The following is a 72,089-nucleotide window of genomic DNA, read 5'->3' on the forward strand; positions in this document are numbered from 1 at the left end:
AAAGAAGCACATTTTATTTATTTCTTCAAAAAATATTACTGAATATATGTTTCAGACATTTTTTACACACTGAGAATGCAATGATGTATGTAGGATGAAACTTAATTTTTATTTAGAAATGGTGAGCCTTATATGATGACTTCTCCACCATATTAAAAAATGTACAGTCTGGTTGGAATCAATCTTGAGAATAAAGACAAAACAAACAAACAAACAGTAAAAGTAAGCACAGACTATATATCTGAAAATTTTATCCATACAAAGCTATGTTCTAAATGGAATTTAATGGTATGTAAATTATTGGGTATTGAAGGGGAATATCTAGGGGTAGGTTAGGCCACACATTTGTTTGTTTAAAAAAAATTGTTGTTACATCAATTATTTTATTAATTTATTTTTAAGTCAGTTTTATTGAGGTATTAATTTACATACATAACTATATTGAGGTATAATTTGCATACAGTAAAATGTATATTCTGGTGATTTTTGGCAAATGTATAAAAACTGCCTTCACATCAAGATATAAACCATTTGAGAAGTGATGTTAGCAAGAATAGCAGAATAGAAAACTCCAGAGTCTCCTTCCCCCCATAGAGACACTGACTCAATAACAATACATGAACCAATTCTGTTTTTGAAAATCTAGAAACCAGTGAAGAGATTCCCGCATCCCAGGTAAGTGCGAAACTAGCTTCATCAAAGACAGTAGCAAAATTTGTGGCACTCACTCACTATAGTGCCTCCTCCTGTCTCAGCACAGTGGATAGGGAGAAAACTCCCAGATCCCTGCTTCTCCCTAAAGAGAAAAAGAGAAAACTAGACTCTACATCCAATGTTCAGACTTTTTAGGGAGATGCCCAAGGTTTCTGTCTTACCTGAATTTAAATGCTAACAGGAAAGAGCATCAGGTTGGGGGCCACTGAGAGCAAAGGCAATGGTTTGAAGCACTCACTTGCCTAACTCCCTCCCTCTATCTCAATGCAGAATGAGTGAGAGAAAAGCTCTAACTCCTGGCTTTTCCCTGGGGAGAGAAAATGTTGGAGCATATTCCCAGTCTTCCAGCTTTTCAGGGGACCACCTGAGGGACTGGTTTCTGTCTCATCTGTCTCAGGGCACTGATAGGACCCAGTAATGTAGATGCACGGGGGCCTCTGAAAACAAAAAAGATCTTGGCAGCATGCTGCTACCCCAGAAGACCTATGGTACAGCAAAGAGATGTTGATACAGTTTGACAGCCTCTGCCTTTGTTGGGGATAGAGAAAAGTGGAGCATAAGTTTAACATTTCAACTTTTTGTGGGACTAATTTATGTCTTGTCCAATTCAGTGCTTATGGGACTTGGCATACTTTAGAAGCCTGGGGACCACTGAAAACAAAAGAGAGCGAGGTGGCTTGAGGTAGCTCTAGAGAACCTGTATTACTGCAGACAGAAACCCGAGGAAGGAAGAGATTATAAGCTCCTGGGGAAAAAAGCCAGCAAATCCATCTAATCTAGAATTTACATGCACAAGCCCAGAGAAGACACATCCACAGAAAACATATGAAAGGCCACGAGTATCTCTAGCTGGGCTGATTGGTGAAAGTTTTTCCCTGTACAAATCCAGTCCATAAATACTGGGAGAGGTAGCTATTTTTTGAAATGTGTGGATCCCAACACAAAGTTACAAGGCACATGAAGAAACAACAAAATGTGGCTCAATCAAAGGAACAAAATAAATCTCCAGAAACTGACCCTAAAGAAACAGAGGTATGTGAATTACCTGACAAAGAAATCAAAATAACTGTTGTAAAGATACTCAATGAGCTCAAGAAAACAATTTATGAACAAAATGAGAATATCAACAAAGAGACAGAAAATACAAAAAAGAATCAAACAGAAATTTTGGAGTTGAAGAATACAATAACTGAATTGAAAAATACACTAGAGGTGTTCAACATCAGACTTGATCAAGCAGAAAAAGAATCATTGAACTTGAAGACAGGTCATTTGAAGTTATCCAGTCAGAGAAACAATAAGAAAATAAATGAAAAAACATGAAGAATTTCTAAGGGACTTATGGGACATCATCATGAAGATCATTGCACACATTATGGGAATTCCAGAAGGAGATGAGCGAGAAAGGGGCAGAAATCTTATTTGAAGGGAAAGAATAGCTGAAAACTTCATAAATCTGGGGAAGGAAATGGACATCCAGATTCAGGAAGCCTACATATTCCAACTAAGATGAACCAAAAGAATTCCATACCAAGACATGTTATAATCAAATTGTCAAAAGTCAAAGATAAAGAGAGAATTTTGAAAGCAGCTAGAGAAAAGTACCTCATCACATACAAGGGAAACTCCATAAGACAAATGGTGGATTTCTCAGCAGAAACATTGCAGACTTGAAGGGAATGGGATAATATAGTCAAAGTGCTGAAAGAAAAAAACTGCCAACCAAAAATACTATATCTCGCAAAACTAAATTTCAAAACTGGAAAAATAAAGACTTCCCTAGATAAATAAAAGCTGATGGAGTTCACCATCACTAGACCAGCCTTACAAGAAATGCTAAAGAGAATTCTTCAAGATGAAATGAAACAAAGCTAGACAGCAACACCAACGCAAGTGAAAATATAAAGCTCACTGTTAAAGGCAAATATGTAGAAAAATACAGAATACTGTAATATTGTTAGAGTGGTGTGTAAATCACTTTTTAATTCTGGTACAAAAGTTAAAAACAAAAGTATAAAAATAACTATAAGTGTAAAGATATATTAATGGATACACAAAATAGAAAGACATAATTTGTGACATCAATAACATAAAGTGGAGAGGAATGTAAAAATGTAGTTTTTGTATGTAATTGAAGTTAAGTTGTTATCAGCTTAAAATAGGTTGTTATAACTATAAGATGTTTTATGTAAGCCCCCTGGTAAACACAAGGAAAGAACCTATGGAAGATACACAAAAGAAAAGGATAATAGGGGGCCAGCCCTGTGGTGTAGTTGTTAAGTGCGTGCACTCTGCTGCTGGTGGCCCGGGTTTTGATCCCGGACATGCACAGATGCACTGCTTGTCAGGCCATGCTGTAGCGGCGTCCCATATAAAGTAGAGGAAGATGGGCACAGATATTAGCCCAGGGCCAGTCTTCCTCAGCAAAAAGAGGAGGATTGGCACGGATGTTAGCTCAAGGCTGATCTTCCTCAAAAAAAAAAAAAAAAGAAAAGGATAATAGAATCAAAACATGTCACTAAAAAATCAATGAAACTCAAAGAAAGACAGCAAGAGAGGAAAAAATGGACAAAAGAGCTACAAGACAATAGAAAACAATTAATAAAATGGCAATGGTAAGTCCTTCTCTATCAATAATTACTTTTAACACAAATAGATTAAACTCCCTAATAAAAAGACATAGAGTGACTGAAAGGGTAGAAAAACAAGATCTAATTACATTCTGTCTACAAGAGACTCACTTTAGATTTAAGGACACACATAGGCTGAAAGTGAAAGGAAGAAAAAAGATATTCCATGTAAATGATAACCAAAAGAGAGCTGAGGTGGCCATACTTATATCAGGAAAAAAACAGACTTTAAGTAAAAAGGTGACACCAAAGACAAACAAGGGCATTATATAATGATAAAAGAGTCAATTCACCACGAAGATAAAATAATTATAAATATATATGGGCCCAACGTCAGAGCACCTAAATATATGAAGCAAATATTGACAGAAATGAAGGGAGAAATAAACAGTAACACAACAATCATAGGAGATTTCAATACCCCACTTTCAATAATGTGAAAACTGGATTTCCATATGCAAAAGAATGAAATTGGACCCTTGTCTTACACTATACACAAAAATCTCAAAGTGGATTAGACTTAAAATTAATACTTGAAACTATAAAATACCTAGAAGAAAACATAGGAGTAAAGCTTCATAACATTGGTCTTGGCAATGATTTATTGCATATGAAACCAAAAGCATAGGCAACAAAAGCAAAAAGTAGACAGGAGGGATTATATCACATTAAAATGCTTCTGCATAGCAAAGGACACAATCAACAGAATGAAAGGCAACTTACACGATAGAAGAAAATGTTTGTAAACCATATATCTGATACGTGGTTGATATTTAAAGTGTATATATATATGTGGAACATATATATGTGTGTGTGTGTGTGTGTGTGTGTGTATATATGTGGAATTCTAACAACTCAGTATAAAAAAACTAATAACACAATAAAAAAATGGGCAAAGGACTTGAATAGACATTTCTTCAAAGAAGATGTTCAAATGGCCAACAGATATATGAAAAAATGCTCACAACTCATCAATGAGTAATCAACATCACCAATCACCAGTGAAATGCAAATCAAAACTACAACGAGACATCACAGCACACCTGTTAGGATGACCATTATAAAAAAACAAAACAAAACAGGACATAAGTGTTGGTGAGGATGTGGAGAAATTAGAAGACTTGTACAGTGTTGGTGGGAATATAAAATGATGCATCTGCTATGGAAAACAGTATGAAGGTTCCTCAAAAAATTAAAAATAGAACTACCATGTGATCCAGCAATACCAATTCTGGATATTTATACAAAAGAATTGAAAACAGGATCTTGAAGAGATATTTTCTCTCCCATATTAATTGCAGCATTATTCACAATAGTCAATGGGTGGAAACATCTTAAATGTCCATCAAAGAACAAATGAATAAAGAAAATGGGTATATACATACAATGGAGTATCATTTAGCCTTAAAAAGAAGAAAATCCTATCATACGCTACAACATAAATGAACCTGGAGGACGTTATGCTGTGTGAAATAAACCAGTCACAGAAGGACAAATACTGCGTGAGGTATTCCACTTACATGAGATATCTAAAATAATCAAACTCATAGAAGCAGAAAGTACGATGGTGGTTTCCAGGGGCCTGTGGGGAGGAAGAAATGAGGAGTAGCTGTTTAATGGGTGTAGAGTTTCAGTCATGCAAGATGAAAAAGTTCTAGAGATCTGCTGCACAGCAATGTGGTTATAGTTAACAATACTGTACTATACACTTAAAATTTTGTTAAAGGATAGATTGCACGTTGTATGTTTTTTACTACAATAAAAAATGGGAAAAAATAGAACTTCCTTCCTTACTACGGGACATTTTTGTCTTTAGAAATATTAATTGCCACAACAATATTTTTTGTCTTTCCCTATGGGACAGAATCTATCCATTCTATCCAGAGTATTTCAATCTCTTACTCCTGCTATGAAATACAATCCAGATCCCAGTGTTGAAACTTTATGTGATAACCAAGCATTGCTTCATAATTGTGGGCCTTATTGTCCTCTAATAAATGTAATGTACTAGAAAAAGAAAGACAAACCATTTCCATTACCTCAAAAAATTCCCTTTCTCTTTTGTACCAGTCACCTTCTCCCACTCTCAGTCCCTGGCAAACATTGATCTATTTTCTGTTTCTGTACTTTTGTCTTTTCTAGAATGTTATAGAAAGGAATCATGCAGTATGTATAATGTTTTATGTCTGCCTTCTTTCACTTAGTGTATTTTTAGGATTCATCCATTTTGTCACATATATCAGTGGTTTGAGTTTTTTTATTATTATTACTGAGTAGTTTTCCAATTTGTCTTGGCTTTTTAAAGAATTTGGTTGCAAACCCACTTGTGCTAGTGTACCAAAGAGACCTGATACTGATGCTTCCCAAGAGCAAACTCAACACCTGGGTAACAGAAGTTGTATTGAATCACAAGGTTTGGAGGAAAGTAAATATCCAAAGTCAGGCGGACCTCTTTGCTGGATGATTCTGCACGCTCCTCTTTTAAAGCCTGCGGTGGATTAAGAAGGTTACTCTTGGAATCCAACTTTTCTCCTCCCAAAGCAGGAGGAGAATAAACAGAGTTGAGAATCGCACGTCTGAAACTCTCCTTGATTCTGAGAACTTGAATTCTCTACTGTGGACGAGGCTTAAGCTTCACCTTTTGTCTATTTCCTCCTCTTTTCCCAAGAAGAGACAAAGACAAATCATTTGGGAAGAAGCTTGTGACATCCACATTCACATTTTGTAGGACTGGTTGCAGGAAGCCAGGAACTGCAACTCTAAAGGGCAAGAATCCCTTATTCCCTAGATGTGGCCCTCACAGATTGGAGGCCAAAGAAGCTTCCCCCTACTCTCTCCCACCTCCACACCCTCCCATCCCAGCAGCCTGTAAGCCTGAATGGTAGTATGGGTCTACTGAAGCAGAGTGGAAGCTGGATTCTGGCCTGCTGCATCCAACGAGAAGGAAGGCCAGTAGGGAGCCAATGTCAGGCATGAAGAAAGACAGAGGCTAACTTATGGGTTTACTTTTAGGCATAGCACAACACTCAAGTGGTAGAAACCACATAACAATAGGAGAAATGATTAGGTCTATGTGACTAAACTGCTGGACTGAAGTGTTTAGTGTTTGGGCCAGCTCAATGAATGGATTATAAAAGCTCTATAACTAACCTTCTATATAAATTATACAAAAATAGTCACTAAAATTGCCCCCAGACTATTGTATAAAGAAAAGGAATTGACTTGTCCACATATAGACATAGCTTTTTTCCTTCCATTGTCTTAATTTTATGGTTACTATTACTGACCACTGTAGAGGAAATGAAACCATTCCCAGACACATGAGGCATTGCTGAAACCACAGTAAATTTACAGTGAAATAGCTGACCACATCTTCTTAATTATTTGAAAAGCTCTAAATCATGCACTGAAGTTTGGAAATTTCTTATTTTATCTTCCTCTTTTGCAGAAGAGTCAGAATGATTTAACTTAGACTCTCCCAAGTTTTCTCTTTTTTTTAATTTTATTTATTTATTTTTTCCCCCAAAGCCCCAGTAGATAGTCGTATGTCATAGATGCACATTCTTCTAGTTGCTGTACGTGGGACACGGCCTCAGCATGGCCGGAGAAGTGGTGCGTCGGTGCGCGCCTGGGATCCGAACCCGGGCCGCCAGCAGCAGAGCGCGCACACTCAACTGCTAAAACAGGCCGGCCCTCTCCCACGTTTTCTTAACTGGCGTGGTTTAGGTAGGAATGAGAGTAATTGCATAAATTACTTTAAAAAAAATTAATACAAAAGTGGCATTCAACAACCAGGGTAGCTGTATGAGATATAGGAAAGAGCATGTACTGGGCATGGAACTTTAAGTGCCTGCACTGTTCACAGCCTCTTCCAAGCCAATGCCCAGAGTGGTTTCCTCAGTCAAAAGTCACCATGCTTCTGTGGACAATGTGACCTGCCGTTGTGGCCACATATGATGGACTCAAAAAGGGATGCCTCACCCAATGCGCTCATGGGTTGGCAGGTGGTCTCTGCGACATGGGCATAAAAGGTCTGCCCAATAGAGGGGCTCCACAGAGCAGTGGCTGGCCAACCAATTGGACCCTCTCTCAGAGGGAGTTTGAATGTGAACAGGTCCACTAGTCAGTAGAGGCGGAAGTAGAATCAATATGAACACACATTAAAAGTTGAGTCACTCCTTGAATAGAAAGTTAAAGCAGGAAGTAATGATGCCCACTTCCAAAGAGTCATTAGCACAAGAGCCTTTGACTATGAAGCAAGACTGTGTGCAGGGTTATCCCAAGCATTGGTAGGGTAGAAAAGGATTCAAGTGGAAACCCACTTAGGATATGTCTAAATATTTAGAAGTTATAAATCAAACCATGCCCATGGCTCAGCTCTTATTCCTACCCAACAACATGCAGTTTATTCCTCAGATGCAGCCCTCACAGACTGGAGGCCAAAGAAGCTGCCTCCTACCCTCTCCCACCTCCACTCTCTCCCATCCGCCAGGAGCCTGTAAGCCTGAATGGTAGTGTGGGTCTGCTGAGGCAGTGTGAAAGCTGGACTCTGGCCAGGACTCCTTGGCATGACTGGTCCTGTCCAAACCTAGGATGGGGACTCATCAGGTCAAGTGTCCTATACTACATAGGTACTCTCCCCAATGCCTCACTTCTCTGACTCAAGATTCGCAGGTAGTTCTAAGCACCTCTCCAAACTACATGACATCAACAAAGAGGAGCAAAGGAGAAAAGATATCCGGGGAGCTTCATCTGCAAAGACACCCACATCATGTGATTTGGGGGAGACACTCTTCTCATCCAACCCCCATCATTCACGTATATACACTGCCACACCCTCAGCCTTGCCTGTATTGACTTAGTACAGTACCAATTCAACTTGTGCATTCTTCTGCCATAATGCCCTTCACTCAACGGGGTAGCAAAATTTCAAAAAACCTTCTTAGGATATCAAATAGAAAATAAAAAGGCTTTATATTTCAGCATTTTTGATATGCAAGGCATTCTAAAGTATGGGATCCAGTTTGGGGACCCTTCTTGCCCTGCTCAAAGAGTCACACCGGTTGTGTGTCTGCAGAACCTCTGCCTAACTTCCTCATGTCTACAGGCATCCTCACCATGAACTCCCATTATTGGATGACCCAGGGTTTTCCTGTGCCTGGTACTCGAAAGAACATAATTACAGGGCACGAGATCATGAGAAGTGATCAAATCACTTTACCTCTTTCCTGCTCAATTTGTCTATGTAGAAGATATACATGTGTGTGTATAGATAAGCTCATATATGTGTATATACACAAGCAAGATTTTCATTTCCCTGCCATACACTGAGCTTACAGTGTTAGTAGAGAATACAGAAAAGAAAATAGACAATTATAATGCAAAAAAGAGGGTCATGCTCCTAACCCAGGCTTGGGGTCAGGGAAGGCTTCCAAATGAAGTGACATTTAAAATGAGATCTGAAGGTTGCAGAGGAAGTTAGCCCAGATGGGAAGAATGGTATATACTAAGGCCAGAAAGAGGAAAGAGCAGGGCATCTTCAAGGAAGTGGAAGAAGGATAATTGAAGCATAGAATACAACGGAAGAGGGGAGGCAGTGTGTGGGAATGATGGACCACAGAGTGAGAGACTAGGCTAGAGTGGCAGGTGGGGGCATAGGGCCAGACCAGGTGATGTTTGTAATCCGCATTGAGGAGTTTGGAACCATTGACGGGTTTTAAGCAAGGAAATGACACATTGTCAAATAAGGAGGAAGTGACTGGACCCTTCTCTTTCTTCCCTAAAGAAATGCCTACGCCTACTAGATGACTTTGGCCTCTGGCGTATGTTTTCACTCTTGACTAAGTTGGAACTAATTTGGAATTTTGCTTTTCTGGGAATATTAATAAAAGTAAGCAGTGGGTATGTCTTAAGTAGAGAGCGCAAGGAAGCAATATTTCGCCTTCTTTAGATCATGTTCTAAGTAAAATTAACTGATTAAAAATATCTCCAAGAAAACAAAAAGATTGTAAAATTCCATATTCTGATTTTTTTTCCTGTGTGTTTTGAGTCATCTATATAAATTTGTACTGGAAAACCTTATATATTTCTTTCTGATTGGTTCTTCAACCTAGAAGCTAAGTCTTTTCCATTCAAAGCTAGCCCTGGCTTTCACACGCTGGATGGGCATGGAGAAATAGTTTCTGTTAACTTTTGGTCAATCAGCAACTCCTATGTATACTGTAAACATGTGAGGTATACCTTCAGGGGTATTGGAGAAAGAAAAGATGCATCTCCTGATCTCAAAGATTATGATCTAATCAGGGGGAAGACCAGAAAAAGGAGAGAGAAGTCCAAGTCATGAAAGCATCATTCGAGCAGGTATGAAATAACATTTCAAACAAGCTGAGAATTGGAATTAGTGTGTCTCATTGTGTGGTCTGCTGACATCTACTGAGTCAGAATCTCCAGAGATGTGACCTAAAATCTGCATTTTTAATAAGACACATTTAAGACATGCTAAAGTGTAAAAGCTACTAATAACTGTTGAAAGAATGAAAAGAAAGGAATACAGATTTCATTTTCCTTTCGTTCAGAGAAAAGCCTGGAGACAGCATAGAAATTTAGTCAAGGCATGAGTTGGATTGAGTCACAATGTGGAGGAAACCACCGACTTCCATGGAACCAACTCCCTTCTCTTGGATTGTCATCTTTTCGAGATTTGGGGAGCCCTGCCACAGGGGATGCTCTCAGCTCAGGTTCTTTTGATGAGACACAAAAATGGGGTAAGAGCATGACTCTTTGTTGTGAAAGCCGGTACACAGGACCTGGCCACCTGGATTCCTTAAAGTATTTGGATCCATTCATTTCAGATCAGTTTTGCCCATGATGTCTTCCTGCCCCTCCCCTAAAATGCCCTCCATTTTAGCAATACAAGTGACTCATTTGAGATCTCCTTGAAGCAAACTTGTCCCTTCAGTGGACATGTCCAGCAGCAGCTTGAAAAGCCTGGTAGTTTCATTCTCTGGGGGGAGTCACATTCTAAAAATATGAAGATTGTCCAAATGAGGCAAGTTCACATTCCCTCCAGCCCAACCGGCAGAGTCAAGGATAGTGGTGGAGAGCTCCACCAACTTCAACTTGCAAGATTAGGGGCAACCACAGAGTGCCTTAGCCTTTGTGTGAACTATGAATTTATTTACAACTTGTTGGTTTTACTTACATTTCAATCTGTTCTGTGTGTTAGAGTTAAAATAACCATGTATTCTCTTTACACAGAACCTTTCAGTCTACAAAAAGTCTTCATAGAAAGTCTCATTTATTTTTCATAACCTGGGATGTCCCTTAGTCCATGGACACTGAAATTGGCTTGATCAGGCACTTTGGGGTTTTTCACATGAGGGTCATAATTTTTTTTCAGACTTTCTTTCCTCAGCCATTTCTCTGTCACCATCCTACCCCTCAGCAGCTTTTCTCTAAGTCTATTCCAGCTCTTTTAAGTCTTAGCATGAACTACTGTGTCCAGGACTGAATGAATTGTTAAAACATATTTTGTAAAAGCATGGAAAAATACTTTTAGTAAAAATATGCATCAATCATCTCATATACTGTAGAGTCAGTATATCAGAGTGGTTAAGAGTCTGAGCTTTGTGTCACACAGACCAAGGTTCAAGCCCTGATTCTATTTCTTACTGGCTGTGCCTTTAAGAAAGTTCTTAACCTCTTCAGGCCGTGGTTTTCTTGTCTGTAAAGTGAGCTTAATAATAGAACTACTGTATATGTTTGCTGAGAAAATCAGATGAGATAATGGACATAAGACACTCAGCACAGTGCAGAGCTCACTGTGTGTGCTCAATAAATATTAGACATTAATATAATATTGTGATTATTAAAGGATCAAATAAAATTAATGACTAAACCCTGCCCTCAAAGGGAAAATGTATTACTTGTCCCCTTTAATATGGAGAAAAAAAAACTGCAAATAATCATAAAATAGAGGAGGGAGTGTACTGTACATCTGGTTTTGTTTTGTTTTGTTTATTTCCCTGCACAATATCCTCTCCTCTTTCTTTTAGTAAAAAGTATCTCTCCTTTACTTTGAGGAACTCTCTCTCCCCGTCCCATAGGATCACTGTGCTGTGGTACTGTATAAGTCCAGTTCAGGCCCAGTGCCACCCGTCCCTACCAAGGGTAGCCAAGGGTCTTATGCTGAGAGAACTCAACTCTCTCTTCCTGGAGATTGACTCCTGTGTGGAGTAACATAAGATGAAAGAAGTTGAGTAGAATCATTTCAATGGCACTGCCCGGAGAAAGTCTAGATTCCTCCTCCTGAGATATCAGGACTCTGTTGGAATCTATCCTTTCTGGTATCTAGGCATTTAGCCTTCCTTTCAATTCTGTGAACAATCCAGAATTGTTAGCCAGAGTCAAGTTTTGTATTGCTTGCACTCAAAGAGCCCCAAGAGACACAAAGTGGAATAAAAGCCAAAATGGAGTGGCTAAGTGTGGAGTTCAGAAGGCAGATGGAGAAGGTAGCATATCCAACAGGCATCCACCCAGATGGATCAGTCACTCTCTATCTCCATTTCCACTTCTATTCTTGCTATCAAAGAACTCCCTCTGCTTTCCTCCCTGCATAGTGGTCTCTTCCCACTTGTAACTTTTCCTGCCTCATGTCTTCTGCCCAATGCCTCTTCTCTGTTTCTCTACACTCTTTTCCACTCTAATGTCTGCATATTCTCTCAAATCTTGCATTTAAATTTCCCAGGAGAAAGTATCTGATTAGTCAATCAACTGTCATCCAGTATAGAATACCTATTAGACAAAGTTCTTTTGCGAGATTGACTTAAAGGCCATTGCCCAGACTGTAGATATCTGGCAGGATGCTTTGACCATTAGCGTGGGATCCCATGTCATGGACTATGGTGACCCCTGTGTATGGAACTGTGAGGAGAGGGCTGTGGACATGGTAGACATGAACAGTGCTGTGTCTAGGACAGGCTCCAGGGTAAGTCGTTTAGAATCATTTAATAGGCAATGAAAAACCCCACTGAAGATTTTGAACAGAGACAACTACTAGAACATTGTTTAGCATACCAGCTAGTAATTGTGTGAAGAAAGGATTGCCAGCACAGGATGCAGGGAGAACACTGTGGAGTTACTGTAATCGTCCAGGTTAGAGGCTGTCCCTTCTTGACCTAGGGCTTAGGCAGGGCCTTATTGCCTTCTTGGGGAATGGAAATAAGAAGCTAATGAGGAAGTCGTTTAGAAAAATTAGGCAAATGGTTGGATGAAGGAGGAGAGAAAGAAGGAACTGTCAAAAATAACTCTGAAGTTTTGAATTTGTATGACAATACCAAAAATAGTCATAGAAATTTCAAACTGGCTTGGATGAATTCAGGATGAATCCTTCAGACAGGAAGGATGAATTCCTCTTTGGACATAGTCATAATTCAAGATGGAAGGGGCCTTACAATGATCAGAATCAGTAATTTCAAAACTTTATGTTTTTAATTTTAATGTGGATACCCTTCTTCAAATGAAATCTTCAGTGGAAGTCCAAATATCTAGCAAAACAAAAGTAAAACTATTCTCATTGGGGTAGAATTGGGTAGGAGGGTCCCAGAGCCTTCCTATTCAGGCCTCCTCTTATTACTTCCCCACTCTCAACACATGGGGGGAGGGCTCTTACATGGTGCATGGAAAATGGTTGGAAAAACAGTGCTTCATCCTTTACAAATGAGAAAACTGCTGTCCAAAGAGACAAAGTGAATAGCCCAAAGGCACACAACTGGTCAGTAACAGATCTAGAACAAAAACCCAGATTTCCTAATGCACAATTTATTAATGGAATCTCTAACGTGTGCCTGGCCCTGTGTACGTGGTAAGTCTACAAAATGACAGAGACAGATTCAGTCTGTCTTCACAGAACCTGTAGTCTAAATAAACAAGTGATACATTCAGAGTGATGAGCACTTTGGAGGAAGTAGAACAGACTGCTATGGGAGAGGGTAGCTGGACTGGGGCTGGTGGGAGTAAGAGCAAGCGGGAGCCAGCTGTATGAATAACCAGGAGAAGTGGGCTCCAGGAAGGAATCGCAATTGCAAAGGCTCTAAGGCAGAAATGAACTCTATATCCTTAAAGAACGGAAAGGCACCAGTGTGGCTGAAGGGCAATGAATAAATGAGGAGATAAATGATAAGAAGTGAATGATGTCAGAGAAGCAAACTGGAGCCAATCATGCATATTCTTGCTTTGTGAGGTTTGGTGTGTCAGCAAGATCTTTGAATGGAGAGGTCCAGCAGATGCTGGAAATTCGGATCAAGATCAGGCTAGAGATACATGCTTAAGAGGCTATATCTTCTCAAGGAAGAGCCATCTGAAACTCTGGATGTACCCATCAGGCAGCCAAAGGCAAGAGTGCAAGGAGAAAGGAAAAAGGGTTGATGAGAGAAACTTAGGGGACATTTATGGGAAAGAGGAAAAATATCACAGAACTAATAGAGCTACGAGAAATACCAGCTAAGTGCAACCCCACAGACGCCATGGATGCCATGACCTTCAAAAATGGGGAGAGAATCGACAGAGTCACATGCTGCTACTCCCACCTAACCAAAGTGAAAGACGTGAGGGATAAAGACTCTTGGCAACTCTTGGGCTTGGCAACTAGAAAAACGCAGCTGCCCAGGAAACCTGAGAGCACAGGCTTCACCGTATGGTGGTGCTTTTGGTTGAAGCCAAATAACAAGAATTTGAGGAGTGAATTACAGATCAGAACAACTCAGTGCCATTATAAATTATCCACTGTGCGCTTACATATGCTGTAGCAGCACATGGTTTTGGGGATAGAGAGACAAGTAAAGAATAATCAACTACAAGGGATAAGTAAACACATCCCTAACCTCAAGTAGCTTATTATCTGGAAAGAGGTAGGCAGAGGAAGAGCCTAGGACAGTGTGAGAATCTGTTGGACTTTCAAGTGTATTCACTGTTGATCACACCAGAAGTTTAATGTTAAATGTGGCAATGATGAAACTGCTCAGCATGCGATTTCTGTTACAGCATTCACTCATTTAGAAACTTTGTCACAATCATTGTGTTATGGAACCTGGGTGATGTGGAGCCCCATAGTTCTACATCTGGGTCAGCTTTCAATTCAATTTGACTAACATTTATTCAGAACCTTCTATATATGAGGCAGAGCTCTAGGCACAAGGCACAATCCCAACCCTCAGTACTTAGACAAGCTGGTGGGAAATAGGAATACTGTAAGAAAAGTAAAAGTAATGTGCTTTGCAAGTTCACAAGAGGGAGGGCTGAATTCTAGCTGAACTCTAGCTGAATTCATTGAGTAGTAGCATTTCAGCTGCATCTAGAAAATTGGGTAGGGCCTTTGCTAAGCCCTCCTTTTCCGTCTTTAAAACTGCAAGGGCACAACTTCATAATTGCTAACAGGCTGAGGGGTCCCGGCCTATCTTACTCATTCAACTAGGCTTAAGGATGAACTAGGGGACTCTCAATTAATGTCTGCCCACTGAAATAGGAGCAGCATCTTGGAGTGACACTACACTCGGGATATATATGCCACTTCATCATCTTCCTCTGAATTTTCTGGATCGTATTACATTTACCGGAACTGGAGCTTGACGGCAACAGATCTTCCAGGATAGTGAGTAAGTTACATATACCGTCACAAGAAATGCTGTGAGTAGAGCAAGAACATTTGGGTTACAAATTAGGCATTTGTTTGTTTTAAAGCTCTTCTCTATAATAAAATTTATTTATAATATAATTTGTTTTCCTTTTGCCACGAATTAGTCATTTTAAAAACTACAAATGAAACACAAGATCCAGCTTGTTCCAGAGCTGTATTCATTGTCAAGTTTGTACTGGCTTAGCCATCATACAATAACAGAATTCTTCTAAATTTATTGGTACAACACCTAGGACATCCCAATTCAGAAGTCAATAGGCTTTAAAGAAATAGGTTTTAAAGGACTACAAAAACTAAAGGAAAGGACAAAATATTTCTCAGTATGGAAAATGTGAAAGATGCTTTTCTATATAATAAATCAGCTCTAAATGCAATGTGTGAACTTACTGTGCCTCCATTCTTTCCTATCGATTAGTATTTTTCACTTGATGATTCCTTGGGTTTAAATGTGGGGAAGTATAAGCTAATTCATTCAGAGTGAGATAATTTAAACAATAATTCTCAGTGTTGGAAGCCAAACTCTCCAATGCAGAGAGGTTAGCCCTTAGAGATTGGTGAAGATTGTAGGAATGTTTGTACTCTTCCTGTGGCCCATGCTGCAGGAGAATAGGACTAGATGGTTACAGCATCTCCTCTCCTGAGTGCACACACACACGCACACCAGGCAACATATTCAACTTCTATACTGCTTAATTTGTGCCCTACTTTGGGAAGACCCTTTGGGCACAGCAGTTTATAGCAAGATAAATAGCTAGCTGCAAAGGACATAGTCTTTCTCTTCTCCAAGGCCCCTCATTTCCTCCTATTTCCCCTTCCCTCTCTCCTTGCCCTTTGTAATTCCAGGATTCTGCGGGGCAAGCCTTTCTCTAGGCCAGTGAGTAGCATTTCATACACAAGGGTCTTTCTGAGTCAGACTAAAACAGTGAACCTGGGAAGCCTTTTTTGTTGTTGTTATTAAACTTATTTATTCAACATAAACCCTTCTGGATCAATTAATTGTTGAATAACAGAACTTGTAACTTTAAGGAAATCCCACACTGAGAAGCCAACAATATTTTGTTTCAAATGCACATTTTTTTATTTTAAACAAGTCACAGAACATTTCCCATGGTCAGATGTAGAATGGCACAACTCTGAAGTAAGCTCTTACCTTACCTAGTATCTTATTTTAGCAGATCCCCACACTAACTTGCAGGGTGATCTGTTTGGCGAGGACTCCATCTCTACACCCCTGTTTCTGAGAGCTGAACCTAAGACATGGTTCAACACGACTAGCTCTGAAGCAGAATGACTGATAGATTCATTCAAGGTCCTGGCCTGAAAGTGATGTCATCCACGCCCCTCCTCACCATAGCTAGGGCTACAAGAACCACCTGTAGGGACCACCACCTGTGGGGACCACCACCCATAGGAAGACACATTGAAGTTGCTGTTGTTTGTTGCAGGTAAAGATTGAAACTGATCAGTGCCACAAAGATAAAGCGAACACCTGTATTTACTTTTCTTAATTCAGTGATTGGAGGTTACAATAGAACTGTATGACCCCAGAGAGCAACTACATAGGGAATCAATGGAACTTTTTGCATTTTCATTGGGAGTGAGGAAGGAGACGTAATCAATCTCAGGGACTCATTATTTCCCAATCTACTGTGTGCCCGCCCACCAATTATGTTCCCAGTGGTCAGGGACCATGAGTATTTACCTACTGTGTCATGAAAGTTTAATCTTATTTGTAAAATTACATAGGACAAATAACTTGATATTTTGTAACTGTAACCTGCAAATCAATTCACATGATTGCCTAAATATGTCCTGGCACTTTTTACTTAAATATTTTGCTTGGGCGACTTGGACCAGTTTTACGTGTAAACCTAATTTCAGTTCCTCCCTGAGAAATATACCAACAACCTCGTGAGCAAAATTAGTCTGCTATATATGCAGAATCACAATGTTTAGTGAATGAGGAAGTGATGAACAAAAACCTAAAGAGTTAAATTTTATTCTAAGAAATTTGGAAGATTTACAATGATAATTTACAGTCTTATCAATGGTAGCTTGCCAGTCTCTTTGGGAGATTCAACCATGACAATTAGTCTTGAGGGCATATACCGAGAGCCTTCTCAAGCTTGACTCAATTCTGATTGTCATGATTTCATGTTCAGTAACAGGTACTCAGCTGGCACACTTCCACAGGGTGTGTTTTTGCCCTCTGAGTCCAAAGTCTTAATTCTTCTTCACTAAGTAAAGAATCATCAATGATTATATCGCCAAAGGGAACACCTTAAACTTTCTTTTCCTGAGGAGAAGGAATTGGGAGTTGACAGCATCCACTGTCAGTTGGGGTTGGAGATGGGCAAAGAGGTAAGTCAGCACATCCTCCAGGTAGTGTGAGACACAGTTGTAATGCTGTAACCTAAGGGGTGTGGCCATGTCAGTGTGCTGTCTATAGAATGACTACATCCACTTCGTATGGTTTTAAAACAACAGATTTAGGCCCAAAGGATTTGGTATTTTCAGCGACGATATGAATGCTCAGAGTTGACTCAATTACTGATGCAGAAATAAAGTCAGGCACATGGTTGGAAAAAATGACTATTGTGCTTCAGCTGACTAGGACGTGTGACATGGTTGAGTTGTGTAAGTATGGGAAGAAACAGATTTGGGAAAGGGCTGGAAGTCAAGAATTTATATCCATGCCCATCCTGATGATCCAGCAGGATTTTGGTCTCAGATGGCTGTACCCCAGAGTGCAGTGACTTTGTCATCCCATCTAGTCCTCACCTTTCCTTAGGAGAAATCTCTGAAGACTGGCTAATCTTCCTTGCAATTTAGAAGCCACTGGGTCTTTCCCCCAGGCTTTGTGTATACTCAGGAAATATACAGAAATTTTAAAACTAGCCTAAATAAGACATCTAGTAAAGAAAAACTAGTTCCTCCAGTGAGCTTTAAAATGTATTCCATGGACAAATAATAACAAATCCTTATTAGGTGCTCTTTCCTTTTTTCTAAACTACTGTATTCCCATGCTAATATCTGCTATGGATAGTAGAATAGTTGACTAGATGGTCTTCACGAAGGGCAGAAAGGCCTTTTGATGCCACCACCACGTGGGAAGAACCCTCTGTTTGCCCAGAACCCAATGAAAGGAGGTAGGGCTTATGAGCTGTAAAGAAGTGGATGATTGATGTTTTTATTTTTAATTCCTCAAGAAGCACAGCAGATATACAAACACTTAGTCTTTGACTAAAGTGAAGAGAAGTGACCTTTAGGTTGTGTGAACAGAGGAAGTGCTTAAGGATTACAGCTATAAACTTGAAAGAATGACTTCAGCTACCAGTTTTGAGGATGTGTTTCATGTCTCTGATTGAGTTATACCCATCACTCCATCCCTCTACCACCCATGACTCACCCCTACCGCCACCTTCAGCATTGTTGAAGTAGAAGCTACTATTGATTGAGCACTTGCTCTGTGCCCATGAGTCTACTAAGTGCTATACATGCATTATTTCTGTCTAGAGCATAGCTTCAGAGATGGACTATCTGGGTTCAAATCCCAGGTCTTCCACATACCAGCTGTGCGACTTAGGACAAGTCTCTTAACCTCTCTGTTCTTGGTTGTTCACTCATAAAATAGGGACAAAAATAGAACTTTTGTGACAATAAGTAAATTAATATATGTGAAGCACTTAAACAGCTCTGGCACATAGAAAAGTACAAATGTAAGAAACTATTACTACCAACCACACTTTATAGAGATGTGGTTTATAATTGAGACTTAGAGAAGCTGAGTCTCTCTGATGCTTTCACACCAGCATCCCAGAAGCAGGTTAAATACTGCCTTGAGGCACAATGTTTTATAGACAGTTATTTGTGCATATTATAATATTGGCCCCCATTTCTTCCCTGCAGCCTCCCAAAGTAGCCTCCCCATCATCAAACTAATCCTCCTGAGGGTGGAGACCACACATTTAGATGGCTGCAGTTTCCTCCAACAGCCCCCCATCCCCACATTCTGTACCTTGGAAGGAAATAAAAAAGGTTTAGTGGGCTGGAGTGATGAAAAGGACAAAGGACCCAGGGAGCTGAGTGTTCTCAAGAGATCTGGGTTAGATCTGAAATAGTCAAGACAAAAGGAGGCTAATTGAGAAGAAGTGAAGGCATCTGACAGTACGTGCCACACATTAGAGTGTCCGCTTTGCTCTCCTCAGGCCAAAGTCTTTGGCACAGGGATGTGGCCATCTTGCACCTGTGTCCGCTCCTTTCCTGCTCTGTCCTTTTTTTTTTTTGGCTGAGGAAAATTCACCCTGAGCTAACATCTGCTGACCATCTTCCTCTTTTTTTGCTTGAGGAAGATTAGCCCTAAGCTAACATCTGTGCCAATCTCCCTCCATTTTGTATGTGGGTCGCCGCCACAGCATGGCTGACAAATGGTGTATGTCCATGCCCAGGATTCAAACCCATGAACCCGGACTGCCGAAGCAGAGCGTGCCAAACTTAACCACTACACCATGGGCCTGGCCCTGTTGCTTTGTCCCTTTTGGTAGCCATTAGCCACAGGTGGCTACTGAGCACTGGAAAAGTGGCTAGTCAGAATTGAGATATGCTGTAAGAATAAAATACACACTGGAATTCAAAGACATCATATGAGAAACAGAATGTAAAATATCTCATTATTAATTTTTTAAAATATTAATTATATTTGAAATATGGTTATTTTGGATATACTGAGTTAAAATATATTGTTAAAGTTCATTTTACCTGGTTCTTTTTAATTTTTTTAATATGGCTACTAGAAAATTAAAACTTGCATATGTGAATTGTATTCCATTGGACAGGGCTGCTCTAGATCATGGGTCCCCTGAATTCTCTGCTGCCAACACCTGAATGACCTCTTCCACTCACCTGTTCTACCACGGGTGGACCCCTCAATGATGCGCATGCCCCTAGTGGTGGCCAAGGGGCTACCGGATATAGCGGGTGCGGATGGCTCTACAAGTTGGGGTGTCCATACCCACGTGTGTGAGGTCCCTTGCAGTGCCGAACAAAGCCAGGGACAAGAAGAGAACAAGAACCTGCTGGAAAGAGGGGCCTCACAAGTGTTAGTGACAGGCCTGGGCTCTGGGTAAAAGTGGTCTTGAGGAGGTCAAAGAACATGTATAGTTCTAGGAAATGCCAACGAGACTGCTGGGAGGAACAAAGGTTGTGATTAGCTTTTGTGCCGACCATGTTCAAAGTGGGGCTGCAGTGCTGTGGAGGGGCAGGTCTTTGTAGTTGATGGCAATTTTCTTTCTAAAGGAGCCAACTTGATGGCCGAGAGTGAGAGGAGAAGAAAAATTCAAGAAGTTTGGGATGGACCAAACAAAACTGAGACAGTCACTTGTATTTTTCTCAATATTTATGTCTTCACTGAAACAAAAGGCCAGCTCATCATCAATAAATAGTGGGATTCAGCCTCTGGGCTGAGGCAAGGACCAGAAGAACTTGAGCCCCTAAAGTCTGCCCAAAAGAAAACAGTATCCACTGGGCACAGAGCTGTAGAAAGCAGGGCCTCTGGCACAGGGAATAAAGGAGGGGTACGGGTTGTAGCAAAAGTAAGGACTCAATCTTGAGAAACACACAGAAATTGAGTTGTCAAAACTGGATGCAAAACCAAAGTTGTCCTGGCAAAGAAAATTTTTTTCTGAGTCCCAGACAGTTGAACTGGAGCTCAGCTCTCAGGAACGGAGGGCCAGTAAAGGCTGAGAACCTGGTAGGGCCTGAGAATTATCGAAGACAACACAGACACACTGACTCATCTCCCCTCGTGCCATCAGATTACTGGTATCCTTCTGATAGAATTAAATGTATTTCATGACCTCTGATAAATAATGGATGTCTAAACATATAGCGTCCTGGCCTCTGGAAGGGAGTAAGGGAATTAACAAGCTGGAAGGAGTGAAGTGGGATGATTTCTGTAGTCCAGTCTCCAACATTATTGTAGGATCTTGAGAGATCATTTCCTTTCTCTTGGCCTCAGTTTCTTATTTGTAAAAATGAAAGACTTGAATCAGATGATCTAATTGGTTCCTCTAATTTTTTTCACCTTAAGTGAACACAGGACATGCAATGTTGCCATATCCTTCCACTCCCTGAATTCGCCACATTGAAAGATTCCAGGAAATGTTTTGAACTGAACTGGAAATATTGAGCAGAAGCATATTACATATAGAGAGTATATAATGCAATTCTGATAAAATACCTCTGAGTTCTTAATTCATCCTCCAGCTAATCCCACATAATTTCTAGGTAATTTGTTGTCCAAGGACTCTGCTTCCATTAGCGCTACTGCAAAACATTGCTCATGACTCCACTTCCTCAACACCTTGCTTCCTTGACCTTTATTTTACCTTGCTGTTATTCAAACCATCAATCAGTATAGATGTTCCCTATAAAATTGAGAATACAGCTATTTAGGAGGTATCTTATTTATTTAGGAATAAAGCCTGGTAAGTGGATTCAGAAAAGTGGGCCTGGCTGGAGGCACAGCAGGTACTGTGCTCAGCTCAAAATGATCCAATCCAGAGTTTGTCAGAAGCAGAGCCAGCATAAGCATACACACTGTACCCCATGTGCTCAGAGATACTTAGAGCTCACAGAGCTCCTTTTTTCCTGGCGTTGCTTTGGAAGCACAGTCACAAGCCACTGGGCACTCATTCAACTGAGGCAGAGGCTGGCTAAAGTGTACAAGCCAGAAAGGCCACACCTTTGACTGCAGAAAGCAACACTCCTTTTCAGATAGAATTGGAAGGCTCACATGAACTGTTTTGCTTGTGACCTGTACTGTGCTAGCTATTAGTGCCCAGGCTATTAAAGGAAAGGAAAGGTTGTCAAAAAAAGGAAGGTTATTGGTATATGTAAACATTAAAAAACAAATAAACCAAAACACACTTTTAGCTACTAATTTTAAATCTTTTTGGCACAGCAGATGAGGACATAGCTAAGGAGATTTGGATGACATGTTTTAATTCAGCATAAAACTAAGAAAATGGAAACAGCAATTTCTTCCCTTGTAAAGACCTGTACAATAGAATAGGTCGATTTTGAATGAGGAGAGTCCAGTTCCGTTACAACAAAGAATGAAGAGTCACAGATTCACTGGATATCGAGTAGTTGTAATCCTTCCTTGCTCAGTTGATGCGTGGTAACACTATTGAATGATTACATTTAGAGTGGGTTATAATGAATTTTAAATATATGGAAGAGAATTTTCCTTCTTACAACATCTAATTTCCAGGCATAACTTTGACCACGTAAGTCAGATAAGATACCTTAATAAACTCTTACAGAAATGGCCGTGCTGTTGGCGTGGAGCAAGCACGTCTTTGATTTTCCAGAGGTTCTTAGTAGCTAGAGTCCAATTTGAGTGCCTATGAGTAATGAAGTAGAAAAAAGCCAAGAAATCCTAAATCAGTATTTCATGTACTTTATAATATCAAGCAGGTGTAAAAGCCAAAAAAAAAAAAAAAAATTAGAAAAACTAAACCAAGTGAGAAAGAAACTTTGGAAACATTAAGCATTCTCTTCCTCTAAACTTGACATTGTCCCCAGGTAATAGGCCTGGTAATTTGGGGTTTTCTTTCCTTTGCTGACAGCTAGTTTGGTTTCTCTTTGGAGTGCGATTCTGTTCTCTGTGTACTTTGTGTGTTTTGTGGTTCCCATTGGAGGTTGTCACCTGGGATGATGTGCAATCCCTAGCTCCAAGGGACCTGCTGCAGGTCTTGGTGGCTTGGCATGACACAACATAGTGACTCTCACCTCCACAAAGGAAGCTCTATAATTGAGGAGATAAGTGATAGGAACACATATATGACTCAGGAAACTGGAGCAAGCTGTTCTTGAGTTCCTTAGCTATTCAACCTTATTTGAAAGTCAATGGCATAAAGTCAAGAATTAAACCATCATGGATTTGGCCAAGTTCCCCATCCCTATATTAAAGAACAAAGCACTGGTTTAAGTGACATTCAAATTATCTGAACATTTCATCATTTTCAAAAAAAGCATTGCTGGTGCCACCTAGTGGAACTATTGTAAATCTCAAAGCCTCTTGATGAATCCTTAGAATCAAGGTATTTTCTGTGACCGGAACTTAAACTTGGCAACTAGGTCTGACGGCTATCTTTCTGTGGGGGCTGCTATATACATTTTGGTGTTTTTATTCTGACATGAGGATATAGAGATCCAAACACTATTCTAATTTATTATGTTAGTTCTCCCAGGATAATTTCAGGGGCAAAATTTGTTACATCAGCATAGGATCTCATCAATTGCTCCTATTTCAAACACATGTGGACTATTGGTTCACTTTGAGGGATTTTTCAAACTTTTTACCCTCATTATCTGATAAAAAGGCTATTACTAGCTGCGATTCGACTTGAGTGCAGTGCATTTGCCCAGGACATTAGCTCTGGGAAATAACACTCCAACATTTGTAGACGTAGTATTACTTATAAGATGTTGGTTTGGTCTTCTCACGTCATTCATGAATACCTGTGTGAATGGGCTATCTGTATATTAACTGTAACATATTTCATAGCAGAACCGATGAGGACCAACTGCTCAACTCATAATGAGCTCTTTTAAGTACCACCCTCACCCCTAATGGTAAACTCCAAATAGACATTTGGTATAATTTGAATTCGATGTTCTGGCCACAGTAGAAGGACACTGATCTAGGTAACACCAATCAGATTGGGAATTTGGAATTGAGACTGGAGCAGAGATAGACGTCAGGAAATAATCCTGACTATATATCTATATCTATCCATCTATCTATCCATCCATGAGAGAGAGAGAGAGAGACTATGCAAGCAAATGATAAAGCAAATGAGAAAAAATTTTCTGAAATCAAGTTAAACATCTTTTTTAAAATGAGAGTAAAAGAAAGTAGATGATGTTCCATGTTCAGATATGTTTGGAAAAACCATGTTCAACAAAGTTAAACAGTGTCTTTGCCAAGGACTACTTGCAGCCTTTAGTATGCTAGTATGCACCATGACTCTTCTGGAAGGGATGTAGAACACAGTGTTCCCCAAGATCTCACCAGGAAGCTTTGAGTCCCATTAACACCCATGTCACAAGGTGTCACAAGGAATACTTCTTTAGACATTTTCTGAGGGACTGCGGAAACTGAGGAACATGAAGTACTTGTTAAAACACAGATTTCTGGGTCCCAAGCCAGAGTTTTTCATGCATTAGGTCTGGGGTGGCACAGAATGTGCATTTCTAACAAGTTTCCAGGTGATGCCAATGCTGCTGGTCTGCTGAACACACTTTGAGAAGTACTGCTCTAAAGCAACCTTTCCCACACAGAGAGGAATAAGACACTATCCACTTGGAGGTTCCCTGAGAGCTAAGTCATCTGCTTGAGACTAGGTCTGGGGACAGTGTATGGCCTTTTACCACACCAGGACAATTCACTGGGCTCCAAGCCAAGAGAGAGGCCTTCACTGGGGAAACATCTCCCAGTGCTCTTACGGAGACAGCTGCTGAACTTCTCTCAGACTAATGTTGAAAAAAACACCCATATACTCCAAAAAGTTAATGTTTCCATCAACTGACTAAATTATCAAGAACTAGCTATTCACATGCCAATCCCTAGAATGATCTATGCTATTTTGTTGTTGTTGTTTCTTGATCCATTGATTTATATTTGGCATTGTGAAAGACAGGAGGAACATGGTTTGATCTAGGGGCTTCCTGGGTACAGTTTACCCACCCACACTCTGCCAAAATCATATAAAACACTCCTGAAACTCTCTACTAGGCTCTGGTGAATCCATTCCAGTCTGGAGGGATGAGCTTGGAGCCCTTTCCCTGATTCCCTTCACCGTCCCAGTTCACTCATTCTTGATGTTAGCTTGGGTATCTGTTCCATTGTGAAGCCTTTCTTGACCACACTCCTAGGCCCCTCCCCACTATATACACAGTAAAAAAAGGTACCCTCTTAGTAGAGGCTCTCAGAACACCATTTTTCTTTTCTTTATCATAGTTGTAATTTACTCTTATTTGATTAATATCTGTCTCCCCAATTAGACTGTGAGCTCTAAGAAAGCAATGGAGTTTTGCTCTTCATTGTATCCTCAGCATCTACTTAAGTTCCTGACACATGATAGGTGTTCAATTACTATTTATTGTGTAGGTGGATGGCTGGCTGGCTTGCTGGCTGGCTGAATAGATAGATGGATGAACTATGTTCCACTCCAACTGCAAACCTTAGAAATTAGGACTTATATTAAATTGTCAAGGAAGATGAAAAGTGCATAGACTGACATTGTGGGGTTACACTGGGAGGAAGAAATCAACAGTCCTCTCTGCACCCACAGCAAGTGGTCATTGCTCCCCTAAGAATAGCAGTTAATTTACTGAATTTTAATAGCTTTGTCTTCATAGTAGAATACAAATTCTTCAGGGGTAGGTGTCAAGTTTTTCTGGGTCATCTCAACATCTTAGGTGCCTGACATGTAACAGACACTTATTAAAGGTTTGGGGATGGGCAGAACTTAAGAAAACAGAAGGGACCTAATGTCTTAAGCTCAGTGGACCCTGATGTTTCTAGGTAGATAGTGTTTGTCTGCCTCATTAGAGTTCTCTGCCTCCCCATATTTCTTCAGCTTTACCAAAGTTGCTAATCCTCTCATTTTAGACATCAGGAAAGTAAAGCCGAAAGAGATTAAATGACCTGCCCAAAGTCACCTGTAGCGTTCACCGCAGAGTCAGCATTAGCACTCAATCTTCCTAACTCCAGATCTATTGCTCTTTCCACTGCATTACCAAATAATACTCTTAGCAGGGAAGACTCTGAGGACCCTGTGGGATCAATCTAGGGAAGCTGGCACAGAAAGAAGGGCTCATCCGACCAGGCTAATCAAACGCTATCAGAACTTTAGTTATATGGCCTGGTACAATTAATTCTAAATTCTGAATTTAGTCTTCTTACAAACAAACAAAACAAAAACAGTGAGTGAGCTACATTCACCAAAAAACATTAGCAAGAAAAAGGAATAATTTAAGTGAACTCTCTTTTTATGAGGGAAACTTAAAATTACACCAAAAGACAAAATATACCATATAACACCATCCGTTGAAAATATCTTTTTTTATTATCAACAATATAAACACTTCCTAATACATTTTGAAAATAAAATACACTTTCTTTTCTTTGCCTGGGTTTTCATGAACAAGATCTCTCAGCACAATGGTTCTTCCCTCGATGGTCATTCATATACTCAATAAGTGCCCAGCTCCAGACACTGTGAAAAGTGCTGACGGATTAAAAAAGGAGAGAAAAAAGGCACCGTTCCACATCCTCAGGAAGACCATAATTTATCAAACTGCTTTCTTTACTTTGGATGTCTCTATTTCAATATATATGCTTGCAATTTATAAGATATATTTTAGTCTATATCTTCAAAAAATAGCCTATATATCCAAGGTACACTGGACAATTAAGACAACTATCTTGATAAAATAGGGTTAAAACACTACTTTTAGTCTTAAATAATCAGATGATTTATGAAAAAGTGATGCCATGGTCTTAGATCATTTAGATAGCAATTATAATTCATTACTTTGATATTTTCAAAAGACCTGAAATATTTGAATACAAGGAGATTTTCTCTCTTTATTTTCTATAAATATGCAAAGAAATATTTATCTTCTCTGAGAGTAGCCCTTGAGTCATTGTCAAAAGTGAAAATTAAACAGAATCTGGAGGCCACGTCTACAGTCCTCAGCATTAGCCTGTCTCCTATCCTTAGTGACTTTGTAATTCCTTAGTGTCTGTATGAAGAGGGGCATGTACATGCAAGTATTTTCAATGCAAAACCAAAGTTATTTCTTTGGAAAGTTGTTTACAATGTATTTATTACAGACAGTTCCCTTTGGTTTATCTTTGCTTGAGTGTGGCTACCATATGCTCCCCCAAAATTCCATTTTTATAACTACTTTATACTTTTTAATAAAGATGACTCATTCATTATATAAATGTGATTTACTTTTATGCCTTTGCAAAGTTTCCTTATGAATATATTAAAAAATTATGCTAACTCTCTTTGACAGACCATGTGTCCCATTTTTGATGCGGAAAATATTGTCAACTGCTGCTTTTGTATAGCACACAAGAATTAGTGATCCTTAGAGATCTCAAACTTCATCATTTTAAAATTCAATGTGGTTCCAGCCACGCATAGCTGTATAGATACTACAAATTCAAAGATAACTTACTAAAGCTTGTTCACAGAACTAAGCTTTCCCATGATACCTCTTCTCCCCACACCACCCCACCCCATACCTCTGGAAGTATTATCCCAAATGCTTTCCATGATTTAAATAACAATATTAAAAAGACACTTAACACCACAACAGGGAATTTGTTGGCATGACGCGAACAATACGGTTACTCCAGATGCTGTATTCAAACTGTAGGGGCCCATTGAAAAAATAGATATAACCTATAAGAAAAAGACCAAAAAGAAAATTTCAGAGTTTGAAAACAATAAAGGTTTACTCCAGCTAACATTAAAAGTCCAATCCATTAGATCTCACTTTTTTTTAACATGTCAACATTTATCTTTATAAATCCTACTAAGGCTTTATTAATATATTGTTTATAGTTTAAGTGGGGAAAAAAGGTAGAAAGGTTCCCAGTTCTCCTAAATTGTCACTTCGAATCAGTTGTTGTCTTGCCATGAGTTCTCATTTTGGTGCTTGAATTATCGATATTAGTTATTTGTTGTAAGTTATGGATGATATCCTTTTTCATAATTAAAGCAAAAATCATTATATAGTTATGATAGTTATTGGTCTTTATATATAAATTACACCCCACCCTAACCCTGATTTGAATTACAGCAATGTTCTTTGCATCTCAGCATCTTTAATCATAATTTAAGGTAGTGTTTAAGGTTTGGCATCTTTTATTCATAAAATTAGCAATCATTAAGTAAAATTCTCATTTATTCTAAGCATGCTATTTATCTTGTGTAAGTAATCACATAAGAGTGATTAATTCCTTAACTGCCATATATTTATTAGCACATCTAAGTCCTGTATAAAAAATCCTTTATAAGGGAAAAGAGTTTGAGGGGCTATGGAAACCCTCCATTAAGGTCAATGCAGTGGAACTAGTTACCATTTTTCTCATAGACAGCATCTACTTTATCACCAATTCCTGGGAACTCCTCTTCTATTAGTCTGGGATAGTCTTCATCCATCATATGGTTAGTATCATCATACCTATTTAAAAAGAAAAGAAACTTTTAAGTAGAGTGTATTTCTTAGAAATTACCTTAGAAATGATACAAGGGATATAATAGCACCTTCAAAAATTGACAAGAGTTTAGAAATTTTAAGTCCATTTAAGACATCTCGTAGCTTTTTAAAATTAAGAATTATAATACTAAGTGTATAGTAGATGCTTGGTGAGTAGTTTTTGACTTGCCTAAAGGCCATCTTTGTAAAGACAGTTATAAATTCATTTTCATTTCACAAATTACATATGTGTTATAAAAGTATGTTATTAAGAAAGAGTTCTTAGAGAAATAAATATGTTTATGCATTGAACAACTGTCTATTGATCTCCAACTATGTGTAAGACAACTTGCTAAGTGCAGTAATGGATACAAAAATATTTAAGGTTTAATTTCTGTGCTAAAAAGTTATAGCGGCATATGGTGGTACCAAAGCTAGGAAGGGGAGAATAGCTTTCCCCTCCAATAACTACATACTCCATACTCCTCCTCTGCACACACCCACATCCCAGCCAGCTAAACACACTCTGAAATTAACCTAGGAGAACAGCCTCCCATGATGTACCACTGTTACGATTACTGATGAGAGTTTTATATATCCTTGAAGTATGTTCCAAAAGCTAAAAGATAAGAACCACTGAACTATCAAGAAAGCTAAGACATGTACACACATAACTGCATCACTAGGCAATACAAGCTAAGCATCATGGGATAGTAAACACGAAATGTCATGAGAGTACATGAGAAGGAAGATAACCTCTGAATGGGGAGAGCAAAAAAGACTTTGTAGATGAAATGGTATTTCAAGTTATCCTTAAGCAATGAGCAGAATTTCAAGAAGGAAAGATTCAGAGAAAGACCTCCCGGCAAAGGAAATTGCATAGGGTAAGGTTTCGGGGAGATAAAAGCACGGGTCATTTGAGATGTGGTAAGCAATCCATCTTGACTGAACTATAGACCCCATATAGGGTAGAGAGACCGGAACAGCAGTACCAGGTAGAACTTAGCAATAATTTTTAGAGAGTTGTGAACATCATTATGAAAAACAAAGAAGTCAAAAGGCAAAGATAATATATACAGGAATGTGTGTGTGTGTCTGTGTGTGTGTGTGTGTGAGCGTGTGTGCATGTGTGTATATGTGTGTGTATCGAGGAAGCAAAGCTACCATTTTAACATTTTAGTTATCAGGTACCTATGAGATAGTCTCCTCCTCAAATATAGACACGAATCTGGGCTCTGAAATACTGCCAGTGTCAATGCTGCCTTAATGTCTTACATATGTTTTAAATATTCCAGCTCCATCAGCCCTTCGAAAGGGCTGACTTAAAAACTATAGGCCTAGCAGCTTCCTGGCTAACCTCTCCAATGGATCAGCAGACTCTGCAGAAATGGTGGCCTTCTCTAATTCACTCTTTTCCTGTACCTATTCTTGTGTCCTTTCTGGCCACAGAAGATGGCCCTATGTGTAAATCAGGAGAAGATGACAAGAAAGAGAATCCAGGAAAAATATTAGAAGGAGTGACGATGTCAAAGCAAAAGAAATGGTTTTAACGTGGTTGAGATACAACAAACGGCTAAGAAAGAAAAGAGTGGCTCAGAAGAGGGGAGAATTATGTGTACCTATGTGTATTTTCACAAGGATTTGAGACCTTTAAATACCTGTCTGAGGGGCTGCCTGCACGAGCTGACATGGAACAGAAATTAATATGACTGGTTTGACATTTTAAATAACGCACGAGAAAATAATTTGAAGTAACGAGAGTTGTTTGAGACTCATTTTGCCTGAACGACACAAGATGACGGGTCAGTAAAGAAGGCTGCCATACCTCCAGACCTGGTTTCCTGAGAAGAAGAGAGTCTTCCCTGTATTCTCAAAGTGAACAGCTGCACTGATCTTTTTCACCTCTTTTGGAAATCCCAGTTCGCATATTTTTTGGGGATAACCTTCCAGAATGTCATAACCATTAAGAGCCCAAAATTTTCTGCCTAGGATGAGTGAAAGAATGGTTTTATCTTTAATAGATAATCCCAAGAAATCTGTTAGGACTTACACGTGCAGACATTTACTTTAACAAAGAAAGACTCATTTTATACGTTTGGAAATAAATTAGTCAGTGTTTATGGTCACCATGCTTATGGAACATGGAAACATGAACATTCTTCAAACCAAAAATAGGATTTAAGCTCCTAATTCCCTAATTATGAGTATAGCCAACCAAATGTCGTAATTAATTTAGCAATTTATTGCCTCTGAATATTAAGTTTGGAGTTGAGTGAACAATACGTTGATTTCTGCCCGTATAAGCAGCACAGTAGGAAGTAAATTAGACAGAAAACTCAAATTTTATACTGGATAGAAAATTATTTCCTGCTCTAGACAGTAATTTCGTTATAGCACTAATTATAGTAGTCAAATTATAGAAAAAAATGTCAGTAGCATGCTACACAGCTGCTATAAATTTTAATCATAGTTCATATGATTATTAGATAGAGTAGTAATTGGGAAAACTTTCCATGATTTTATGTCAAGGGAACAAGTACAACATTTAACTGTATATACACTTATGAACATAAACATTTAAAAATATGTATTACATATGGCAAAGGACTAGAAAAGAAACTAAGAAAATAAAATAAATGGACTTTTCAGAAGGGAGAATTATGGATAATATTTTTTTCAATTTTTCAAAATGTACATTGTTATCATGTTTGCTCAGTAAATAATTTCTAAGAGGAAATAAGAGAAAAAAACTGACACGATTGCTACGAAACAGAGTGGATGTGGTAAGTAATAACGTCGACTTTTTACAGGTCGTATTTTGGGACACTTGGTAGAAAAGTTTCAGGTTCTTTCTGATTTTCATTTTCTTGTATTTGGTTCTTAATATAGATATATTTTCAGGAGGGATCAGTTTACCAAGTCTCTGGTAGTGTCAAGTTCATCACTGCCTACCCTGGACATGCAAGAGGCTCACCCGTGGAAAACTTACCTCTAAAGATGAAGATAAGGTCTTGAGAAGGATGCTCATATGCAGCATCAATACGGTTGGGAAGTTCTGGCCAAAATGATTTTGTTAAGAATAGCTCTGCATCAACCTGTTGAGGATGCAGGCGCCAGAAGAATCTAACACAAAAGTAAAAATACAGAGTTTGCTGTCATATCTTTTAAAATAAGTGTAATATTTCTATCGTGCTAGACACCTGTCTGCACATCAATACAGATAAGTTAGACACTCCATTCCCTATAACCTGGAAGGGGGAAAATTTTTCATTTCCCTTTAAGTTCCAGTTAAATGAGCTGTTGCTATCCTAACTCTAGCCTAAAGTATTAAAGTTTAAAATCTCACAGAGCCTTTGTGAAGGCTCTAAGTCCTTTGTGGGTTGAGATCATGCTTTGTTCAATTGTGCATATCTTGCAAGTGGCAAGCAAATGTGTCAGGCACTGTGTTGGGCTCTGGAAAAAAAACCTGAATGGGCCTGCCCCATGGCTTAGCGGTTAAGTGTGCGCGCTCCGCTGCTGGCGGCAGCAACTAGAAGGATGTGCAGCTATGACAAAGAACTATCTACTGGGGCTTTGGGGGAAAAATAAATTAAAAAAAAAAAAAAACCTGAGTTACACAAACTACGTCCTCCAAGATCTTGTAGCCTGGGGAAACTGATACCTGAGAAAATACCTGGACTACAACACAACTAGAGCTTTAGTAGAGGAGGTGAGAATGCTGTTGGATCACAGATGAGGGAGCAATTAATTGATGAATGAATAAATGAACAAATAAGCATATTAGAATAATGTCAAAATTAAAAATGAATATTTCAATTTTTGTTACCTATAGGTTTAGATGGTAAAGCACTTGCTCTCTCAAATCCCAACATAAGTTACCAGAATCAAAGTCTTTCCACACCAAAAGGAATTCATGTGCACATTAGGAGTAACAGTTTACTAATATGGTAATTGATTTCAATACTTGTGTGTTCTTTAACCAAATTTAATTGGATTTCTGTATTTACTTGGTTATTTTTATAAGAAAACTACAGTCAAAGATGTAAAAAGAAGCCAGACAATGCCAAAATTATCCTCTGAAAAGTAAAATATTTACCCATCAGTTATTTACTTCGTCTGAAATATGTCAATAAACTGCCCAAAGGTCTATTATTTTCACTATTAACTTCCCCTTTCTTTGGAGGTTTGACCAGATGTTTTGGCAATTTGCAGACACAGCTTCACAAATGTTTGTTACATGCAGATTTTATAAAATAATATCGAGTACCTGTCTTTAAAGACCAATGTTTCTCCTCGGAGACTGGTGATGGCATCAAGAGATAAGGAAGGATCACATTTGTCTGGCGTTTTGGGATGTTTAGGGTTGGGGTCTTCATCTCCTGTACCTGCAGTTGTGAAATGAATGAAAGAAGCTACTGATGATGACCTTACTGATGACCTGATCCTGCTAATGGAGAGTGGGAGAGGGTGCCCTCCAAAGAGGGTGATAAATCCTGCCCCCCTCCTACATAACAGTCGATAGCCTGTAATCCTACTTCCTTCCTCAAGGTACCAAGGTCTTGCAGGTGGGCCTGCCCCTTCTGCTTTCATTCTTGAGAATCATGTCAACTACAAATTTACGTTTCTTGAGGCTGGTAATAGAAACAGGGTGAGACGAGGAGCAAAAGACTTTGAGGAAATTTTCCCCATACTTTGCACAACGCATTGACAGACTGCTCTTGAGAAACACTTTCCTCGTAAGGGCTTTTCTGATGGTACATCATCCCCGTGGGAGCCCTCATCTTGGCTCTTTCACTTGACTATTTTACCAGCTGTCAACATTAACTAATGTTGCTTCCCCAGTTTACCACAGTGCAGCTGCATCTCAGTGACAAGCCAGCCAGGCCTTTAGCAACTCTGATGTGACTTGTCACAGGTTTGTAACTTTTTCACCAGTTCATATGAGTGCAAAAGGGTTGCAGTGCTCCATAATAATTCTAAACCGCTTTGTCTCTACCTAGTCCATATTAGTTCAATCATCAAGTCCGTTAGTGACAATACTGTAGAATAAGAATTGCAAAATACTTGCCCCCATTTACACTAGCTGCTACAGTAAATTTAAATCCAGAGGGAGAAATAATGGGTTGGGTGGCATGAGCAAGTTTTTTGAGCCCTGTGCTCTGGAACTATTTATACTGATGACTGTGCACTTTAGCTTTAACTCTGTTTATGGCAGATAATTTTGTTTGGGTTTTAAGTTTAATTATTTTCTAAATATTATTAAAAATTTGGAAGAAAAAAAAGGGGAGAGATTCTTACAATGGTCATTGTAGATGTTTATTAAATCTACCCCAGGCCACTTGAATGGTTTCTACTGTGGCAAATTGGGATGGTTGAAAAAATACCTAGAACTTAGAAAAACTGGTTAAGATTTCACTTTCACCCTCAGCTGTCTTACTATAGATACACTATTTAAACTCTACAGGGCTTAGTTTCTTCATTGGTTAAATGGAGAATAAAGTATCTTCCTTTCTTATGGCAGAGGTGTTTTGAGGGTATCAAATGTACCTTGCAATGTATAAAATACAAACATAAGGAGTTATATTCTGCAAAAACTTTGGAGAATGGAGTATTTTCTACTTGAGTAGGTAGTTTGATTTGGAAAGAAAATTGGGTATGTTTTCCAGGTTTTAAGAACAAAAGCAAGACAGCAGTATTGGCAATGGTAAATTCACTAATAATTTAGGAGATAAATGTATGTATCTACTTTGTTTTTAAACTGGTAAATTAGAGTTACCATAGAGAGACTGGATCCCTTGTACATCATCATCAGGAAGCATAAAGTGGCTTTTGCCAGTGTAGGTGTAGATGGGAAACATGAGTGCTCCCGGGTCCTTGGAGTGGTCAAGACCTAAGGAGTGGCCAAACTCATGGGCAGCAACAAGAAACAAGTTGTAGCCTGTAAGAAAACAAAGAAACAATGAAAAAGCAAAGTACTCCAAAGACCAGTTAATGGAAGGAATGCTATTTCCCTCATCTATTTGGTATGTCACTATTTCTCTTTATTTGCTATTTACTTACTCTTTGTGTGTGTGCCAACTGCATTTTATTATTAATAGTTGTATTCACTAACTTTTTAAAACTAATATTCAGTTGTGTAAAGAAAGATTCAACGTATTGATTTAATCTTCATAAATAATTTAGTGCTCTCTTTGATTATCCTGCTTGTACAGTTAGAATGTCAACAGATTGTTCTCAAATAATTAGTAATCAATAAGTAGTAGATAATAACAACAATAAACAAACATAGGGACAGAGATTGGATTGGTGGTTACCAGAGGGGAAAGGGGGAAGGAGGAGGGTGAAAGGGATAATTCGGTACATGTGTGTGGTGATGGGTTGTAATTAGTATTTTGGTGGTGAACATGATGTAGTCCATGCAGAAATAGAAGTACAATGATGTACACCTGAAATTTTTACAATGTTATAAACCAATGTTACTGCAATAAACAAAAAATTAAAAAAAAATAAAATAAAATAAAAAATAAAAAAGAAAGAGAGAGAAAAAAAAAATAAGGATTTACTGTGAAGACACTAGTAATCTTGATTTGCTCTTTGTTTTCTCAGGTCAGATGAAGAAAGTGGACAGAGATGACCTTAAATGAGGAGTCATGGAAAATCACATAGAGGGGTTCATATACTATAGGATGCTGCCTAGAACATCATCTAAACAGGAGGCAGCATCCAAAGGGGTGGTGACCAAGTATGGAAGATCCACTAAATAGGGTCTCTGAGAATCTACTCGGGAACAAATTCCGACCAAATGATCCTTTCCAGTCTATCTCTAGATTCTAGAGTTTAAAGAAACAGAAACTCTGGGCAGAATTGGCCAGTTTTCCCGTACTTTAGAAGACTACTGAGTCACTGTATTTACATTATTCCCTCCAGTCATTCTTTCCACCAATTTTTGAGCCTCCTCATACTCATTTTTTAAGTGGGAAAAAAGATAAAAAATTAAAAGGAGAAGAACACACGAAAGCTGGAGCTGGTGGTTTCAATTTGACCTTAAATACCCTTTGCTCTCACAGCCAATGCCTGAAGAAAATGTGTAACCAACCTGGTAAATCGTGCAGACCATAAGAGCAATCAAAGTTCACATAATCTCAGTGACAAGTAATTCTTCATTGAAATAACTGGAAATGGATACCATTCTTGGCCTTCAGCTGAAAAATTAATCCTGATTTGTTTGTGGATGTTTTTATTTATTTCAGTTAAATATTTCAAACCCAGAAGCTATGCAAGAACCTAAAACTGAGGCTTATTGTGACTCTATCTTAACAATACTAGATGTTTTTCTTTCTTCCTAAAACCATTCTTACCTGTGAAATATTCAGAACATAAATATGTAAATTCTCACCTTTCCTTCCAAAGACAGATTGGAGGCATTGATCATTTAAGGACCAGTTTTACTCTTTGGAAAAATAATCTTTAATTTAAATGAATGATCAACATTAGCTCTGAAGACCACCTCTAATTGTCAACTAAGCATCGATACAGCTCCAAAGTTAAGTCCTAATCAAACCAATCTGTCTTTTCTTCCTAAATTAACATTCCCAATTCTTCTGAGCCTTGAAGATTCAACTGCTGACTGAATTCATTCAACACTCAGTTTTATTTTGCTCTTGTAAATACAACTTTCATCTGGTCTGTCTCATGCTGTTTGGAGTAAGACATTATCTTGATTTATTAGAGTGATATTTATAAAATCAGTGATATAGACAAGTCTGAAACAAGTAAATGTTTCAGACAAGTAAAAACAAGTAAAACAGGAACAGAAATTTGTCTGGACTTGTGCCATTAATATTTCTACCATGGAAAAAAACTGTTTCAACTCACATCCAATTCATCCACGACCTACATATCCAGCCCTAATAGTTTTTAGGTATGTGTTTGTAATAAACTTCCTCAACATGCCTAAAGGTAATCCACAGTAAAACACCTTGGTTGACAGAAAGACATTTTGGTCCTGTTTCAAAGTTAACTTGTACCCCTAAAGCCCCTAAATTAAGTAGATTTTGCTTATTTTTAATGTTTCACATTGTTTTGTAGAAAGGTCACCTGTAGAGACTAATAAGTATAAGATAAACTTTTAATTGTTTTTAGAAAATATAATCAAATACTGAATATAATTCACAGTATGATTCTTAACTTCTTATCAATGGGGGGGTCACTGTCTAATCTAATCTAGTAATCATGAATTATATCATTATAAGAAATATTACCTTTGGAACTGCTTGTCCAAGTTTCATCATCATCAAAATGGGCATCTCCTCCATAATTTGGCCCAGGAGGAAAAGCATGAGCCAGCAGACCAGAGGGTCCATCAAATGGATAGAAGTCGCCATGCTCTACACACAAAAGCAAGAGTTAAGAACCTAATTATATCCAGAAGTGCCTAGCACAAGTGCTTGGTGAATTTTGGTTGAATTCTGTAAAAAGTAATGAATAACTGAAAAAAAGGAATAAAAGAATGGAGCCAATTAAGGAGTAGAACATAAAAATGTTTCAAAAATGATTCTGCATAATTACCTTTAGTTCCAAAAGAGATCATGATATCAGCAGTGCCATTGTGAAGTCTCGTAAAATTCAGAGGTGTCACATCAGACCAAACTTTGAAGGCCTTTTTGAATGCCTTTTCAACTTCAGAATGAGTCAGATCAGGGGTATAATTCACAATTCTATTCAACAGAGAAAGTCTCAATTAAATTTTTGGATGGTGAAAGCTATTTTAGAATATATTTTCTTAGAATACTGCTTTGCAACTCAAAATGCAATGGTTCTACTAGAGGTCCACCATTTCAAATAACTTATTAATTATGATGCCATATAAAGATAAAAAATGAAGAATTCAATCAGATATTTGAATATCTCCAAATATCTGACCATTTGGCATCTTAAATTTAAAGTTTTCAGATGTTTAATAAAATTTATATTGCATGCTAAAAGTTTGGAATTGTATCCTTACAGCCTGAATAAATGAAATAACTCTGTAAAGTTCCTGGAGTATGGAACTCTCCATTTTTAGCACTGTTATAATAAGTATGCCTGATGTACTACATTTGCAAATTTTATTGAACCTACTTTTCTATTTTGATTTCCTATCTAAAAATTTGAGATTTCCAATGAAAATAATGCTGGGTTAATGTAACAATAATAGATGTTATGAGACATTCTCATCAACAGTATGAAAGTTATTCCTGTTCTCACTTAACTTCCAGTTAAATGTTTAAGGCCTACCTTAAAATAAAAAAAGGGATAATACATGTTCTGTCATCTGTAGCTTGTGCTAAAAATTAGACATGTAATACTATTAAAAAAACTAACAAACATTAAAGAAAGATAGCCTATGACTTACCTGTAGGTTAAATTCATCTTGGACCATTTGAGAGTTCGAGGGAAAACATTGTATTCACCCACATCAGGGACCCCACATCTTGGTTTTTTCATGATGTCTAAGGTGTTATCGTCAAGTTTGCCAGTCACCTCTAAGCCAAAAAAAGACTGCATTTCTCGGAGCCTGTCAACCACAGAGTTTGTTGCACTCTTCTTTAGGATTCCAGCAGGATTCAGGGGATAGTAGTATGATTTCAGGTAGCGCTAGAAAAGAGACCAAAATGACCTGCTTTTAAAAGAGAAGGGCATTTATGAGATGTATCACACCGTTGGAATTGGCAAGATACTCTACCTCTGCAAGCTGGAAGTCTTCCTCTGACGTATCATCATCATCATCATCATTGGGAAGGGGCAGGGACCAACAATGAGTCCAGCTCAAGAACAGGAAGGCAGTCAGGACACCTGGGTGCATCTTGAATGGTTGTGCCTGGAGGCTGCTGCTTTTCCACAGACAAGCACCTTTACTTTTATAGGCCTACAATGGTGAGTCATCATTTATGGACAAGTTTCAACTTCCTAGTCGGCTGAAGGTAAACATGCTTACATGGCAATTTTTTTTTCTCCCAAGAAGTGTGGTTTGTGGTAGAATTTGAGGGAAATACAAAATGAGGACATCTCTCAATTCAGCAGGGTCTCAAAAACCATCTGGCAAAATAAATGGCCTCAGCATATTTATGGATACTGTGGGAAGAAGCAGAGAGCAGTATATTTTTCACTTTAATTGGCAAAAAGGTTTTTCTGTCGGTGGAGAGAAAGCAGCTACTTTTACTTTTTCAGATAAGAATATCAAGATGGTGCATTTACTTCCATAAAGAGAAACCTAGTCCTCCTGCCAGAATGTTTACAACCTGGTGAGTTCTAAACTTCATTTTCTCTAGAGCAACTATAGAGGGAAATATCGTGTGTACCTGAAGGCCATGGAATTGGACCAGAACCAAGCTTGGAGACTCAGAGGTACTATAGCATATCCATAAGATTGAGTGCTGTGGTTGGAATTTAAAAGCACTGATGTAACCTCTCAACAAACATGGAGTCCTGCACGAATTTCCTACAGGTCCAGGCAGAGGTAGAGGAATATATTGGCTAACACATATTGAGGGTTACTACATGCTAGGTTTAAAAGGCCTTATCTCATTTAATCCTTACAACAGCCTTATGAAGTAGGTATTATTGGAAGGCTTGTTTTCACTTTACATATGAATAATCTCAGACACAGAGAAGTTAATTGCTTGTTTAAGGTCATAGAGTTAATAAATAGTGCTACTAGCGTTTGAATCCAGACCAGTAGACTCAAGACTTCACGTTCTTATCCACCATCCAATATGGCCTCTACCCCACATTTTCTCAAAAACTGAGTTGCTTGGTTCCCACCCCTCTGGGAGTACCCAGGAAAACTAGGGCTCTAGGTAAGCACATGACCAATTTCAAGTTTCTCAATTTTTACTTTTTAAATTTGAATAATAGAAGTGCCTTTGGTCCAACAATAGTCCTCTAGGGGCCTCTAGTCTATTATCCCTTTCAGAATTTCACACATTTAATACCGTGAGATCAGAATGCCATCTTTGGTCCCCCACATATAAATGGATGGAGCAATGTGGGCCATGATCTTCAGATTGATTGAATGATGGAAAATGCAAGTTAATTTAATTTACAGAATGATTGAAAATATAAGTTAATTTAAATGATTAAGAGTCGGGAGAAGCTCAGGTCAGGAACATATTAAGACAAGAGAAGGAGCATGAATACAGATTTAGGGTGAGTAGGGAAGGGGTACCCCAAAATGTGGGTAAAATGCTATAATCTAGATTAGCTGGTATCTCAGAGAAAAGCAGAATAGCCTATGAAATGTAAGCAATCAGTGGAAGGAAATTTATTATGCTTTTATTCAAAATACAGCCAAATAGATCCTTACCATAGATTATTTCCAATGAGTTCCCCCAAGATTAGATTTGGGCTCAATCAGCAATGCAAAACAACAACTTCTTTTAAGCCTCTTCTGTGTACACTATTTAATTTTGAGATTAAGTGAAAATTATCCAGAAATTTGATTCATCTCTTAAGCTTATAGGCAACTAGTTCATTAGAAAGCATTTGTTTTTATCAGTAAATGTTCACAGTCTTTTAAAGTCTCATTAGATAATAAAAAAGAAGTCCTTGAAGAAGTTTAAAAACAAATGACATTTTCTTTAACATTTGAAAGTGGGAGAAAAGAATCACATAGGCTAACTGTAGTTATAGATTTTCATATATTTTTAGAAATGTTACCACTTTAAACTAGAATTTTTTAAAGCCCTTTTAGTTATTAAATCAATGAATATTGATTGGGTATCAACTATGCAGGATACCATGCTGGTCACTATGAAGATGGAATGAAGGAGAAGATGAGACTCTTTTTCTTGGGATGATTACAATATTATCTCTCCCACAAAGAAACATTTTTTTTTCCTTTTGTGAGGAAAATTAGCCCTGAGCTAGCATCTGTGCAAATCTTCCTCCACTTTATATATGGGTCGCTGCCACAGCATGGCTCATGAGTGGTGTAGGTCCATGCCTGGGATCCGAACCTGGCAAACCCAGGCCACATAAGCAGAGCATGCTGAACTTAACCACTATGCCATGGGCCGGGACCCAAAGAAACATTTTTAATGAGAAATGAAAATAAATAAATGTCACTGTTTTTTGACTTTAAAAATAATGCTCATTATTAAACAGCCTTAGTATTTTATTAGTTTCTCATTTCATTTAAGAACATAAACAGCATGAAAGAAAAAACACAGAAAGGTTAATAAGAACATATTGTTACACATTCTGTAATTTTCTTAGTAGGGTAAATAAAAGTTCCTCAAAAGATTAAAGTAGAAATTGATTCCTTAAGAAAATAATCAGACTACTTGCCTATAGGCTATTGTTCATAGAGCAGCGATTATAGACAGTGATCAGGATGTGTCATCACATGAAAATGTGTTGGCAAACTACTTGTCAACACAAGTCCTTATCTCAGGTTGTTAATTGTTAAAATGAAAGCCAGACCCCCTGGTTACCACTGGTGAAGTGGTTTGTGGTTTCAAGCCCAACACCTTTAACACAATGAGTCTGAGTTGGTATTTACAAAGGGTTCTAACAAGCCTACAGAATCACTGGGAAATTTGAAAACCTGTGGAATGAGCAACACGTAGACTAAATTAAGAATGTGTATCTACCACTGATTCAGACATAAGTAATATGGGACTTTTTTAAACACATGTAATCATTAGTTTCTAAGTTTGAAACATCACCTAAGAGAGAATCAAAAATGTCCATGAACAACCCTTGAGTAAAGCACAGGGGAGGTCCCAGATTGTGAATAATAGGAACAATGGGCCATTTGACTTGGGTTAAAATTATGAAAATTTTGTAAGTCAAAGAACTTTTAAGATAAAAATTTTGGCTTCAGTTTAGAGTGTTGTAAAGTATCAATGTTGACAATGACACTTAGTAGTATCTTTATTTTTATAAAAAGTAAGTGATTTGACTCTGTGCAACTGCCCAAAGTAATGATTTTGGTAAATACTCTCTGATGGTTGCTTTGTTCTAGTTTCTGATTTTGTTTTTGCTCATAATCCCATGGAATTGGCTTACATCCTCTTAAAAAGGAGAACTAAGCTAAAATTTAAACACCTAATCATATTTATTCCCTGGAATAAGGAGTAAGAGTTGTCCCATCTAACCTACCTATGCACAGTCAGTCATGGCATAATCCACTGGTCAGGGGTAAAGTGCAGAGGGATTCATTTTATATGCTGCACCTGCAAAGCAGAAGGTCAGCAATTTAGAAGGTCATTTAGTTTTAACTCTGAATCACATGCTCTTCAGAGATGCTGTATTCATACTGGGTTGATCCACAAAAGAAATATATAGACTCTTCGAAAAAAGAAAAATCTTTTTAGTTCTTACTCGAGTATGACATCTGAAAGTCAAGACAATTTCTTGGGATCACTTTCTAATCAGTTTTAATTTTTATTGTGTTTTGTTAAAAAGTATAGTTACTGAATGTCCACCTCGGCCAGATTTAACCAAATACTGTAAGAGAAAACAACCAGGAATAGAACACACCCTCTAGCCTAGCCCTGCCCAAATGTATTTGAAAAGGGAAAAATCTGGATTGTTTGGTAGTGAATAATAGAATTGAAAACAAGCTAGAGAAACGAGGCTTGGTGGTTTTAATAACAAGAAATTTCAGTGTATTTAAAGATTCCTAATATTTAAATAATGAAGCAAAAAATCTATTTTTAAAACAGCCTAGCCTCACCTTGTTACCTTAATTTACCAAAGTAGAAGTTGTTACATACTTTTAAACAACAAATTTTCTTCTTTAAAAAGTAATATCCAAAAAGGTAATAAATTTATTGCATAATGACTAGAAAAGAGGGAAAAACCTAGACGAAAAAAATTACTATAATACCCCAAGATTTTTTAGATAACTCCCCATATATATAAATATCCTTACAGTTGATTTATTTAGGCCATAGTCAATCTTAAAGTTTTTTTTAAAACAGGACTTCCTAGAATAGAAAAACTTGCCATGTTGTTGGTATGTTGCATCTACTTTGTTTTCAGTTGCAGGAAAGCCATTGTCACTGAATTTGGAGTACCCATCTTCCATAGTTTGCCTTTCTTCATTGAATCTATCATAAAATTGAGAATGAACTCAAAACTGCACAAAACGTATCTTAATACTGTGCATTAAAGTTAATATTTAAAAATTTTCTATATGCTCTAGCTGGTTAATTTCAGAAAATTATAGACAGAAATTCACTGCAACCAGGAACTGCCAGTGAAGACTTCTACCTCAATCTGGCTACTCAGATGATTTCATACATCCAGTACTTGTCTTGGTGGAAAAGGTGATCATTCCAGTCTTAGGATCCTGGACAGCAGCATGGATCTCATGAGTGTCTCCTGGGAATCCAAGCCCACTAACCTCCTTGGGTTAGCACTACATGAGGGCCCCAAAAGTTTTTCCTGTTAATAATGAGTCAAAGAAAGGCTGTATTCTTGGCAGGAAAGTTATGACCAAGCTGCTAAAACATGAATAAGGCAAGGAACGTAATAAACAGACATCTAAATTGCAAAGAAATCCTCTTAAGCTATGGACTACAGGATGGGTGTTTGTTTCTTTGATCTCTCCAGTGACCCAGCCCTCGAGGAAGTCTATGGAGGCCACGTAGAGACTGAGAGCACAGGCCTTGGAACCAGTTACACTAGCCAAAATCCCAACTCTGCCATTTATTAGCTGCCTGACATAAGGCAATTTGTTTAATCGCACTGATACAGCAGTGAACAAAAGACATCAAAATCCTGATCCTCATGAAGCTAACGCTCTAGTAGGGAGAGAGAGATAATTTTAACGTAGTATTTTCCTAAGGAGAAAAATAGAGAGGAAGGAGGGCTAGGGAAGAGGATTTAGGGAGGAGTGTTGTAATTTATATATGGTGGCAGGGAAGGGCTCACTGAGAAAGTGACATTTGGGTAAAGACCTCAGGGAGGTGAAGGCATGAGCTGTGGAGCTAGCTATCTAGGGGAAGAATGTTCTTGGCAGAGAAAACAGCAAGTGCAAAGGCCCTGAGGTAAGAATGTGTCTGGTATATTTGAGGAACGCAGCCAGGAGGCTACTGTGCCTGGAACAGAGGGAGGAGAAAAATTATTTAATTTTAACTATACAAATGGGATCATCACAGTACCTATCTTGTAGGTTATATGAGGATTAAAGAACATAATGATTGAGGAGCATTTGCAATAGTGCCTGGCACATAGTTAGCACCTGATTATTGCATTAATTCACAATAACTAACCTACGTAGCACCCAGCAAAACCATTGTGCCAGGCACTCTTATAGGCACAGGGGATATTGCATGAACAATATTGACAAGGACTCTTACATATTAGAAGGAGGGGAAAGTAGACATTGAAAAAAGGGCAATTTGGGATAATTATAAATGTTACTAAGTATATAAAATGAAGTGATGCTCCAGAATGATTGGAGACAGGACTGGGAGAATGGGGACTTTCAGCTGAAGGTCAAGGAAGGCCTCTCTAAGGAGATATATTTAAAACAGACCAGAATGACAAGAAAGGTTTTGCCATGCAAATATCTGGGAGCAGAATATTAGTCTAGGCAAAAGGAACGGCAAGCACAAAGGCACTGGGGTGCAAAGAAGCTTCTGTTCAGGAACAGAAAGAAACACGTCCTGGAACACAGTGAACAAGGAGGAGAGTGTTGGGAAAGCTGAGCTGGGGAATTTGCAGAATGGAAACTTGGGGTATGTTTCCCAGGCTGTTCTACTGTATACCTCAAAAGAAAACACTAGGCCCAAAATTTGACCTATATGTCCCTAAAGATAATATTTTCCCCTTGTAACTGCGTAAAGGCATCAAGTGTGAAGTCTGGATCACATTTCTCTGGAGTTTGACCATTGAATGGTCTCTTTCCTGGGTTTAAACGTAAGAACGTAATGACCCAACATGGTCCCTTGATTTGCTTCAAATTGTCTCTGAATTCTTTTCAAAAGCAGAATCACCATTCTAGTTTTGATGTCTAGATTAAAACGTGGTAGGAAAAAGTCTTCAGATCGCATATCATGGTTTATTCCTAGTTCTTATTCTCAAATACCACCTTGTGTTTTGGGGAAGGGTCACTGGTTAGTTTTAAGGTGAAGTTGATGTGCTTAAATTCCCATCCCCAACCCTTCCGCTACTAACTGCTTTTCCTGGGCCCTCTTGCCAACTGGCTTCCAGGGAGGTTCAGCCAATGGGAGGCACCTGAGGGCAGGAGGAGAAAAGCCAGGATTTCTTGGCCTCTCCCCTCTCTTCCTTGGGAGGTATGGCTGTCCCCAGTTCCCTGTAGATAGCCGCTCCCTCTGTGGTTCCAGCTCCCCCGGGGCAGCCCCACCATGGGAACCAACCGCCCCCTCCCCTCACTCAGGCTTCTAGGTTGATCGTGTCTTTTGCTCTCTGTGTCCCTCCACCCCCAGAGGCTGGTAGAGGCTTTCAGTGCTGCTAATTTCTGGACTGTTACACTTTTTTCTGTTTATCTTCTTGGGTTTTCCATCACCTGTGAAACTTAATCTTCTGTTTAATACCTATAGTGGTTTCTGGTTCCTCGTTGGATCTTGACTGATACAGTTGACAATATGAGGATTAAAATGGGAAAACAGTGATACATTTTCCAGCCCCAATCAGCAGTGACTTACTGTATCTTCTTGTATAACTTAATGTATAGCTTCATCTATAAATTATATATTTATTTTTAGACATGAATAAAGATAATAATAGCTGCCTGTTTTTAAATTTCACAAATACTGAGAAAATAAAATGAAATAAAAGCTTCATTTTGAAGGCAAATGTAATAATTATCTACCCCATCCCCAAAGTCTACAGGTAAGGAACATTTTATCTTAGGTCTGGCCAAAGACTGATGCCATGTCCTTCATAAATAAGATTATGCATTAATTAGATTATACATTTCAATTAAGAAATCTCCCATCATTAATAGAAATTTTTTTTCTGACACAAAAGTTGGAATAAATTCAATATAAATTTTAATAGAATAGATTTTTACAAAATGGCACTCTGTTGTCTGCGCCAGCCACACATTTGCTGAAGTGCAAAGTGCCATTACGAGCTTTTCTTCTGAGATGGGAAAAAAAATTGGAGAATCTTAAACTAGAGGTACACAGACAATTTAATTATTATAAAATATGCCCTTGGAGATAAGGTTAAAAGTTTGGATGAAAAATAGAGGCCAACCCGATAAGCCTGTTTCCCTCAGATCCAGGCTTCCACACACTCGTCTAGAAAAGCACTCCTCACTGTCATGTGTCTTAGGACTCCATTTTCCAAAGAGGATGCTGTGAAACCTATTAATATTGAATGTCTACCAACATTAATAGTAGGAAGGAAGGAAGAAAAGTGAGAGAGGGAGAGAAGGAAGGAGGGAAAGAAGAAAATTTCTATGATCAAATAAATTTAGGAGATATTGGGTTAAACAACCCTGAACCAGTTTCTTTCCTGGAGGACTTCTCAGAGCTTCATGACATCATGGAAATCTAAGAAAGGGCTAAAGCTTGGAGTGATTCCCTCAGTTATACGAGCTTGAAACACTCTTTTCAGGTTCCTCTTTGTAGCATTGGGGTTCCACAGGACACAGATTGAGAAAAGCTGTTTTAGAGAATTAGCAAAACAAATAAATACTTCCTGAATGAGAAGAAAACCAAACTTCAGTAAACCGTAGAGAGCCAAGATGCCTCTGATATCATTCTTAGAGAAGAGCTTTCTCTTGCTAGGATGAGTATATGTCAGATGGGCTACATTAGAGCCTTGGGGTCCCTGGAGTTTTGGAGGCCCAAGGCATGGCCAAAGTCATATGCAGCAACTGCAAACAGGTTAAAGTCTAAAGAAACACAGCGTTGACGATCTAGGTAAATACCACACAAAATCAGTTCTTCTAAAAGATTTTTTAGATGGATTCTTCAAGCCGTATTAATTACATCCCTCCCTTGTTGCCTATTTATGGAAGAAGGACGAAAGCCAAAGCTTGTAAGGATACCTTCCTCAGTGGTCTGGGGCAGTGACCCTGACACAGCATAGTGCCCAAGGGGTGCAGGTTGGAGCCACTGAGATTCCACCATTGACTTTGTTGTGCCCTTTGACTCCTTGGTTGTCGGGCAGTAATTAATAAGAGAAAAATTATGGTCACTTTACTTTTAGTGAAAAAGTAGAATATATGGGCACCACACCACTGTACAATTATATCAAAAAACTTAATTAGTTTGAATAATGTAAAAGAAATAGCAAATACTGCTCTGGTAGTGGATATGGACCCTCAAGCTAGACAGACCAAAGCCTGTTTCTTCATCTGTGAAGTGGAGATAATAAAATCACCCATAGGGGATTAGTGAGAGAATTTAATTGTAAAGCACATAGCACATTATAAGGGTTCAATAACTGTAATAAGGATTAACTTTTGTTGCTGTTTATATTATTGATATCCAAAGCACCTGGCAAATAGTAAATGCTTGATGTACAGTAGCTACAAAGATTCAAATCTGAATTAATGAAAATTGAGTTCATCCAAAGTTTATCCTGGCACTGTGAAAACAATTGCTGAGTTGCAAGCAATAGGGGACATATGAGGGAAATTCAAATTTGAGGCTTTAGGTTGTTTTAAAGCATTTAGCAATATTTGCATAAAAAGGATAAACACGCCAATTATAATAATTCTTGATGATTCAGGCAAGCCTTCTGGCAGAAAGTACTTGGCAAATGTAAATATTAGTATGAAGTTCATATAAACACACCTCCCTCCTAATTCCACATTTGCCCAAGTAAGGGAAGTTTTTACAGCAAGCTTTTCTAATGCATGTTAGGTTTCTACTGTGAGGAATATATTTTCTATGCCAGCTTGGGGTCAGAGTGACATGCTCTTTTGCTAATAAAAAAGTAGAGAGATTGAAGATAGATATTTAATGCCTGCGTTGCCTACCTCTTCATGTAATATTTACTCAAAATGTTAGTGAAGAGTAGGAATATACTATAAAGCAGCAAAACATGAAATAAAGATCATTGTTTTATTTCTGAATATATGACAACATGTTTTATTTGTGAATCACTATAAATTATTTCTACCACCCTGACGTTTAAGTGATCAACAGTTGGTAACCTCTGTTACACTTTCTTCAACCACAGGGTGAGAAAACTGGGTCAAGTCAAACTTTATAGCATTACCACACAATCCCTGTGGTGTTCGCTTAACCCTCCAAGACCGCAGAAAGCATTTTGGTTGATTCTGTTTTATTGCCTTAATTGCTGTTTGGGATACAAGTTGGAAAATTCAATGCTTTGACCACTTATGTACATAAAATGGGCAAAACAATTTTCTTCCAAATGGGTGATTTCTGTAACTTTGACCACTCTTCAAGGTCAATGATTACACAAGTTCAGTAGTTATGATAACACCAATCCTAACTGAAGAATATTCACCTTTACTTTGGAACTATTTGTCCAAAGTTCATCATCATCAAAGTGACCATCGCCTCCCAGGCCCTCACCAGGAGGAAAGGAGTGACCCAGCTGTCCAAAGGACTCATCCAATGGGGGAGGAAATCTCCAGGTTCTAAAAGGGAAACAACTCAGAAAATAACTGTGGGGAAATTCTCAAGACAAGAATAAAATGTACCATTTCAGATAGGGTATTCAAAAATGGAAAGTCTTCAATAAAGACAATCTTTTTACCATTATTACTTCTGTTTCCAAAGAAGATCATGATGTCAGCAGTGACCCAGAAAACTCCAGCATAATTGAGTTGGGTCTCATTGCTCTAAACCTTGAACGCTGCTTGGACAGCATGGTCCACAGTCTCAGGGGAAAGATCTAGAGTGTAATTCACTATTCGGACTAACACACTTACACACAGAGGCATTTCAGTAAGCCCCCCAAATATACCATTTTAAAGATTGTTGTAGTTTTAAATCTATCCTTTTGATGATTCTTTTTATTTCCTTTTAGAATCAGAAATCTAAGGTTCACTATGGTATATTAAAGTTTCGTTAGAGATAGCCTTAATTTTTATGTGTTTACAAGTTTCTTGTTTAGAAAATAATCTAAACTGTACTATAATCACCTAAGATTTAAAAACTACTATAAGATATTCATAATTTTAAACAAAGGTGTAAAATTCCATTTAATAGAAAATATTTGAATGTTTTAATTTCATTGAAATGCAAAGCAGGAGATAATGGAGTACAACTAATAAATTAACATTTAGCATATGCTACATATCGATGAGTGATATGCTAAAAGATTGAATTGGTGGTCCCAGAGTTCTGAGGCACAACATTAAAGAAATATTACTATAGAAAAAAATTGAAGAATCATTAAGTTCATAAATTCTTGGAAAGAATTAGCTACTGTACTCTAACTTGATTTGCTTTTCAAGTAAAACTAAACATTAGCACAGAAAGACGTTAAAATGTTTCCTTTCTCCAACGTTTTGCTAAATGAGATTTATGTACACTATATAAAATATTTAACTATATCAGCAGCCTTTAAATCCAGGAGGTTTGACTTTAGAAGGCATTCACTAGTAAAGAAATATCTTTCTGATGTACTTGAGACTGAATGCAAAAATGTTTCTTATTCATCTTTACATCCCTGGAAATTGGACCCATGCCTGTCACATAGTAGGCACTCAATTAAAATGTACTGAATGAACAAATGAATAAATGAATGGATACAAATAAAGGACAGGCTCAAGATGATTACCTACAGATTTCTTGCTGGAATTATCTTATGTCTTAATCACTTCACTTGAGTTGTAATTCAGAATCTCACTTGAGAAAGAATCAGCTCCACCCAATAATACGGGATCAATATTTGTTATTTCTGAACTTTCTAAATTTGCAGGAAAATGATCTGTTGCACCATGCTACCTTTGTTAAGAGAAAACTGATTTTAACTATTTCTTAAAATTTAATTCTTGTTGAAAATTATTACACAAGGAAAAAAATGAAACCATCAGTTCTCTACCTTATTTTTTAATTTAAAAATTATTTTTTTTAAGATATTTTAAGCCACCTAGAGAAGATTTCCTAACTCAATACTCAAGTAACAGAGATAAAGCCTGGTGTGGAATACACAGAATGTGATTTGGGGATAACATAGACTTACAGACCCCAAAAGGACCTCCAGAGATCATCTGGCCTAATCCCTTTATATTACATTGAAAAACAGGTTCAAAGACATTGAGAAACTTCCTCAAAATAACACAAACAGGTAAAGTTGATGCTAGGATTAGAATCTTATCCTCCCGACTAGGATAGTCTAGGAGACATAACACATAAGTAGGTGATCTACCAAAGCTGATCCTGCCAGCTATAGTAACATTACACATTGTACAGAGGAAAAATTATGAGCCACCTTTTTACCTGTAGGTCAAGTTATCAGTTAGCCCCTTCATTTTCTTAGGGAAAAAGTTACCTATATTCCACTATATCAGGGACCCCACACCTTAGCTACTTCATAAAGCTTCAAGTTTCAGCATGCTGTTGGCCATTTGCCTGTAGACCAAAGAAGGCTTGCATATGCTGAAGTCTATTCCTCAAGAGCCCAGATTTCTCTTCTGTCCATGTGTTGATCTCAAGGGAAGTTGATAAAAGGCTTTCAAATAGTGCTAGAAAGAAAGCACGCAATCATGCCCGTTAAATGGGAAAACTATATGCTAAATTAGAAAGACAACAAGAGGTGGGGCTGTCACCTCTTCAAGAAGCAATTCTGCCTTGGTGAGGGAATCTTGTTCTCTAGAAGCAAATGAGGGACTGAGAGGGGCCAGCAGACAGACAGATTCCAGAACAGAAAGGCCATCAGCACAAACATGGTTGCCTCTGCTGCTCCAGAGTCTGCAGAGATCTTCATTTGGGAGTGGGGGTTCAGAGGGAGATAATTTGAACCTCTGCCTCACTGAGCCGCTTTTATAGGGTCATAATGTTGGCGTATGATTCATGTCTTATCCCTATTTTGTTTGTGCTACTTTCTGTTCGAGGACAGAAAGTATAGCACATTCTTTTGTCCAAAGTAAAAGCTTATGGATAAAAACAAAGGATTCACCCCTTGTTTAGTGACCTTAAATGTAGAATGTAAGTTTTGCCTTTTTTGAGGATTTTCTCTCTAAAATTGGCTGAGCCATATGGAACTTGTAATTTGCCCTCTGACATAGGAAGGAATGAAAGGAACGAGGGAGGAAAGGAGGGAAGGAGAGACAGCGGGTGGGAGGGAGGAAGGTGGAGATATGACAGGACTAGACAGGCTATAGGGCTACAAAGACTTTTCCCAAGTCATGACCCAAGGACCCTCACTACTAGTTTGCCCAGTTTGGAAACCCATCTAATCACCTTGCTGCCAGGACCATTTTAACCACAAGTCCAGCCCTAAACGGGATAATATAATCCAGATGTAGGAAATGAGCCATTTGTTCGGTAAAGCATCGCTGAGGATATGTGTCAATTTTTTCCACAACCAAAATTCTTACGAAAATTTCCAAAACATTGACAAACACAAATGATTAAGTAGATCTGACCCCTTCTTGTATAAATATGTAAGCTGATGAAACTGATCAAGCAAGAGGTTAAACACTGAATTTGATCTAGTCTTCCTTCAATGATATAAACACTTTACACATTTTGGAAAGTCCAACACCTGTCAGTTTCTGTCTGACTTCAGAGTGCTTTCGGTTTGAAAAGGCAAGTACATTGCATAACTGGTAAAAATTGAGACATACGTTCTAATATTCCATTTGCTCCCAGGGTATTTTTGCATTTTGCGTATCCAGGTTTGGTGAATGATTTAGAACCAGTTTTCTCTGCCATACTATTTATCTTATTATAGAATCTAGTCAGTTGATGGAGATGGAGACAGGTCACAATCCCCAAATTTAAGATGACCCATTCCCCTAAACTTTGGCATTAAATCGAGAAGTGGTTCCCAGAAACCAGTGGTGGTCAAAGATGGCTTGCTGATGAGATCTAGGTAAACTCATTCATTCTCAATCTATTTTCTGCTGTCCCAGTGATGGATGACATTCATATGCAATGCACACTTCCTTGAACTGCACAGGACACCACGTGTGATTCCACTTCTTTCCCTCCAATTCAAAAGAAATACTAGAAAGTACTGAGAGTGACATTACTATAACAGATAACCTAGAAAAATGATATAACAAATTTAAAAATGTAGATCATTTGAAAAATTCACCATTTTACTATTATTCCTCATGACTGACCTCACGCAATTAATAGAGATAAATTATTGAATTATGAGAGCAAAGTGGAGGATTTCCACAAAATGTAAGATATGAAGATGAGACTAGTGAAATTAATACAAGAAATTCTGGAGAGGAAATCTTTATTTATAAATGATGAAACTAAAGACCATGAAAATAATTTTTTATTTTAACAACTTATTGTGATAATTTATTTTAGAAAGATAATGCATATATTTGACGTGTTCAATTTTATGTTCTATAATGTTTATAAATTTTTTAATTTAAAATGCATTAACTACTTAACTTCAATAATTTTTTAAATGTTATAAATTCTGAACATGTCTTAAAAAGTAAAACACAAGTATTAAACACAGAATTTTATGAAATAAGTACTGAAACACCAGTATTATTATTTGGTTCACTTCAGAAATTTATTGAAATCTCTCAAATGCTAATTAACCCTCCCATTCTCTTGGTTTTTGTAGGGTTTTGCAGTTTTTATTTCTTTTACATAATTTTAACAGAGTAAAGATTGACATGTAGGGAAATTTATCTGCAGCAATATCTAGCGTTTGCCTGGAGTATCTGGTCTGTGAGGGAGAAAAGAGTAATAGAACAGGTCTGAGGGATCGTCCTTTAAGATCACCGAAGGCCCTTTGCTCTGTCTCCAAATAGACTAAGAAAACTCTGCTCTTGATTATATTACTCACATAGGTATCTCTTAGCAGAAAAGAATACATAGATTACTGGATATGATCCTCTAATAATCATATTTTTACCTAGCAGTCGTGTTCCTTGGTCCAAATTAACATTGGAGCATTGATTCGTCAGTTTTTTGTGAACAGCTCTGGTCTGTATTGAATTGCCATGATTTAGACATGATGTTTAGGGTAAAGGATGGTAGAACGGTAGAGACATAAGGTGACAAAGGGTGGTTACCTAGTGAGCTGTGTAACTACTCTTCTGTCGCAGACCAGCCCAACCCAGCTTGCCTATTATAAAGTGTATCTATCTGCTCTTTGCTCTGTAATAGAAATGCAATTGCCTTTTTAGCACAAACAAGTTTGAATCTCAGGAAAACAAATATAACATAAGCAACTCCCTGATCAGGATATAACTAATCAGGAGGATGTTTAGAGGTTTCTTTTTAATTAGTCTAAAGAGAGGTCTCTGTGAACCTAACCGCCTTATAATTCATAGTTGTTTTTCTGTGGGCTGCATACAATTTGTAATTATTTTTCAACTCTTGAATTTATGAAGTCAATGCTCAAAAATTATTTGGTTGATGGATGGATTAAAGAGAAAAATTTCCTAGGCTCAAATTCAGTTTAAATTGTAAGTAGATTAGAATGTTAGTGACTTATGATTATACTATTCACATTAATTCTTACAGTTAAAGAAACTATTTACAATCTCTTGTAAGTTGATAAAATTTCAAGGTACAAAGAGTCAGTAAATAATGTGAGTCATTTTATCTGGTTTCAACTCTAGACAATACTTGTGGCTTACAATGAATGAAAATATAAATGATATGAAGAGTGTGTGAACCATGCCCTCGGGGCAGGGAGGAGTGAGCTGCCTACCTTTAGTAAAAACTTTGAAATTGATTTTGTATGTATGAATCATGACTGGATTTTCCACAACCACAAAAAAAAGAGAGAGAAAGAGAATGATAGATAACAAATAAATGAATTTTTGTTTCCTTAAAAGCCATTTTCCTTAAAAGCCATTTAAGGAAGAAAAATATTAGTTCAGAAATGCAAAACATTTTCAAAACAAAGTAGAAAATCGTAAAAACTCACATTGCGTGCTATAAGCAATGGTCGCACTTGCAACGTAGAGTCCCCTCAGGATAACACCTGAAAATGTTAACCATTGGTGTACAATGGAAACAGGCACTAAGTTTAATCTTGATGTTATGGCTTAAAAGTTGTGTGACTTCGGCAAAATTATTTAAGCTTTCTGAGTTTCATTTTCCTCACCTGTAAACTGGGAAAGAAAAAAAGCCTTCTTTCATCTCAATATGAGGACTAGAGATAATGTAAGTAAAGCAACAGCACCTTACCTGACCTATAGCGGGTTCTCTATACTGATTATCATTAATGTCCGTTACTGCCGCTGTTATTTATTACTAAAGAGTAGTCAATATTTGTTGAGCATCAATTATGCATGAAGTACAGTGCTTAAAGTTTTAGAAGACAAGTAAGAAATAGAAGATGTAACCTTTTTAGACACAAGACAGTGGAAAACACAAATTGACAGAATCGTTTTTACAAAGCAGCATTTCTCTTACTGCATTCTAACACAGGACAACAGAAATGATCAAGAGCTAGGGCAGATCAGGTGGAAGCCTGGCAACTGGAAAACACTTCTAGGAGTTTTTTCATTTTTCATGTGCATTTTCATTAGGTTCTGCAGGGATTTGGTGAAAGGTTTGGACTGGTGGAAAAAAGGACAAAGAAAATTTTAGGTAAAGGAAATGGAATATGTGGCAGACGTACAGAGATAAGCTGTTCTCCAGTTGATAAACCATGTTCCTTCTTGTTTTAATGCATTCACAGGAGTCTTCTCCTTGACCTTTCCTCTCACCAGTCTTTGCCTTTCAGTAGATAGTGCATTGGGGTTTTGCAATCAATGCCAACTTGCTGCAGGAATGCTTGCATACAGAAGCCTACAGTGTTGGCAGGTTATCTGCTAGCCGAAGAGAAAGGAAGAAAAGGGAGAGAACCAAGTCAGAACTTGGTCATCTGTAAGGGCCAGCATCACCCAGAGATTGAACAAATTGTCACTATCTGGGAATACGTGAAGGGATTCATGGAGCCCGTTACCTTTAAAATGTTTACAATCATTTAGGGCCTCATGGAGAACTAAACCTCTTTCCCAATTCAACAGCAATTCTGGCTGTCCAGTAGCAGCTCTGGTGATATTCCCACCAAACCAGTCACTAACCTAGAGACACTGCCAGACTCATGCCTCTTGTCTCCTCTCTACGTTTCTTTGCTCCTGCTTAGCTCTCTACTGCCTATACTTACTCCTGACTCTGCCAGTTCTTCTTTCATGGTTTCTGTTTGTTTATTTATGACTTCAAAGTATCTGCTCATTATCTTCTTGGCTGTAAGTTTTTCAGTCTCTCTTTCTCTTTCTCTCTCTGTCTCCGTATGGGTGTGTGATATACTCTAAGAGACAGAATCTGATTGATTCATTCAGATATTCTCCAATATAGAATTACTCTTCCTGCATAAAGTTTTCTGGCAGCCTATAAATGGCTACCTTTGGTTCAAGAGTCCTGGTTAAAGTAGGTGGCCAGGATGATGTTATGGTGGTCAACATAAAATATGGTAACCAATGTATAAGGAGTCATCCCTTGAACACAGGGCTGTGGGCATGGTATGTACTGAGGAAATGATTAACTCCCGTAAAATTCTGTGGCTGTTTCACAGTCTTCATTAGGGTGAGGTAATCTTCCTGTTAGGATATAAAAGATAGTGCAGGATGGGCAAAGAGGGAGAGGCAGTAGTCGAAGTTAACAATTCCCAAAAGAATATCCCTTAAACCAATCATTTAAAAAATTTTTTATTGAGGTAACATTGGTTTATAATATTATATAAATTTCAAGTGTACATCATTATATTTCAGCTTCCGTGCAGACTACATCATGTTCACCACTAAATCACTTCTATACTAAGGAATTTTCTTGGTAGCTAATTTGTCCCTATACAACTGTGCTGCTTGGTACACACTGATATGGAAGTTAAATGAGAAGAATGATAATAATAGCTGATATTTACTTAGTAACTAGGCTAAATAATCTCATTTTATTTATGTAACAATATATAACTACATTTTATTATTATCATTCCCTTCTTACAAATAAGAAAACTGAAATTCAGAGAAGTTAAGCCAACTTCTTAAAGCCAATAAATGGTAGGCACAGGATTTAAACCTAGCTCTTTCTGGCACCAAAGCCCATGGACTTAACCACTATCTTATAGTGATTCTCAGCTGAAAAAAAGAATTTAGGGAGAAAAAAGAAACAAGAAGCATATCTCACAGAAAAAAACCTAAGACTAGAGGTGAAAGGGGGAAAACTATCAAGAAGAAAACACTCAATACTGAAAGATTCACAAGCTCTCTGTGTAACACTTGGTCAGTGCCATCGATCCAGTAGGTGACAAAAAACAGCCAAATCATTTTCTGCTTGTTGTTAACAATATATGCTGATGACTCAGTAACTTGTTTTCTTTCAGAGTCCCAGGCCAGAAAACCACACTGGCCCCAAGGACCAAGCTGGGAGAAAGAGAGTTGTCCCAGACTCCTGATTTCCCAAGTAAGGTGTTAACTCGAGTACTTTCCCCCTGCAGATATACACTAGAGCATTTCACAGTAATCCCCGAGTAGGCGCCTTAAAAACAAAGTGTACACTCAAATGTGCTGCATAATTCTGAACTTGATCGTGTCTTTACTACTACAGATTTTGTCTTGTGTAAAGCCAAATTTATCCAGATCAAAAATAATATCCCAAAGTGGATATTAACTTATATTTGACATCTGGTATTTCCACATAACACTCTTAATCAGCCTTTGGGTAAATCTATTCTAAATAATTACTAGGGCAGAGTTTCTTCAAACTTTGAACAGAAAAGAAATTCTATGTCAAAATAAAGAGGGCTTGTCACACAGATCCCATTCTCCATAAAATCACCAACAAAAAAATCAACCGGGAGAAAAACAAGAGATTAAAAACAAGCAAAAATAATTAAAGGTTCATCAAGATCCCATCCTAAGATCTAGAATATTGTTATTGACTCAAACTTTTCACTGTTTCTGTTTTGAAGAAAGTGTCACATTGGGGAAACAGTTTCACATAATATTTTTCTTTAGGTTACTGGAAGCTACTGAGCTGCCACCAACTGAAATTGGCACTGCTCTGCTGTGGGATGAAAAGCCCTCCATTTGTGGCTCTTACATACACCACAGCATATAATTTTTACCATACAGGCATTGAGCAATGCGTTGGGTCTGTGTTTGGTAAGAAAGCTGATGAAATTCCTGTATTTTCTTGAATTGACTTGGAGGGTTTCCCTGAACTCCTAACCCCAGGGAACTCGTGAAGTTAATGGAAATTGGCGTGTACACCACCCTGGAGCTCTCCTTGCGGACAGTTCACCCCTGGTCCCAACCCCGGTGAAGCTGCACTTCTTGGACTTTTCTTTTTTTAAGCCAAAGGGTAAGAATTCGATATAAACACCAAACTGATCTCCTGACCTCATTCTAGTCCTGCTGATTGCCATAAATAAAACACTCCTGACCTGAATCTTCACCATTTTGACCTAGTTCCTATGAGTGGTCACCTGTTTCCTCACGGAACAAAGCCACAGGGATGCTGTCCAACGACTGGGCAGGAAAGTCACCTAGGGCTGAAAAGTCAAACAGGAGACAAAACCTGGGTGTGGCAAGTCATTTCCAGGATACTGAACGTGGGGGCGGCAAATTGATAGACCATTGCTCATTGCAAGCCTGAAAAGCTGAAAAACAACTGTAATCGTGCTTGTCTCAGGGCTGGCCCGTTCTATTGTGATAGCAAATAAGGACTAATGAGCAAAATATGATGACTCACGTCCTGGCATCAACATTAGACAACACCTCAGGGTTAATTAAGTAACTAAAAAATAAACATCAAAGTGTATTTTTCATTTGTCTTGGGAAGTTGGGCATATTCTTTTTTCATCTCACCAGTTACTTTCTTTGAAGAGTTAATCTTAACACAGCATCTATATGCCAAAATGGACCTAGTGCCTAGTTCAGTTCTCTTGCTGTGCTCTTCCTTAAACATGCACTAGGAGTAGACACATGTCTATTGCTCTGCCTTTTCATTTTCTCTTCTCTCACTGTACTGTCTGTATGTCATATTAGGTCAGGTATCTTCCATCATGTCTTTAAGTATAGATGTGTGCTTTCTTTAGCCCAAAGAGGTAGTGTTTTTTACTTTTTTGCCACTGTCCGTAATTCTTTACATAGTCATGCCTTGGAATCCGCAGGGGATCGGTTTCAGGACACCAGCGGATACCAAAATCCGAAGAAGCTCAAGTCCTTATATAAAATGGCATAGTATTTGCGTATAACCTACGCGCCAACTTCTGTACACTTTAAATTACCTCTAGATTACTTATAATATCTCATACAATGTAAATTCTATGTAAATAGTTGTTATACTATATTGTTTAGGGAATAATGACAAGAAAAAAAGTCTGTAAGCGTTCAGTACAGACGTAACCATCATAGGCCTTTCCATCCATGGTTGGTTGAATTCATGGATAGGGAACCTGTGGGTGTGGAGGGCTGACTGTATACATATTAGGTCAAGCCATACAAAATTGTCATTTTTATAGATCAAAAATGGTCAACGCTTGGAGCCAGCCAGGTGGCATAGTGGTTAAGTTTGCGCACTCTGCTTTGGTGGCCCAGGGTTCATGGGTTCAGAGCCCAGATGCAGACCTACATACCACTCATCAAGCCATGCTGGGGCATGCATCCCATATACAAAATAGAGGAAGATTGGCACAGATGTTAGCGCGGGGACAATCTTCCTCAAGCAAATAAAAAAAGAGGAAGGTTGGCAACAGATGTTAGCTCAGGGCCAATCTTCCTCACCAATAATAATAATAATAATAATAATAATAATAATGGTCAATACTGGCAATTTCAAATAGTTCAACCTAATATCTGTGTGTGAATATGTACATGTATTATGTAATGTGTGTGAGCGTGAGTGTGTGTGTGTGTCTCAGGCAGAAGCACTTCATATATTCTACTTCAATTAATTTTTACAATATTCTATAAGGCAGATCAATTTCTTTAAGGTACACATGTGAAGATGAGAGCTAAAAAAATGTAATAACTTGTCTATCTAAGGTCTTCCAGGATTCAGATTTAGATTTCTTTCCCCATGCCACATACTCTCTCCAGGCTTCCCATTATCAAGACTTTGATTGGCTGAGTCACCTTGACTTCAAAGCCATCTTGGGAAGAGACCCAACTGAGCGCTCCCAAGCTCACCAGCATCTCTTCTCTCATTCTGTCCCAGGATGTGGCACTGCACAAAGGAATCAGTCAGCATGTTCCGTGTCTGCTTATCCCGTTAGCAAACATTGGTGAAATTAATTTAGAGTGTTTCAGTGATTGTGATTCTTATTTCTACAAGAAATCTTAAACAGATTCTTCAAGTCATTTTTTGGGGCCCAAGTGTGGGCAAAATCTTGCATTTATTTTAGAGAAATGCTAGTTTTCCCAGAAATTTGAAGAAAAAAATGTGCTTATAATATACTTGAGCAAAGGTGTTCAAACACTGTGAAATCTAGTTCTCTCCTCTTCTAAATTATAGAGCGTGAGAAGTGGTTTGCTGGCTTTCCGGTTCCTACTCTGGGCATTTTGGGAAGTAAGACCACAGCAGTCTAGATTTACATTGTTGGGATTATTTTTTTTCAGTAAATGCTTATGCAAATACATCCTTTCCTGTTGGTCTTTGACTGGTTTGTTTTCAACTCACATTTTTAGCTGAACTGAAGTTATTAAAAAGAAAAAAAAAAACGCCTTTGCACTAGGTCATGAGAACATTGTATTAAACATTATTCACAGCTCACATTTTTAGTGTCCAGTGGCAGTAAGGAGTGAGCAATCACAGCATCTTCAGGGTTCTCCGAGAGGGGAATAGGACATGAAGAAATCAACATAACAGAAAAGTGAACCAGAGTGAGGTCACCAGGAAAATGTCTCTGTTCCAATGATCTAGTTTGTTAACTGAAAAGGAAGGAGTAGGGAGAGCCATCCCCAGTGCAATGGCCCACATCAGATGGGAGGGTCCCTCAGGATTATAGTTTTCTCAAACTAAGTTCTCTGCATGCTTGGCAGTTCATGCATGTGTTCTCAGGGGTCTGCAAGGTTCCCGTGAGAATTTTTTATTTTATGTTTTCATTTTAATGGTCTTCTAAAAGTCATCAGCATAAGCATCCTCTGGATTAGTTGGAGGACCACCTTGTAACCAAGAACTATGGCATGATTTCCAGGCCCATGTTTGCAGTTGTGTTTATAAATTATTGAAAATTACTGATAAAAAACAGAGGAGAACTGACCAGACCAAGTAAAAACTAAATGATGTCATGAGCATTGCATGAAGGGAGGTTCTGGGGTAGAGAAAGAGTGAGAGAATTGCATTCCACCTACACGTTAAAGAGGGCAGTCAGGAACATATTCATATTGAGGGCCAAGACGTAGTTGCAGCAAAATGATACCAATTTTCACATTAATTTAATGTAGCTCATTTAAAATTTGTTGGGTGATAATTTTAAATGTATGTATTTTATAAATTTGTTTTGCTTTGATAGTTGTACAAGAACTGTAGATTTATGGAGTATCTAACTAGTATCAGTTTGTACACATGTAAAGGTATTAGTTTGCTAGAACTACCAGAACAAAATACTACAAACTGAGTGGCTTAAACAACAGAAATTGAACATCTCACAGTTCTGGAGGTCAGAAGTCCAAAATCAAGATGCCATCAGGGCCATGTTTCCCCTGAAGGCACTTGCGAAGGATCTATTCCAGGTCTCTCTCCTAGCTTCTGGTATTTCTTTGGCTTGTGACTGCATAACTCCAGCCTTCACATGGTGTTCTCCCTGCATGCATGTCTGTGTCCAAATTTCCCCTTTCTATAAGGACACCAGTCGCATTGGATTAGGGACCCATCCTACTCCAGTATGAGCTCATCTTAGCTAATTATATCTGCAACTATCCTATATCCAAATAAGGTCACATTCAGAAGTACTAGGGGTTAGAACTTCAACATATGAATTTTGGGGGGACACAATTCAATTCATAACAGGAAATAACATAGTAAAAATAACTTGTCACTGTTAAAGAGCCAAGATAATTTTTTCTTCTAAAAGTAGTCTACATACTGCTCAATTTTGAAAAACCATGCTCAAAATTATATCATTCTGGTAAGAACAAAAAATTAGAACTTCTCCTTTGCCCATAGGAAACCTTATAAAAATATTTAACTATTAAAAATAAATTTCTGATGGATGAAACCATAGAAAAGCTAGAAAAAAATAGAATCGAATATTTAGTCAGACCTCTTGAAAAGGATGAATCTCTCAGCCTAGAGATAAAAGAAGAAATTGCAATGGAAAAAACAAATAGGCTTGATGGTATAAAAATGTAAAAGAAAAAAAAAATTGTAGACTTTTTAAAAAGGTAGACTTGCTATGGAAAAACATGTAAAACAAACAGAACACAAAAAGACACGATATGTTTATTTTACAAGGCAAGTACAAAATGATAACAGAAGCGTAAGACCTCCATAGATAGATAAGTAAAAGACAAAAAGAGTCAATTTTTAGAAGAGGAAATGTGACTGAGAAACAAACAGCCAAAGAAATGGGAATTTTTAGCTGAAGTATTTCCAAGCACACAGGCAGGTATGTATGGTGAAAATGGGACCTTGTACCTTGCTGGCTCTAGGGTAAATTGCTACCACCCTTTTAGAAAGCACTATTGAAAACACTACAAACAAGGTTTCTCAAAGTTAAGAAATGTACAGAGGACTCTAAAAATTTTTTTTATTCAGGTGAAATTCACATAAAACAAAATTAAGCACTTCAAAGTGTATAAATCTGTAACACTTAGCACATTCATAATATTGTGCAACCACCACTTATTTGAGTTCCAAAACATTTTCATCACCCCAAAACAAAACCATGGACCCATTAAGTGGTCCTCCCACTAGCCCTTGGCAACCACCAATCTGCTTTCTGTCTCTATGGATTTACCTATTATGGACATTTCATATAAATGAACTCATAAGATATGTCATCTTTTGTGTCTGGCTTCCTTCTCTGAGCATACTGTTTTGGAGGTTCATCACCTTGTAGCATGTATCAGTACTTCATTCCTTTTTATGGCTGAATAATATTCCATTGTATGTATGTACATACCACAATTTGTTTATCCATTCATCTACTGACGGACATTTGGGTTGTGTCCATTTTTTGGCTATTGTGAATAGTGCTGCTACAGACCACTTTTAGGACCAAAAAAAAAAAAAAAGATCATATCTTTTATTTAAAAATTCTGATTCAAGAATTCTCTCCAGAGGGAATAACCTAAAATACGGGAAAATCTACGTCTGTATGTTTATTGCTGGGTTGTTAGTGAATTGGCAAAAACTACGTTGATAGTAAAATCCAAGCTGGACTGCTGGCTATTCAATCTTTTGTTATAATCTGTTAACTGGTTCCCCAATTATTCTACTTTTTTCCCCTAAAATTTATTCTTCAAACAATAGCCTAAGTAAAGTTTTTCTGACAGGAAATCAGATCATCTCATTCCTTAGCTAAAATCTTCCAGTTATTTTCTGTAAATGGAAAATTCCCCGGCTCATGAAGTCCCGTGTAATCTTGCTCTGGCGTCATCTCTATCCACCCTCTCTTCAGTCCATTGACTTCCTTTCTGTTTCTGACTGGGAACTTTTGCTAGTCCCTTAAGATTCTGTGGCATTTCTCTCCTTGACTTCACTGCCTCTATTTCCTCCTCGCTCACTCATCACTGCAAGCTGAACTGCCTTCTACCACTTGACCAAAATTGCACTCTGGAAGTGACTCATATAAACAATGCTGGAATAAACATCCATAAGCTAAATCTTTATGAGAATCTCTGATGGTATCATTAAAAACAAATTGCTGGGGGGCCAGCCCAGTGGCGCAGTGGTTAATTTCTCAAGCTCCACTTCTGCTGCCTGGGGTTCACAAGTTCGGATCCCAGGCACAGACTGACACACCGCTCATCAAGCCACGCTGTGGCAACGTCCCACATACAAAATAGAGGAAGATGGGCACAGATGTTAGCTCAGAGCCAATCTTCCTCAGCAAAAAGAGGAAGGTGGGCAACAGATGTCAGCTGAGGGCCAATCTCCCTCACCAAAACAAACAAACAAAAAGCAAACAAAAACAAAAGAACAAATTGCTAAAAAATAGTTTTTAACATGTTTGAGCTTTTCTGCTAAACCAACTCTGGAAACTTCTATCAATTTAGTGTCTATCCCTGGTCATCTTCTTCCTTATTCTTCCTCCCCTTCACTAAGTGTAACCATTCTCCAAGGTGCAGACCATCTTCTGGCCTCAGCTCTTCTCTCTATACTGTTTCCCTGGTGACATAATGCAGCACAGGACCCAGCACTGGTGACTCAAGGATTAGTGACCTTGAGAGCATTGGGAGTCAGCATCCTCAACACCTATGCATGTGTTTTCATATAAGGCAGTGACAGCAGAAAAAGTGGTTAAGGTAAGTTTGAGATGGCTAGATCGAAAGAACACGTAGTGGACTTGTCCCTGAGCACTTGTGATATTCAGTCACTTGGAGAATACACAATATAACAGGAGGAGGCCAGATCCCTAGTGACAGGTGGAGACCAACTGCCGGTGAAATCCAAATATTAATGTTAATGTGGTCTCTTATGTTCTCACAAGTTGGTAAAGTCTGAGGCTTTTAGAATTATGTCAGACCCATAGTTCTCTGGACCAGAGAACTCCACAGATAAATTGTCCACTTGAACACCTGTCAGTCACTGCATCACACAAAGATTGCTTCAGAGTAACTGTCTGACTCATCAATGCTAATTAATGCCAAGAGCACACAAGAAATTACCCAAGTAAACACTGGTGCTCATTACATTCAGCAGGACTATCCATCATTTCTCTGTTTCAGCAGTCTTAAGGTCCTCATTTGAACATTTTCTTAATTCAAAATCCAAGAAATATATATTGAGCACCTACCATGTGTTAGTCCCTGAGTCAGATGCACTAGATACAACATGAATCTGACATGGTCTTAGCTCTAAAAGATTAATAAATAATGTAGAGAAAACAAGAATGAAAGGAGCCCAATAAGTAGCACCTTCTCCACCAGACCTCAAAACAAACTGAGAGATAAGATGAAAAAAACAATTCAAAAATAGGTAAATAATATATCAACTTTATTACCAACAGATACTAGATTGAAGGACAAAGTTTAGTGTGAAAGCCAAATTGGGCTTGCTATTCCTGTATTTTCTGGTCTACAACTTGGACCAGCCCAGCAGATGGTAAGTTTGAGTCTACGAAGTAGACACACTTCCTTCAGGATTTTCATCCCACTGGTCAAATTGGAGAGGGAACGAGAAAAGAGGCCAAATATGCAACCCCAGAACCATTGATAGATTAACTCCATCCAATTAAGACACATGGACCAAAAGCTGTCACCCACTGAGCAGTACTTATTCTGTGGGGGAAAGTCAGGGAGGAGCAAGAGGCCAGGAATATTAAGGGAAAATCCTTCTTCATGGAAACCAGGAGTGGAAAAGAGACATTTACCCCAAGAGGGCATACACATAACTCTCTGGATCTCAAATCTGACTGTGATACCTGTTCTAAAAGGGGTGTAAACAATGGCCTTTGGAGACACAAAAGAGGAAGGAATTAATGCTAACAGGAGGTAACAGTAAAGTATGTATAGTGGAGGTAGCTGTTTAGTTGTGTTGAAAATATGAGTAGAGTTTGGACAGGTCTAATCAGGAAAGGAATAGTGGGGTTGGGGGTGGAAAGCAAGGCAAAGGGAACAACATGACTCAAGGTACAAACGTGAACATTCATAGTGAGACAAAGAAACAAGTATCCAGTGGTATGGACAGGGTCATTTTGTGAGACCAATTTGATCTGGATGGTTTTTGACTTGGCCTAAAAAGTAAACATCTTTCAACTTTTTAAATTATCAGTCAATGTTCAAATGTGCCTCAACATGGCTCAGGATGGGATGAAGTTCAAGGCTAGGGGAGATTCAATCAGGGACATGAATGCCAAAAATGGAGACAGGGATCTGTTGTCCAGGTTATTTGGTGATTTAAGGAAAAAAACAGTGATTGACATTATTATGTGACCATTTTGAAAATATATTTGTCAAAATGTCTCTCATTTCCCAGAATACCCTGCTTCATATGCTGGGTAGTATGGAGGGCATCAAGTAGGAGACGGAAATTTAAAAAAAAATGCAGGTTGGGTGAAATTACAGAGGACTTGGAACAACATTTAAGTGAGTTTGTACTTTATTCCATAGAAAATGAGAAACAGGATAAGATTTTAGAATGTTATTATGTGACAGGTGCCATACTAGTCACTGTTATAAAGTGATACTAGCCTTCCAAGAGTTCGTTCTAGTCAAGGAGATCAAAACAAATACAGATAATTTCCATAAAGTAAATGGAGGCATATGGTGGCCTAAGCAGAGTCATCTGTCAGAAGTATCCCTCTGACAACAGTGCGAGGACTGGTTGGAGAGGGAACAGAGACTGGAGGCAAGGACCCCAGTTAGAAAGCATTTGCAACAGCCCAGGAAAGAGATGAAGGGGATCACAGAGTGGTCAGGAGGAAATGAAATCAACGGCACAGGCAGAAGCATTTTGCAAAAAGCAATTTACTTCTTCTGAAAAAGGTGAAAGAAACAAGCACAAGTAAAGATACAAAAAAATCACGCTGCCTTTTAGATTTGCATGATTTAAAAATCATTTTCACATTTTGATTCAATAGGCTCTTCTTTTTCACCGGTTGTGATGGAAAATATTCAGACCAATTACTCAGATTCCAAACAAATAGCATGCTTTTTTGTTTATTTAACTCCAATATGGCCCAGATGTGGAAAAATAATCAAGAGTTGGCCAGGGTGCCTGTTTGTACACTTAGAAAACTGTAGGTTAGATTCCGAGGTTTTTATTTTGCCAGGAATCAGAACCACAGTCACTGTAAAATTATGAAACTTAAGTAGTGAGGAAAGTAATATGGGAAGCTCTTTTTGAGAGGAAAGGGAAGGAAGGAGGAGGCACATATCAGAGTGGATTAGAGGTGATAGGCAGTAGATACTCATAAAGAAGTTCTTATCTGTCAGTAGCTATTCAGCTACCCCTGAACAGCTCATAAATCAGCTGCCTACACTGACATTTGTTCATTCATTCTTTCATTCATTTTTCAAATATTTATTGAATGCCTACAATGAGCCAGGCATTCTTGTAGGTACTAGAGATACAGTATTAAATACAATAGACAAAGAAACTTATCCTCAAGGAACTTACATTCTAGTGAGAGAGGGCAGACAACTAAAAAATAGATAATTGGAAAAATAATAACTGATGGTGATAATTTTTATGGAAAAAACAGCATGGAAGGTTGGAGGGGATGGTCATTGCTGGGGTGACTGGTGTGCAGAGAAATCCTCACTGAGAAGTGGACATTTGGGTAAGGACCTGAAGGAAGTAAAAAAATGAACAATTAATACTTCTCCATCTGAACATGCAAGGGCACTTAAGACTCGGCGTGTTCAAAACTATACTCGTCATCTTCATTCCCAGTGATGAGAATCAGGGTTAATGATCCTCTGTTCCCTGGGTTGGTGAATGGCACCAACTTGCACTGGTCCCCCAAGTCATCCTGACCTTGTCACTTCCATTAGCCACCACATTCAGTCTATTACCAAGGCCTGCCAATTTTACCTCGTGAACACTTCTCTGCTTTGTCCCTTAGCCCCAGTCCATCTCAGTGTGCCCAACCCCATTAGCCTCCAGACCTCTCTTCCTCCAGTCTCGCCCCTCTCACTCTATCCTCCACATCAGACACTCTGACTGAAACTGATCTATCAAAATTACAAACCTGACCAGACCATTGCCTTGCTTAGAATGCTTTACTGCCTCTCCATTCCTCTAGGACATTATCCAAGCCCTTTAGCATGGCAAGCAAGGCCCTCCAAGTCCTGATCCTTTCTAAATTCTTCACCTATGTCTTCCTGTACTTCTAAACAGCTAATTGTTCCTTTTCAACACACAACATGTTATTTCACTCCTCCTCACCTTTGCTTGTGGCATTCCCTCTGCCTTGAATTTACTTCCCATCCTTCTAAGTCTGACTAACTCTGGATATCTCCCAAGCTCAACCTGAGTACCGCTTCTTCCAGGGAGTCTGATTTCCCAAATTTGTTTAAGTGCATCTCCTCTTTGCATATTCCTAAAGCAGAACATACCGCACTGTAGGGTTAGTATGTGTGGATGTCTCTATCTCCTCCACAAGACTAAGCAGTTCAAGGGGAAAATGGGACCTTACTCATCTTCATATCTCCAGGCATATTTCCTGTTGAATTTTTCAAATAAACTAATTTACAGTTAATGTTCTCAGAATACATGAAATGATCATATTTTACACCAAAGTCTGATGCTTCCCATTACTCTATCTACAAAACAATAACCTCAGGGTTGCAAAATGGTTTGTTCTTTCCAATGCAGGAAGAGGGAGAAAATGCTGTTCATTGACATTGCTCTTGAGGTCAAAGCAGTGACCACTTTGTGGCCTGGGTATGGGCAGCACTGGCCTGTGCAGGACAAGGGATAGAATTTCTGGTTAATTTCAGAATCAAGATTGGAGTGGGTGAGTACTTAAGATTGAAATAGGAAAGAGAGCAAAGGGAAGCCAGGGGTTGGCAGAAGACTGTAGGTGTTCATTGTGAAACTTCTAGTAACTATTCAAATTGTACTAAGTTTATAAAATGCTTGGTGCACAAGTCAATAGTGTGTGTGCCTGTGCATGGGCATGCTTTCATGTACAGGTGGATGTAATCTGGGAAAGGGGCATGGGTTTATGTCCAGTGATGAGAGACTGCATGCAAGATTGCAGGATTGGAGACAGAGGGGACCATAAGCAAATATGCTGTCACTATTTGCAGTGTTTGGTTTATTTGAAGTAATGTTGACCATATGGTTTGGGGTAATGCATAGACCTTGGGGTCAGAATGAGGTGGGTTTCAATCCTCCATCCAGCTTTCATCAGTTGTGTAGCCGTGAGCCTGTCATTCAACTTCTCTAAGTAGTCTGAGCCTTTACCTATATAAAGGGGATAAATGATACTACTTCTGGATTTCTAAAGAGATTAACCAAGTGCTCAGTGTGTTGCAACTGTTATTATTTTCATCAGTCCTGTGTTTTAGGAAGATGTACCTGGTAGTGGTGCTAGGAGTGGAAAAAAACCAGGAGAAACTAGAGATAAACTGACAGGATATTTGAGCAACTCCTCAAGAGAGAGGGGATTGAGAGTCTGAATGCAGGAAATGGTGGGAATGAAAAGAAAACAACTTTGAAGGGCAGGACTTAGAGCTGATTTATTAGCATATCCGAGAGAAGGGAGGGTCTGAGATGGAGCCAAAGCTTTGCATTTCGGTGAGTGGGAAGTGGATGGTGATGCCATGTTTTCAGCCAATGCCAGTCTCCTCTGTGTTCACAGAGCACTCCACCCTGTGCCTACTCTCTGAAGTACGTGCAGTCTTCCTCTATGCTAACTGAGACCCCAGGCCTTGACTCAAGTCCCTTGTCATCAGAAGTCTTCCCTGACCACTCAAGTCCAGGTTTAGCTCTCCATTCTCCAGTCAGCTGCTGCACCTCAAGTCCGTTATGAATTGGGTGCTTTATTATACTTCATTCCTGGGTTTTAGATCTGATTTGCTGACTAAATTTCTTCTTCTCTGAAGATGAGAATGAAGTCTCACCCATTTTCCTATCAGCATCTTGGCCAGATGGTCCTTACGTACTAGATGCTTCTGTGACCTAATATAGATGGCTTCCTTGTTCTGGACCTTTATGCAATAACTGAAAGTGAGGATGTAAATCGTCATTTGTGAGAGCCCCAGAAAGAAGAGTAAGTTTAAGAAAGGTAGGAGAAGAACCAGGAGATAACTTCCAAAGGACAAACAAAATCAACCCACCACAAATACTTTGTACTCACCACTATATTCATCTTCATCACTACAACCTCTAATATTTATTGAGCATCTACCATAGGCTAGGTACATGGATCAACTCATTTAAACCTGACAATAACCCATAAGGTAGGTACTACCACTATCCTCATTTCACAGATGAAGAAATGAGACTCAAAGAGGTTATATAACTTCCAAATATTAACAGCTAGTAAGTGATGGAAGATGGAAACTCGAATATTATCACATGATTAGTTGAGCTGTGCTAGTAACCAGATTAAAATACTGAGGGAGGCAGGTAACCATAAAATAGAGCATGTGGTGGTAGAAAGAACACTGGCTAGGAGTCAGGAGACTGGATTTCTGGGCCTGAGCAAGTTAAGATCTCTAGACTTCAGTTTTCTTCATCTGGAAATGAAAGGGTTATTAATCTCTAAGATGCATTCCAGCCCCAAAATTCTGTACCAGAAACATCATCTATTTCTTGATGTGATAAGAGGCTTGATAGCATAATTTTTAATATAGATGCATATACTCTAAGGGGTTATTGGAATTATGAGGGGTAAATTAATCTGGGAAGGTCTCATGGAGTTTTGAGAAGTGTTTTGAAACAAGAAAGGAAATGGTATGAAGTAGAGACATAGGGAAAAAATTCAGGCTAGGATATGATCAGGAAAATGACTAAAAGCAAGGAGTGAATGAGTCATGTTCACAGGACAACTAGCAGCAGCAGGAAGTACCATTACAGCAGGAAATGGGCGCAATTAGTCAAGAAAGGACCAGGTGGTGAACAATCTCGAAAGCAATGTGTAGAGGTCCAAAAGTTAGTAATCGGGGCAAAATCTCTTTCTAACAAGTTGTTTGAGTCTGTGCAGACAAATGAAATATGACTAGATAAATTTTTCATCTATTAATTTATTATCTAACAGGAGCTTTTGAAAAGAAGTACAGAAGAAGAAGTTGTTCTGGCACGACATTCTAAAAACCACCTGAGCCAAATAAAATGTTTTGGGATATAAGAGTTACATTTCCTCAGAGCAGGCTTATGAATGTGTGTGTGTGTGTGTTTGTATGAGAGAGACAGAGAAAGAGAGAGAGAGAGATTGGTATCTGAATGTGGTGTGTGCATAAATGTAAGAGGAAATTGTTGAGGTCTGCGTGTTGGGGGGTTGGGTTTTTTTAAGTGTTGGCTGGCATATTTTCTGAATTTATTCCCAGAATGTAAAATGACCTGGCCTAACTTCCCAAATGTACTACAAGTCCCTTAAACTTTGTTTTCTCTTTCTGAAATCTTAGTATTTAGGAAAAGGATCTTTCTCTAAGAGGAATAAAATTAATGAAACTCTATAAAATTGTTTGGAAGACGGCTCCACCTCTGAGTCATAAGAAAATAGCAGGACTATTTCAAGTAAAACTCCTAATAAACTGATTAGTTTTGATAATAAACTAGATAGGATAGTTATCAGATTCAAACATTTTTCCTAGCAAGTACACCATAAAAGTATTTATTTTCTATTCTCCTGTTTCTGACATGCATTTTCTTTAATTATAAAAGTGATATAATGCATATGTAAAATTTGGATTTTCCAATGTGTTTATAGGAAAGATTTCTGGGCAGAGCTGGAGAACAATATTGGAAAGGGAGAAAGGTAAAGGAACTAATCTGAGTGTGTATTTACTATGTGCCAGGCACTATGCTGGATGCTTTATACACTTTATTTTATTTAATCACCATAATGCTCCCACACATGAGAACAGAGAACCTTTGACTTGCTTGCCTGAGTCACACAGCTTGTAAATGAAAGGATAAGGATGCAAGCAAGTCCAAGTTTACGCAACTTCAGTGCCCATGTCCCTTCTACCAGCAGTAGACTCACACTACTGACTATCCCATCTTGCCATTCAAGTGGAGAAAAGTGGGGTTCCTATCTGTCTTTGGTGTAAAAATTATTTAAAAAATAAGTATAATTTACAAGGGCTATATAGAATCAATTCCACTGAACTTTCTAATTTGCTTATTTGCTATCTTAGGGTTGGGAATTTAGGCAATTAATATGAGCAGATCTATCTTAAAATAGATAGACTCAGCTCTATCTTAAAATACATAATCAGAATCAAACCACTTCTCATCACTGCCATTGCTACTACCCTGAATCATGCTTCCATCATCTCTCTTGTCTAGATTATTGTAATAGCTTTCTAACTGGTTTACCAAATTTTGCCGTTGTCTCCTTTTCGATTTATTCACTCAATACAGCATCCCAGAGGGATCCTTACAAGTTCATAACACAAAACTCTTCTACTCAAACTCTTCAATATCTTTCCATCTCCTAAAATAAATGCCCAAGTATTTAAAGGGCTAAAAGATCCTACTTGATCTAGTATCTCTTTGATCTCATCTCCTACCATTTTCCCCACCATAATCTTTCCTCTCTGCCACGTGCAGGTCTTCAGTTCTTAGAATACAGCAGGCCTGCCTCTGCTTCAGGGGCTTTGCTCTTTGTTTTCCTTTCCTTCTGCCCAGAACACTCTTCCCCAAGATATCTCTGCAAGGCTTGCTTCTTTCACTCTTTCAAGTCTTACTGAAATGTTAGCAGCTAAGCAAGACTTTCCCTGATGACCCCATTTGAAAATTACAATCTTCCTCCCTGCAAACACATCCTATCCATTCTTCCCTGCTTTATTTTTCTCCGTTAACACTATGTTCTTTTACTACTACCCATCTCCTCAACTTGATATAAGCTCCCTATTGTCAGTTTCATTCACTGCTATTTCATTCACTACTGAATATCCAGCACCTAGAACAGCACCTGACATATGGAAGGAACTCAATAAATAATTGTGCTATGAAAGAATGAGTTTACCAATAACCCTTATTGTATGTCTACTAAATACTAGGTTCTAGTCCCATACCTATTCCTTAATAGCTATTTATCTTAGAGAAAACCACTTAATTTGGGAGACCTATTTTCTTCCATTTGCATGATGATGGTATATAGCAGCATCAGTAAAATTCATCAACTCAACAAAAATATATTGAGCGAGTACTATGTACAAAGAATTAGGCCCAGCCTGATATAAGTGGGAGTGGATTAAAAAAATGAAGACGGCACAATGCCTGTCTTCAAAATATTTACTTCTAAAAGGAGAGTTAATAGAGAAGTACAAATAAAATATCAAGGGAGCTCAAAGAAAACAAATATTAAATTTTATTAGGCAATCTTAAGAAAAACTTTGTGGCTTACTTAGTTATTTGATGTCAGTCTTGCAAGATGGTTAGGATTTTGAAAAAGAGTGTATTACAGATGGAATGAACAATATTAAAAAAAAGACAATGAAATGGATAACATTGAAAAACAAGAGCATATCTTGTTCAAAAGAAACAGAGCTAATAGAAGAGAAGGGGGAAGTCACACTGTATTTTAAGAAGGCATATACATTCTTAGAAAAGTAGAGAGGCAATAGATCCATATTAGCTAGAAGTCTTCTAATCACAAGTCTTAAAAATTTCAAACCATTTTAAGCTAAAAAAAGGAGAATTCAATACAACATCACTGTTTCATAGAGCCCAAGAATAGGCTGGCAATCTGAACTTAGTTTTGAACATGGCCTGGCTATTTCTACTTCTCTCTTCTGACCTTTCTTTGGGAGTTGGTTTCGTTCTTCTTTCTTATTGCTCACAGTTTATTCTGGTTCAATCCACGTGCCAACCTACAGCAAAATTATT

At 38.3% G+C, this 72,089-nt stretch overlaps 1 protein-coding gene across 1 annotated transcript; it reads right to left on the reverse strand.

Moving 5' to 3' along the window:
* Positions 1-27,423: 27,423 nt before the first annotated feature.
* MMP13 (matrix metallopeptidase 13) lies at positions 27,424-38,173 on the reverse strand. The gene is made up of 10 exons (XM_004427393.2): positions 38,048-38,173; positions 37,718-37,959; positions 36,892-37,040; positions 36,585-36,710; positions 34,100-34,261; positions 32,591-32,708; positions 31,313-31,446; positions 30,149-30,308; positions 28,205-28,308; positions 27,424-27,524 (listed from the first exon to the last, which is right to left on the reverse strand). The coding sequence occupies exons 1-10, from the start codon at positions 38,165-38,167 to the stop codon at positions 27,424-27,426; spliced, it is 1,416 nt and encodes a 471-aa protein (XP_004427450.1). The 5' UTR covers positions 38,168-38,173.
* Between the last annotated feature and the right edge of the window lie 33,916 nt (positions 38,174-72,089).

This window comes from Ceratotherium simum, chromosome 7 (genome assembly GCF_057802395.1).
Source record: "Ceratotherium simum simum isolate JZ-2026a chromosome 7, ASM5780239v1, whole genome shotgun sequence".
NCBI lineage: Eukaryota > Metazoa > Chordata > Mammalia > Perissodactyla > Rhinocerotidae > Ceratotherium > Ceratotherium simum.

What these genes read in the sequence shown, in the direction of transcription:
- MMP13 (XM_004427393.2), bottom strand. Translation starts at nt 38,167, where the DNA reads ATGCACCCAGGTGTCCTGACTGCCTTCCTGTTCTTGAGCTGGACTCAT. An exon ending in GATCTCTTTTGGAACTAAAG is followed by an intron (nt 36,711 to 36,891) that starts GTAATTATGCAG and finishes TTTTGTGTGTAG; the next exon opens with AGCATGGCGACTTCTATCCA. An exon ending in TGCTGTCTATGAGAAAAATG is followed by an intron (nt 27,525 to 28,204) that starts GTAACTAGTTCC and finishes TTTTTCTTATAG; the next exon opens with GTTATATCTATTTTTTCAAT.